The sequence below is a fragment of the Nannospalax galili genome, unplaced genomic scaffold (genome assembly GCF_000622305.1).
Source record: "Nannospalax galili isolate Female #2095 unplaced genomic scaffold, S.galili_v1.0 scaffold241, whole genome shotgun sequence".
Lineage (NCBI taxonomy): Eukaryota > Metazoa > Chordata > Mammalia > Rodentia > Spalacidae > Nannospalax > Nannospalax galili.
In genome coordinates this window covers 3853052-3925140 of record NW_008345602.1, presented here as the reverse complement: position 1 = coordinate 3925140, position 72089 = coordinate 3853052, and positions in this window count along the sequence as shown.

Here is a 72089-nt window from a genome sequence, read left to right as displayed (position 1 = left end):
GAAGTAGCTGTGCAAATAAATGAAGTTGAAAGTGGGAAGGATTATGCCATCTGCCTTTACTATCTACTGCTCCTTACTGACTGTGTATTATTTTAACCATGGGATGATGTCACCCCACCCTTATCCCCAGTTCCCTGAAAACTTACTTTGGCTCCTGGCCCTAATTCTATCATCATTTTGAATAACTTCGGCTTCTATAACAGATGATCATCTAACACCTTTTCCTCTCATTCCCTTACTTCCTCACATCCAACGACTTTTTTCTACTTCACAAGGGCCAAGAAAGATAAAAAACTCAATCTTTGTTATCACTAGTAACTGCTCCAATGCCAAAGCCTCAGTTTCAAAATCTACTTAATCCACCTCCCACATCGTACTCTTCCAGCTCACTTCCTCACTTCCTCTCTTCAGCTCTAGTTTGCTGGGGAGACCCACAGTTGCATCCGTTCCATTCTCACCATCCACCCCTGCCTCCCACTTCAAGTCTTCCAGTTTTTCCTGGCCCTGGAATTGCTCTACTCTTTTTAACCCATTGTCTTTCACCAATCAGATGTTTTTTACAAGATGGAGGGAGAATGCATGAACCTTGCTGGCCATTTGAATCAGTGCATTCTTGTGAGAAGAGGCTTTTGTTATTCCTGGGAAACATGGTGAGGTGGCATCTTTGAAGAAATTTAGAGGCAAATTTCTCAGAAGGTAAAATGAAGTTACCGTTTTCCAGTTTATCAGGTTGTATGCAAGGTTGGAGAGGGTAGGGGCCCTTGGCTTTATGAATCCATCAAGTGAAGCAATTTTATGCATCTACCAACTTTGAAAATCTTTCCTTTGCTCCAACGCTAATAAAGTTTTGTTTCATAACATTTAAACAACTTGGGAACTTTTTGGCTCTAGTATCATATTGAGCAAAGAGACTTTTATCCTTGCAGGCATCCATACTCATGTGTATACACCTTCAAACAAATACACACCTATACATATAATTCAAAAATTAATTTAAATGAAATCAAATTAGAAATGTAGTTCCTTTAGTACACTAGCTGGATTTCATGAACTCCATAGTGGCTGGTGGTTGCTCCTCTAGACACCCTGGAAGACATTTCCAATAGTGTTCTATGTCCCAGCATGTTCTTAGTGAGGGGTATTGACCAACAAACCTGCATTGACTCTGGCTCCTGGTTTGTTTCTGTACAACCTTCAAACTAAGAATGGTTCTTACCCTTTCTAAGTTTGTAAAAGAAAACCAAGAAGGATACATGACAGAGAACATGCAGCGCTTGCAATGCCCAAGACATTTACTATCTAGCCTTTCACAGAAAAAAAAAAAAAAAAAGGCTGCCAACCTTGTGTCAGAAAGGAAAGCATCGAAATGTCAGTGTACTTTATAATGTAACTGCTTGTGGTCATTGTTGTGGTATGGAATTCAAGTACTGGGTTTATATCTATTGAGCATCAATTTGATTTAATAAATACTGAAAAAAAAACCTCTTAAAATGTCAGTCACTGGAAATTTTTGCATGAATAACACATTCAAAGAATTCAAGGAATTTATGTTTTAGTGGAGGAGGGAGACCTTCAATGCCAAGCCCTAACTACAGAGCTAATTATGCTCAAAACACTACTAATGGTATCAAACACATTCCTAACACTAAACCTTTTTCTGTGCCAGAAAAGAGAGGAAAGGAGAAGAAGGAAGAGGAGAGGGGAGGGCTGGGGAGGGCTTGGGAGGGGAGGGGAGGGGAAGGAAGGGCAAAGCAGAAATGCGGGGGCGGGGATCAGAGAGGAGAGGAGAGGAGGGGAGGAGATAATACAAGTGAGATGCTGAATTTTCAAAAAAAAAAAAAATGCATGTATGGTGAATGGCAGACTGGCGTAGCTTCTCAGAAGAGATTCCTAAAAATTGTTGTGTGCTTGAAGTATAAAAAGCTATGCCCAGTTTGTACCTCCAGATTTGGTGTCCAGACTTAGCAGGAATGATCAAGGCCTTTGGAGCTTCAGGAATGACGGGCAATGACAGACTTCAGGGTTAGTGCGGCAACGGGATACTGAAACAGCCCCCTGATAACTTAGCCTGACTCAACACCTTTCAGTTTCCACACACGTTGGCCACAGCTAGTCTTGTTTGGTAGGAAGAGTCGGGTAACAATGATCATCCATCGCAACCCAGCCATCTGCAAGTACAATCATGAAAGTGTACGTTTTGCTTGAAATTGCAGGAATAAAACTGAAAGGGAATTTTTCCCTTTGTACATCTACTGTGGAGTTCAGTACTGAATTCCCAGGAAACTAGGCAGAGTGATACCGTCAATGGAAGAATTGCAATTCTGTACAACAGCATGGTATGGCCTCTGGTGAGTTTGTCTCTCTCCCAACCCCATTTTCTGGACTTTTATGACCATGAACATTTGACAAAAGGCTTAGCTGAACCCTCTGAAATTCTAATATTTGATTTCTGGGGACAAAATAAATTGCTTGTGAGCTTCTTAAATATCACACATGGTTGATTCAAAGCGTAAGGAAAGAGTTTTGGACCCTTTCCTTTGCCACATGAGGACAAGTTTTATCATTAATTGCATTTGTTCAACCTTTTTTCCATTTTATTTAGAACTCAAAAAAATTCTTTAATCAAGAGACCATCTTCTCCAGCCAATGACTCTAAGGGCCAAGCATGGAGAAGGCTGTGCCAAGTTTAGAACTATTCAGAGTTTATGGATGTGAAGTTTCAATCTAAACTCAAAACTTTTGGTGCCTGAGTTAATTTATATCTGGCAAAGAATTATTCTGGGTTTTCAAAAGGGAAACAAAAGAAACTTTCCTTGGAAGCACATTTTAATGCTTCTTGGACACTGTATTTGTCTCAAGAAAAATACTCACAAAACACTGATGAAGAGAAATCACTAAGAAATACATGGATTAAATTGTCCTCTAAGGAAGAAAATCTTTAAAAACTAAGAGTGAATAGAACTTTGGAAAAGTTTGCTGATTTTTCAGAGATCTAAACTTCAGAAAAAATGAATAAATTGAGAACATATCCTTAAAGTGGAAATCTTTTATCTATCCCCAATTAATCATCACTGACTTATCTACTACTGCATTTGCTTCAAGGGTGAGGAAACTGAGGTACCAGACCCCCAATCAGACCTGGTGGAGATCAGCATTCACATATGATGACCCTTTTGTTCTTGTTTCTCTGTGGCAGTAGAAAGCTGGTGCAATACTTGGCCTGGGATTCCTTCACATAGTGATCTACCACCATGGTGAACTCCAGTTCTAGACAGTCATCCCACAGAAGGGCCAAACGAAGCATATTGTTCACTAAAAACTGTAAACTTGGGACTATACACTCACCAGGGATGAGATAGTATTCTCCTTATATTTATGAAGTGATATTGCTTGGTACCCATTTAATGCATACAGATTCAACTCTGAACACTATCTTAAATTTAGAATAAAAAAGATGGAGTGAGCACAAAGAGCAATCCAGGTGTCTACACCTGCCATTCTTCACAGTGGCTTGAAGTGTGAGAGAAGTCTGTTCAGCCTCAGCTGATCTCATTCCCATGTAACTTATTTAGGCCATCTCACTAAGCTGAAAGTAACTACAGAGATTAACTATACAGATACATGTGTGTATACAAAACAGTCTTTTATGCAGGCAACCTACTACAGTTGTAGTTGATGGAGATTTGACCACTTGTCTTCCAAAGGTGTCTGTGATAGGTTCACTAATAAACTGAATATCAGGGGTAATGCGATTCCCTTTTAAAAGTGTTAAAAGAAAATTTGATACCATGTCTTTCCTTCATTTTTCCCGGATTTTAGAACTTAGCCTTTGTACAACATGGTGCTGCTAATTCATTTCACACAGGTGCTGCCTTAGTTTCTGTATCTATAAGATTTCTTTCTTTTTTAATTTGGAAGGATTTTTACCTTTTCCCTCATTCAAAAAGCTCATGGGAAATGTCCAAATCGTAATACTCTCATCGTTCTCTCTCTCACAGCTCACCTGCTGGTTGAGCTCTCTGGCAAACCCCTTCCCACCAGAATTCTTGTTGGCCTCCTGATGGCATTCTGACCCCTTGGGGTCAGTAATTAATACATTTATTCTATTCCTGGGTTTTGTTTTCACCTTTCCATCACTTTCCACTTGACCAACACACAGGGAGATGAACTTTCCTCTGACTCAGAGCTCTCCCTGAAGAGGATGTGTCTTGATCACTCTCAAAGAGAATTTATGATTGTCATTTACAGAAACATACAAAGGAAATTCAGAGGTGAGCTACACCCATGCCATAACACTACCAACTAGTGTCGATGCTCGATAAAAAACATGTGGAGAAGAGAGGAAGATGGAGATGATTACAAGCTGAGTGTGGACAAGACAGGTGCTTTGTAGAGTCCAGGATTTCTTTACTCATGGGGAAGACTAGGACATAGGCCACAGGTCAACATTTGCTGGTAAAATTTTCTTAAATGTTTTTCCATCTATGTCCATAAAGGACATTATTTGTGATTTCTTCCCTTTGTTTTGGTGACAGGGCAATGCTGGCTTCATCAGTAAGTTGGGTAGGATTTCTGCTGCTGGATTTTCTGCAGCACTTTGCACAGGAATCTGCATTATTTCATCTTCAAATGGTTTGAAGAATTTTCCAGTGAAGCTGTTCATGCTTAAACATTTAAAGAGTATGAATTAAAGTTCTGTGATAGAAGCAAGACTTTTCAGACCACCTATATCTTCTGTGTTGAACTTTGGTTAAATATTTTTTGGAGAATTTTTCAAATTTGTCCAGTTACTACACTTTTTCTTTTATTTATAATATTCTCTCTTTAAATTTTTAGGATTTTTAGGATATGTAGAGATGTTCTCATTTTTAAAAAAAATTATAAACTTTATTATTATTGTTGTTTAATGAGGAAAGTCATACATGCCATATCCATGCATGTGCAGAGGTGAGAGGACAACTTCATGGAGTCAGTTCTCTCCATCCACCTTTACATGAGATTTAAGAATTAAACTCAGGTTTTCCTCACTGAGCTGGCTTGCCAGCCTCTAATTCTCAGTCCTGAGTTTGGTAATTTTTATCTTTTTCTTTCAGGGGCGGTAACTTAATTATGATAATTTTCTTCACAAAATTATATGTGAACATTAAAATTGACTTTTTAATTTCATACTGTCTTGAAAAACTAAAAGTGATTTCTGAAACCATAAAATTTATTTTTTGGAATAAAATCATTGGAATTTATATATTAGGGTGTATGTGTGTGTGTGTGTGTGTGTGTGCGTGTGTGTGTGTGTCTGTCTGTCTAATTGTGATAGTTAACCTTGATTGATGACCTGATAAGGTTTAGAATCTCCTAGGGGATAAACCTCTGGGTGTGTCTGTGAAGATTTTTCTAGAAACATTTAACTGTGATGGCAAGATTCACCCTCAGTGTGGGCAGCACCATGTCATGGACTGGGCTCCCACACTCTAAATAGGAGAAAGCCAGCAGAAAACCAGCATCCATCTCTGTCTGCATGCTGACTGCAGATGTAATATGATCAGCTGCCTTCTGCTCCTGCTCCCATGGTTGGCATCGCTGCTGCCTGCCAGCATCCCTCCTCGCTGTGATGGACTGTACCTCAAACTGCAAACTGAAATAAACCCTCCTCCCTTATGGTGATTTTTTGTCAGGTATTTGGTAACAGAGATGAGACAACCAAAGCATACTTTCAAAGACAAATTTATTCACTGAGTTTTCACAAAAATTGTGTTTGTCATTCACATTTTACAAAAGAAAAATTAGTAGGGCTTGAGCCTTAAGCTGTTTTATTCAATGTTCATGATTTCTCTAGTAAAATAAACATAAATACTCAAACTTTGTGGCTTTGATATATAAAAGGGAATCAAGTTGACTTGCTTATTTGCATTTTTGGGCTCAGGGGTCATTAAGAACTATGTTCTAGAATATGAAACAAATCAACAACAGTGTTTTCCGGTACTGCCCCAGTGTGTAGTGCTCATAATGTTCAGCGTGTACTTGAGAACTTACAGCATCCCACAGTGTGGTGACATTACCAAGCACATTTCTATTTCACCACTCTTAGCAATAGTACATAAATTATTTTGTAATTCATTGTATTTCTACATATATTGTGACTTCATAATATTAATTTCATGGTTGTTTTAGATGGTCATATTTTAGGGAGCTAAAACAATCAGAAAAATGTACTTTACGGCCATTGACATATTTACTGTTTCCTAGTATTTTTTCCCTTTGTAGGCTTGTATCTTTGCACGTTTGGTGTCTTTCACTCATGCCTGTAGGACTTCTTCAACCTCTAGAAGACCTAGTCTTCTAGATGAATCATCTTAGCTTGTTTGGGTCAGAATTGTCAAGTTTTCCTTTGACTTGGAAAGGTTTTCTCTGAGTACAAAGTTCCAGGCTCAGAGTGACTCTTAAGGAGATCACACTATTCTCTTCTCACATGAGCTGCTTCTAATGAGTCTCTTCTCTATCCTGTCTTGTTTCTTTGGTTGAATTAAAGGTTTGATTTTAAAATGCTGCTGTGATCTACCTTGTTGAGGACTTTTTCATACTTGGGCTTTGTTGACTGTTTTGGATCTGTATGTTGGTGGGTTTTTTCAAATTGGATGAATTTCTACCATTATTTTCTCAAAAAAATCCCTTTCTTGTCCACTAGCCTCCTTCAAGGGCTCCAATTCCACATGTATTGCAGTACACGTCAGTGCCACACAGACACGGGTGTTCTGCTCACCACTTGGGTCTGTGTCACCTGCCTTACTGTGGATTGCTTCTGGTCCCTCGTCATTTACTTCTATGGTATCTAATCTGGTTTATCTCGGCCAAAATTGGGTCTTTTCTGTTTCATTTGTTTTAACACTCTTGTTTGCCAAATCAAATCATTTCTATAACTATTTGTTTTATTTTTTTTCCTGATTTTGGACCATATTTTCCTCTTTCTTTGCATGGATAATTTCTGTGTACATAAAGATATTTTTAATTTTACATTTTCAAGTGCTGTTTTCTTTATTATTATTTTAAAAATATTTCTGGGATTTTTTTTGGAGTTAAGTTACTTAGAATCAGTTTGGTCTGATTATGCAATTTGTCTTTGCTTTGTCACAGCATCCCAGAAAAGCCTTTAGCCCACTATAAACTTATCTATTACTAAGGATTCACCCAATAAGCCCTTATTACCGTGGAGCCATCTGCTCAGGACCTCACAGACTGCTCTGTGTGTTAAGAGGTATTCCTTGCAGGGTAGTAGGAGTCACAAGTATTTCACTGGTCTCCTATGAGCTCTAGAGGTGTCTGCTGCTTTTGTCTAGTAGCACTTCTTCATTTTTAAAGCATATCCTAATCACAAACATAGATAAGTCTAACTCAGATTGAGGGATTTATATCTATACAACATTTGGCCTGTACTCTTTAAGATGTTAAGGTCACAATCTGGCTGTGGTGGTGTATACCTATAGTGTCACCACTTAGGAGGCTGAAACAACATTCTGAGTTTGAGCATAAGCTGGGCTACATGACTAAGTTGGAGGCCATCTCAAGCTATATAACAAGATGTTGTGTGCAAGACAAGAACAAGCACCATGGAATACTTAGAGAAGTCGAGGACAAGATTCAGACTAAAAGAAAACAATGTTTTGGAAGACTAGATACCACGACAGGCACCAGACTGGATTTCAGGCAGGAGTGTGGTGAGTGAAGATGAGAGGATATCAATGTAGCCATACTAGGCTTCCAAATTTTTATGGCTGTACTGTAGTTTTTCAAATTCTTAGGCAACACAGGCTGATACGGGTTAAAAAAGCATTATGTGTGCAACTTCAAGAAATTATAGATACATTCACATACATGCCACAAGCCAGCAAATGACAAAGGCAACTGAGCAGAATGTGAATCATGGTTGAGTCTAGAAGAAGAGGCAGAGCTTCTCTGTATCATCTTTGCAACTTTCCCAGAAGATTGAAATAATATGAAGACAAACTTAGCAAGGGGTGAGCTGGCTGAAACACGCAGGGTTGAGTTTCTAATTTCTGGGTGTACCTTGCTTAGCCTCTTGGGAACGTTGATGGCTTCAGTCTATGTGGAGAGAAACCAGAATGATTTAATTCTCCCCTGCTAGCTTCCCTGTTCTTAATTAGCTTTGTTTAGGAGTTTAGCAGCTCTCTGGTGCTAGGCCTGATGTAGGGGTAGCTTATCTCTGTCAGTCAACAAGCACGTTTGCTACATGACTGTGTGTCAGTATGCCACTCCCTGTTACCTATGCCTGAAATTGACACTGAAAGAGAAGAAGCCTAAGAAATAGCAGTGCTTTATTCCTCCAGTCATTCATCATGAGCTTTAGTGGTAGAATGTTCCCAAACTCTTAGTGCAGTCTCATGAAACCAGAGCTGACTTCTTGCTAAATTCCAATATTAGTCACAGTTCTGTTGTCACGGTGCTTTTATTTTGGGGGGGGGGATCGTTTGTAAAATAAAACTCTTCTCATGACTATAATAACTTGTTTGGGGTAGACGTGGTAGAATCTGGGGCTGGGGGAGAAGAGGAGCTTGTCATACTCCATTATAAGTGACCACAGGCAGCATTAGTGAAGAAGATCTCTTGTGAATGTAGTGGTCAAGTCAGTCAAGCAGGAACAACAAGGATAGTGTTACAAGATAAAGAAAACTTTTTGGTGAGGATTTTGTGTGCATTTGGGCATGGGGTAAGAAGATGAAATGTATGACAATCTGCCATAAGTGGCTGCAAGGTTTGCTCACCTAGTCCTGATTGCTAATGGCCCCAAACAGCCTCTGTAATGTTTGCTTGTTATGGGAGACTGAAATTGATCTCAGTCTCACCAGATGATTAATGGGGATAATGCTGTGACCAGGAGAGCTGCTTCCTTCCACACATCCTTGGCATCCAGCAGGAGCCACCAATTTACCAAGAAGTGTTATCTCAAAATCAGTAGATGAAACTGGTAGTAAGTGAGTGTCTGGGCTAGTGGCAATGTTCACCAGGGCAGGAACCTGAGCTGTAAGAACCATGCTGGAGGTTGTACTTTGTATTTTTCAATCAGTTGAAGTATGGCCTGGATCAGGTCACTGACCATTAATCTGTGGTGATTATTCCATGAAAACCATCCTCTTTAGCATATCAGTGTTTCCTCCAGGAATAAAGGAAATAGTTCCAAGTAAATTGAAGAGTAATTATTAATACAGCCGGCCTTAAATGCAGTGACTCTTTTATGTTCTATCTTTGTGCACTGATTTTCCTTTTGGGAAAACGATGTGTACCACCTTTTCCAATTACAATCAGTTTCTAACTGTCTTTTTAAAAAATATTTCATTTATTATTTTTAATTTATGTGTATGTGTGTATTGCCTGCATGTAGGTAAGTGCACCTGTGTCTTGCAATGCCTGCAGAGGATAGAACAGGCTGTCGGATCCTCTGGAACTGGAGTTACAGACAGTTGTTAGCTGCCATGTGGGTGCTGGGATTCAAACCTGGGTCTTCTGCAAGAACAGGCAATATTCTTAACCACTGAGCCATCTCTCCAACCTTCTATCTGAGTCTTACCTTGAAAGTTAGGATTGAGTTGTAGAAAGGTAAGGGTTTAAAGAAAAGTGGTTAGCTACTGAGCAAGATGATTTAAATAGTCTAATGGCAATCTACAGACACTTTATAGGCATTATTACACCTATTTTAGGGTTATCTGATGTAGGTATACAAGACAACTTTCCCTATGGCAAATAGGCAATACACAGAGGGAAGTAAGATTGAAGTTCTTCATGACTTTGAACGCTGCCTGTGGTCAGGCTGTGGAGCTTCCATTCTTCCCACAAAATATTACCTCCTAATTTTAAGTTTCCTTCATTCAAATACCCATCTTGGCTACTCTATATGCCAGTAGGTACTGGGCCAGGTGGAATAATTTGGTTTTTACTTTCATAAAACTCACAAGGTAATGTGAAATTAAACACAAAATATTATTATAGAGTTTGGTATGTCTGGGAAAAGGAATGTATATGCTCTAGAGCTAGTTGTTTTTATGATTTGTCAAGGATGGGCTCTGTTAGCAGGTGATGTTGAGATAAGAGACTGTAGAATAAGATTCAGGAAGCCATATAAAATTCTAGGTATTCCAAAGAAAACAATCATCAAGGGCAAGCATGCTGAGTCAAGGAAGAGACCGTCTATTAACTCAGACCAAGTTGGGAAAGGACTGAAGAGAGATGGAGAGAGAAGTCTAAGGACTACACATTCTCATGCATGAAGATCTAGAGTAGAGCTGGCAGTACCCTGTGCTGGAGGAGGAGCCGCACTCATGCACGTTCTTGTAGAAAAGCTCCAGTGGCTTCCAAGGCTTTTGTTGCTCTTGCATTGTTAGTGTTGCCTCGAGTTGATTTTGTCTTTTGATTATAAGTTATAGTTCCTCTTGCCACTTTTAAAGATAAACTATGACTAGTTCCTCATGAAGATTCTAGATCATCATCTTGTTAGTCCCAAGCAATATCTATTACCAATTCTAGCTGCCGCCTCTTTTCCAGTAACTTTTCATTTTGTTGCAGCCTCAGAGTCTGGGATATGGTCACCAGGAAGAGGAGGGTGGAGTAGATGCATTTCATCTTCTGCTTGTGCTTTGAAAGATGTAACAGCCAGTTGTTAGTAATTTTCCTGTCAACCATGCAGTTTACCCTCTATGCATTTTGCATATCTTTTCCCCAGGATGTTTGTTTTTCCTAAAATGCCATTTTTTTCATACTTAGCTTATTTGACATCCTTCAAAACCAAATGTGTTACTTACTTTGCTTTGAAGACTCATTTTACCTGTATGGTTTTATCTCCAGGTAATTTGTTTCCTTAACTGTATTTGTATCTGTTCCCTTTTCAAATTTATTTAACACGAGTCATGTCTTCTTGTAAGTATATGAATTCCTTGATGCTACTGACCAGTTAATTAACATCACAAGCTGTTGGTTTAGCATGTAGTACAAAGAAGATTTAAAAAAAAACTGAGATTGTAAATTAATTGATGGAGTGATGAGTAATTGTCTCGTATGTATAAGCCCCTGGGTTGGATTCCTTATACCTCATAAAGATATGCATTGTGGCTAATGCCTGTAATCCTAGCACTGGGCAGTAGAGGCACGAAGATCAAAAGTTCAAGATCATCTTCAACTAAGAGTACTTGGCCTGAGATACATGAAACTCATCTCAAAAAAATTGAGGAGAGTTAATACAAGATGGTTCAGTGGGTAAAGGTGTTGACTGCTGAGGCTCATAACGATGACCTGAGATAGATCCCAAAGGCCCACATGGTAGAAGGACAGATACTACCCCTGTAAGTTGTTCTCTGGCCTCTACATATGCACATACACATGAAAATAAATGTAATAAAATGAATAAAACCCTCAATAAACCTAATGCTTGATAGATACCCATCTATCAAGCTCTGTCATTAACTCAGCATTATGATGTATGGTTCTAAACTAGTCATTTTTCTCCAGGATCTTAGTTAATTCTATATAATCTTGAATTTTAGTGGATTGGACACTGTACATAGAGTACAATAATTGTTGAGGATTTACCTGGGCTCTAATCTAGATACTGTTCATGTATCATCTCAATCTCAAGATTGAGCCTTATGTCGATCCCATGAGAAAGCCCTAGATACCATTCTTAGTCTCATTTGCCAATAAGGAAACAGATTCAAGGATGGCAAGTGACTTGTGCAGTGACACAAACTAGTATAGGTTAGAACAGGTTCGATTTGAGTCTGCTGGACTCCAAGGCCCAGGCTCTCAAGCTGTGGGGACACCCTTCCTCTTTTCTTTCTGATAGGCAATGCTCAAGCCACTGTAGGTGGTGATTTTCTTACTGTTTGTTTTTGTGATGACTTCTCCCAAGATGAGGTGAAGCCCAAATTTATGAGTCTTTAAGAGAATTTTCTGAAAAGCAGTTTGAAATATTCTTTCAGGGAAAGATGTATTTTCTTTCAAAGACTTCTCCATCTGCTAATTTCAACAGGAAAGCTGAGTATAGCACAGGAAAGGGAGCTGGTAGAGAACCCAGAGACTGAAGACGCAGGAAGGCAGGGGGAGTGAGTTGGGATAAAGGAGTAAGGGTAAAGTGTTCACAATAAAATGTAACTGATTTTAAATCCAAAGGCTTAAAAAAAAAACACAATTCAGTATTGGGACATGATTCTGTTTAACTAGTGGAGATTTAACACAGTGCCTCTGCAATGTGATCCTGGGGTGCAAACATATGTCAAGTTACACACCTCACAGAAATGGTCCTGGCAACCGGGGAGACCAGTCATCATGTGGGAGGCATCTCATAACCAGAGCATGGCCAAGCTGGGTAGCAATTGTCCAGAATCATGGTGGTGGGACTCTCTTCTTGGGTGGACAGATACCATGGAAGAGAGCAAAGGAAGGTAGATGTCACACAGGCATTTAGTGGCATATTGGAGTTTCCAGTAACTCGTAGTCTAGGCTGGGAAGCCACTGTGCAGTCCATGGTAGAGAGACAAAGGAAAAACTGAAAAGTCTCATGTGAACAAATGCTCATGGATGCCAGGTCTGCTGACTCAGGACCTACCACAAAGTAGCCAGCAGCCATAAAGGACAACGCATTGACTCTTGAACAGTGTCCCTGCCGAAGTCCTCCATTTTTTTTCCTCCTCAGATGACTAAAACTCATTCCAAACCCTCCTCTTCCTCCTCCGATTCTTGAAGAGCCTCAGGTTTGACTGCTGCTACGAGTCATCACCACACCCACTGTTATTCCACAAACACTCATACACACTCTTCCCTGCAGTCCTGAGGGTAAGTGTCTTTAATCTCCCCATTTTATATATGAAGAAATTGAAGCTTAAAAAAAACAATTTATCCAACTTCCATAAGCTAAAATGCCATTGATAGGAAAGACAGATCTTTAATGCCTATTTATGGCTGGCTTCCCCCCCCTCAACCCCTTCCTCAATGCTAACTTTTGAAGGAAAGCCTGTTTATTTTACACTCCTTTGCAGAACTGAACTAGCTCTTCTATCAGGGACTGGCAGCTACATCTCTAAGTCTCAAAAACAAAAACAAGCTATTATGAACCAGCAGTTTTTAAAAAGTATGTATGGATTATAGAAATAAATGTGCTTCCAATACTATTTCACTGAAATTTTCCGTAAAGAATGGATTTTAGTGTATTTTTAAAGAAATAACTTAAAATATTCAAAGTAGCATTTGTAGTTATTTACTTTGAATTTTTTTATACTTCCATTGTCTTTTGTACAAACAATAATATTTTAATGGATTTTTTTTTCTTCAGGGAAGCTCAGAACAAATTCTATTAAATAAAATATTTTCTGTTATTTATTGTGCTAAAATGAATAAATATTGCAGCCCACATGTTTTCCCAGCTTGTCCTGTTGCCTAAATTCAGTGCATCTTTCAAAATTAACAAATTTTGATATTTTCAATGCTCTGCTCCAGAGGCCCAGGAGATTTTGCATCAGCCCCCATCACCCTGTGACATGATGCTACAGGAGAAACACAGCAAGGTCTCTGGATATCTGGGAACTTGGAAATGATGTAAACTTGAAATTTTCTGTTATTCTTTATGGTATGCTGCTGTGAGAAGATCCCAAGGAGGACACCGGAAGTTAGAAACGATTTCGGAAATGACAACTGAAACAGATACAGGTGCCGGGAAAGCAGCGATGATGGAGGTCAAGCCATAGGAGATCACTGTTGCTGTCAGCCTCAACCAATCAGGAAAAGAAACTTCCTTTTGCAATGGATGGTACATAGTAATGACACATAATCACCAGTGATGCTCCTGAAAACAAGTGACTGTCACTGTGGCAGGGTGGCTCAATGCTTATCCATAGATAGGCATTCCTATCACCCCCTCCATGTCTCAGGGAATGCTGGGAGAGAGGAGATGGAAAGAACGTAAGGGCCAGAGAAAGGGGTGAAGTTTTGCATGGCAGCTTTCCAGAGTCAAAACATTCTCTCCAGGGAGGAGGCAGAGGCTTATGAGACCCAGGAGGTAAATAAATTTCACAAGTCTGGAAAAATAGAAACTTGGAAGCTTCTGGAAGGCCCCTTCCCAGCTTTCTTAAAGGAGTAAACAACTGTTGGAGGAGATTCTGAATAGCCTAGCTGCAGTGATAGAGATGGTGCACTGTCGAGCTGCCTGCAAGCTGTGCAGAGCTCCAGGGCTGAGGCAGCCTTTATGAGCCTTTACCCACGCTGGGGTGGGCCTTTCAATGATGCAGCTGCTTCTTTGCATCATCCCTGTTCCTGTAACCCCTCATCCATTGTCCTGTTAGTAACCCCAGTAAAAACTCATTGTTTTACCAAAACTAAAATGAAATAAATTCTATTTATCATTCTTTTGTTTTCCCAAACTGTGTTGTAAGATACAAGCTTTCCCTACTACATTCACTTCGTTCAGTTTAGTGCTAGAATATAATTAAAGGTTTGCCATAAGTCAAGATACTCTATGCTTTTTTCTTTAAGATTTATTCATTTTTATTTTATGCCTTTAAGTGTTTTGCCTGTGTATATGTAACTGTACCACATGCGTGTAATGGCTGTGGAGGCGAGAAGAGGGCCCTGGGTCTCCAGGAACTGGAGTTACAGACCATTGTGAGATGCCATATGGGTGCTGGGAACTGAATCCAGATCTCTACAAGAGCAGTAAGTGCTCTTTATTGCCCATACTGCCCAGCCCCCTCTCTAGCCTGCTACATCCTTCTTTTTTTTTTTTTCTTCTAGTACTGGAGATTGAACCTATAGCTTCATGCCTGCTAGACAAATGCTCAACCCTGAGCTATTCCCCCAGAACCACTCTGAAATATAGTTATAAAGTTTCAAAATTAAAACCTAATGGTGCTCATTGTGCTATTGGTTATAGGGATAAATTTCATTATATTCTAGTTTTTAAGCTCTGCTTTAAAAATGCACTTAATAAAAGCATAAACAAAGAGCTTCTTTTATGGTTCACTGACCACTTTGACTAAAGCTTTCATAAGGATTTTGGAAAAATACAGACAAATTGCATACAAAATTTAATAATTGAGTATACTTAGGTCGATTTACATAGTGGTCTTTCAAAATGACAAACATTTATATAATCCCCTAATTTTTTCAAATGGAAGAAATAGAGCAAGTTGGTTTAAAATGGGCACAAGAGACAATATCTTCAAGCTTTCTGTCATGCTTTTTAAATTCAGCATTAATTCCATTAAACAAAGTTGTTCAATCATTTTATAGATAAAATACTTGTAAATTTTGACATTGCAACTTCTGTGTTTAATCTTCAAAGTCACAGAAATAACATGAGGTTGTACGTACCTTTCATCTCACTCTCCCAAGGGCAATGCCTCACTCAGATGCAACTCAGTATTTGGAAATTGATACTGACACATTTTTGCTAGCTAGATGTGATATGAACAGGGGAGGTGTGAACACATATCTATTCACTCCAGGTGGGGCACCAATAACAGATCAGGTAACAATTCCACCCAAGTCTAACTTGGTGCATCCATGAGTTTATTCGGCTTACTAAACAGAACATGAGTGAGTAGTTGCTTACAGGATCATAGAGATGAATTACTGAAAAAAAATCCCCAGCATGGATGACAATTTCCCCATAATTGCTTAGAAAGAGCCCCCTGTCTGTTAAGATTTTACTGGCTGTATACTCTAGGACCTCATGAGATCAAGTGCATCTGGGGCAAAATTACATTCAGTTGAGAGATTTGTACAGGAGGGAGAGGCTGGAATCTCAGGTGAAGGTCTAATTACTCTCTAGTCCCTCTTCCAATGAGGGAATGTCAGTAGATCTAATCTAGAGAACCTCTTATGGGCAATCACAGCTCTTTTGATTAAGATGATAATGACTTAAATTTTCCTTGGAGGAAAGTGTTCCACAACGCTAGACTACGTACTTCTACTATGTTCCAATGACCTGTACATATACTCTTTTCCAGTAGCTCACTGTGTGGATTATTAAAGCTATAAATTCAGTGAAATGATTGAGTCCTATGACTTTATCAGAATCATTGAATCTACTACTGTGACTTTGCCTTTTCACCTGAATGTAAGAGATTTCAGAGTAATTAGCCCTAAAGAAGACATCTGTGTCACACGCCAAAAGAGTCATAAAAGACCTCAGAAGAGGGGACAGAAAGATTTTAAGAGCCACAGGTGGTGGTGGATGACTACAGTGAAAGTGTTTCCCAGATACAACAGAGAAGTTGCACATATAAACCTACAGTAGTTGTGGCAGCATGTACAAGATGTGCTCAAGCTCAAGCCAGACAAAATCCCAGTGTGGAGGCGGGAGTTGGGCAGGAAGTCCCAACCCAGCTGAGGAACTATTAGCAATTGATAGCTGCTGGGAGAGGGAGAGTCTGTTATTAAGTTGACCACATGCCAAAGGATAGACCCACACCCAAAAGTATTTGGAAAGCAAAAATTAGACTCAATGGGCTTAAAAAAGAGGACCTCAAATTGGGTGGGTAGAGAGGTGGGGGTGTGTCTGAGAGGAAACCGGGGCAGGCAGTGCAGTGAATATGATCCAATACATTGTATGAAATTCTCAAAGAATTAATAAAAATATTATTTTTTTAAAAAACCAGTGTTTAGGGGCTGGAGAGATGGTTCAGCAGGTAAGAGCCCTGACTGTTTTGTAGAGGACCTGGATTCAGTTCCCAACACCCACATGGCTGCTAACAACTGTCTGTAACTCCAGTTCCAAGAGATCTAATGCTCTCCTCTGAGCTCTGAGGACATCGCACACATGGTATGCTTACACAGATGCAGTAAAACACTCATACACATAAAATAAAAATAATAAAGAAAAAAGCTTAAACCAGTGTTTAATAAATTTTGCCATGAATTACAACTTCTATCCCCCAAAATAGCTTTATTGAAATACAGTGTGCATACCACACAATTTACCCTTCAAATGGGTATAATCCAGTGGCTTTTTAGTAGTTTCACAAATTTGCACATGTTATAATAAATTATAAAATGTCAATGCTCTTTACCTCTTGAAGAAGCTGTTCATCCCCCTTGTGTCCCCATCTCCCAGTCTCAAGCATCCACTGTCCATGGAGATATACCTATTTTGAACATTTCACAGAAAAGAAATATGGCTGACTTTTTTACGCAGTACCATATTTTTTAAGTCCACACAGAGCATGTTCATTTCTTTTGGTTGCCAAATATTCAGTTGTGTGGCCATGCCACATTTATTTTTTTCTTCATCAATTTACAGATGGTGGTGGACATGTCTATACTTTTTGGCTATTATGAATAATAGTAGCTATTCACGGCAGGTTATTGCACAAACATCTATTTTTACTTGTCTTGTATGTACACCTAGACATTGAGCTCATGAAGTAACTCAGATCTTACTTGGGGAACCATGAGCCCAGCTTCTCTAGCACCTGCAGCATTGTCTATTCCTATTATCAGTTTGCAAGTACTTAAATGATCCCACACCCCTGCTACTCATTACTGCTTTTGGAAACTATAGTTCTCCTCGTTGGGCTTCGGTCACATATCGTTATTGTTTGGGTGGGTACTTCCTTGGTACCACTGATGTTGAGCATTTCTTTCTCACAGTCACTGGCCATCCATGTAGCATCTTTGGAGCATCTATTTAGGTCTTAGTTTACATCCTCTGCCCATTCAAAAATTAGATTACTTTTCTTTTTATTACTGAGTTGAAATATTTCTTTATAGATTATGGCAACATCTGTTAGAAAGCTTTCTTTCATACCCGGAGCACTGTTTTTTGACTTTCTTGATAGTGTCCTTTGACACACAAAAAGGTTTAGTTTGTTTTATTATTGTGTGTGCATGTGCATGGGTATACATGCTATGGTGTATGTGTGGAGGGCAGAAAACAACTTTGTGGTGTCAATTCTGTCCTTTCTCCTTGATGTGGGTTCCAGGGATTGAATTCAGACTAAGGCTTATGTGGCAAGCAAGCATCTTTGCCTTTGAGCCATCTCACCAACCCTGCCTTTAGTTTAATTGCCTTCACTATATCTATCTTCCTTGTTAATTTTGCTTTTGGAATCATGGCTAGGCAAATATTTCCTAATTCTGGGCCAGGAAGAAAAAGTTGGAGGGTTCATACTTGGTGACTTCAAAGCTTACTACGAAGGTCCAATAATCGCAACACTATATTACTGGCATAAACAAAGACACGTGGATCAGAATTCATAGTCTATGAGTAGATCCATCATGACTACTAAACCTTTAGAAAGATGTCAGGAACATTCACTGCAGAAAAAATAGTCTTCAACCAAGAAAACTAAATAAACTCAAGAGAAAGAATTTGGTTGCTCACTTCCTGCCGTGTGCTAAGATTAAACCAAAATAGATTTTGAAAGCCCTAAATCTAAGACCTAAAGCTAAGAAACTTGTAAGACAGGGGTAAATCTTCTTGACATTGGTACTGACAATGAGTTCTTTTGTATTTTGAAAATCTTTTAATTGTAAGGTCATAATAGATTCTAAAGAATCATATTGTCATATTTTATGTGCATGAGTGTTTTGCCTGCATGTATATAAGCATGCTATGTGCATGCCTGGTACCTGCAGAGGCCTGAAGGTGTCAAATTTCCTCAAACAGAAATTACAGATGGTAGTGAGCAGCCATGTGAGTGCTCAAAAACAAACGTGGGTCCTCTGCAAGAGCAGTAAGCACTCTTAACTGCTGAGTCATGTCTCCAGCCCCAGTAATAGATTCTTGAACATGAACTCTGAAGTATAAGCCACAAAAGAAAAGAAATGGATACACTGGACTTTACCAAATTCACCAAAATTAAGAATTCCTATGTCAAAAATGCAGTATCAAATACTAAATGAGCTGGACATGGAGGTGTATGTCAGCACTTGGGAGGTAAAGACAGGAGGATCAGGAATTCAAGGTGATCTTGGGCTACAGAGTCTGATGATAGCCTAGACTATATGATCTCCTGTCTCAAAAACTTAAACACAAACATGAAATAATTAAAAAATAGAAAAAATTTTGTAAATTTTATGCTTCCTAAGACACTAATATCTAAGATGTATAAAGAAATCCTGTAACTTGGCCTGGAGAAATGGCTCAGTGATTAAAAGCACTGGCTGCTCTTGAAGGAGACTCAGGTTTGAATTCCAGCACCCACATGGTGGCTAACGACCATTCCTAACTCCAGTTCCGGGGGATCTGACACCCTCTTCTGGCCTCCATGGGCATTTTATGACACTGGTGCACTTACATACATGCAGGCAATACACTTATATACATAAAAGTGAAAAAGAAATCCTGTAATTTAACAACAAAAGACAAGCCAATAAAAATGGACAAAGTACTTGAATAGATGCTTTGCCAAAAGATATATATAAATTTCTAATAAACACATGAACAGATGCCAGTATTATGTGTCATTAAAGAACTGCAACTTGGAGGGCTGGAGAGATGCCTCAGTGGTTAAGAACACTGTCTATTCTTTTAGAAGAACCGGGTTCGAATACCAGCACCCACATGGCAGCTAACAATTGTTCATGACTACAATTCCAGGGGATCTGATGCCTTCTTTTGTCCTCTTTGGGCATTGCATGACATGGGTGGGCTTACACACATGCAAGGAATACACACATACACATAAAATAAAATAATAAATAAAATATTAAAAAAGAACTGAAACTTGAAGCATAAGGAGATGTAAGTTTGTCCTCACTTTTGTTTCTAGAATCAAAAAGGAGAATAGTCTTAGGGAAGATATCTTATCTTATCCCATAACCCACCAACTTTGCTCCTAGATACAAACTCTTCAAATTGAAATCAAGTATGCAAGCAATAATGTGTACACAAATGTTCATGCTAAGACTATTCATAATAATCCAAAGATGCAAACAACTCCAAGTCTATTCACAGAAGGCTGGGTGAGCAAAATAGGGTGTAGTCACCCAATAGCATATCAGACATAAAAAGGAATAAAGTTTTGATACAAGCTATAGCATGGATGAACATCAAAAACAGGATGTTGGGGCTGGAAAGAGGGCTTAATGGGAAAAGTGCTTACTGCTCACACATGAGGACCTGAGTTCAGATCCCAGAACCCATGTAACTCAGGGTATGGTGGAACATGTCAGCACAGGGAGTCTGGGGAGCACAGACAGGTGGAGTCCAAGCACTCACTGGACAGTCATTCTAGCCAAGGAGTGCACTTAAGAGTTAGTGAGAGACCCTATCTCAAAAATAAGATAATAGTAAGATGGAAAGCAATAGAGGAAGATAGATACTAGACATTGACCTCTGGCCTACAAACACACACACACACACAGACAGAGACAGAGACAGAGAGACAGAGACAGAGAGACAGAGAAAGAGAGGAGAGAGACAGAGACAGAGAGAGGAGAGAGACAGAGAGGAGAGAGACAGAGAGACACAGAGAGACACACAGAGAGAGAATCTCTTTGTTATGATACAATGTTTTGGAATTAAGTGGAGATAACAGATAATATAACATGGTGAATATTCTAAATACCATTGAGGTATATGCTTTCTAATGGATAATTTTATGCCTCAAAAAGCAAAATTAAAGATCTAGACAGACGTCTAAATCCAAAGGGCATAAGGACCATAGGCATAAAGAAGCAAACTTATGCATTTGAGGGCTTCTAACTCCTGAAGTCTGGAGACAAACTTGAAAACTGTAGAGTGTACATATTCTTACTGTGTTGTTGTTCTCTTTTAGTGCTAACTTAAATCCAGCCTAAAATGGCACTGCTTCCTTCCACTCGCTCTTCTACTCAGACGTTTTCCATGTACTACCCGTGATTTCCTTCTGTAGCAGTTTCCTAAGGAGAAATCTGTGTTCGAGTCTTATTCTTACTCTACCGAGAAGTCAATTAAGACATTGGAATTTCCAAGAGACAACTGCCCCTTTGACCAAGACTTGCACTTACTTCATTTTCTTTTTCCAATCGTGTTAGTCTAAATCAGATTACAAGCCCAAGTGTTGCCACTGGTGAGGAAGGCAGATGCGCACAGAGAGGGGACGGATGAAGCACTGCGTGAAGATTGGGGTTTCTAGCAGCATGACATGCCCACATACAACAGTTCACATTCAGCCTCTGAGACACTGTACCAATCAACACCAAATCTCTCTGTGAGCCTGAACTCAGCCTGCACTCAGAGTTTATTCCTTTTGCAGTTAAATCCCGTTATGTTCTGGAAACCTGTTCTCTATGATTTTGCTCATTTTGAAGATAAAGTAGAATAGAGATATTGTTCTTTATTTAAATAAATGAGACCAAAGACTTTTGTAAGAGGAAATAGTTTTCATTCCTTTGTTATTTTATGGATTCACAGAGTCTTTGATCTGGGTGGAAGTGTTAGCCCTTTTCCATGTGTGCGTAGGAATAGTCCTGGCCTTCCTGTGGCACCTACTTAGGGAGGACTTCACAGTAAAGACTGTCACTTAATTTCTGGCTTGCCACAGCTAAAGCAGTGATCCCAGGGTAAAGCTGTAGTCTATATTACCTCTTCTGCCTATTTCGGTGCTGCCTGTTGTGGTGGGAAATGCGACTTCATTCTTGTTTCTACAGGAGTTTCTAATATTTGAAGATAGCCCTCAAGCTTCTCTTTATCTTCCTGCATAATGCAATCATCCTTATTTAGACATGATTTGTGTTCACTAGCTTAGAGGAGACAGTGTTCTGAAGACCCTCTCATTCGTCATCACCTTAGTGACTTTTAGTGTATTTAGCTGCAAATATGTGATCCACAGAGATGCACGTGTGATAAACAGAGCACAGCGGGGCTGTGCTACCTAAACAGAGCACAGCGGGGCTGTGCTACCGGTGTTGTCATTCAGCTGCGCTTCAGCGAGTCTCACTCCTAGACTTTAAGCAAGGACTGTGTCTTTCTTGTTCACCATGTTGCCCTCAGCACCTGCCATGGGGCCTGGAATATATGGATTACCAGGAAATTCTTGTTCAGTCATTAGATAAGCTTCTCATAATTCCTTGGCACAGAACTTTCTTCTTTGGTGAGTGGGCATGTGAATATGCTGTGTTTGTGCGAGTGCTAGTACGTACACTGGAGGCATAAGCTTATGGGCCAAGGCTTTAGTGACTAGGAAAGTCTTGCCTGTAGGACCAGAGTGGTTAGAATCAGCTGGTACCTTTGTATATTCTGGGCCATCATCTCATGTTCCAGAGAAACAAAACTTTGTAGTGTTTAGAAATTGCGTTTTAGATGAGACTCTCTGGAAATTCTTTACAAGCCAGAACGAAGATATGGTATGATGTGGGATTTTTGTCTGAGATATTACCTGTGAAAATTAAGTCCTATGGCAGAGCTTTTTGATGTAGAGAGAAGTAAAGGGAACAATTTACAAAAACTACCAGATGACAGTATATGTGCAAACAAAGAGAAAAAAGGAACATAAGAAATTAATTCAGAGGTCTAGGGTCATTTAATTGGGAATAAATGACAGTGCTTCTCTAAAGGACTGTCATCAGAGACTTGCATCAGAGACTCGCACAGTAAAATATTTCACATTAATATGGATAACATATTCATAAAATTTGAGACATAAAATTTGACCAATTAAAATATATTCAGGTACTTTCTATATAAAAATAGAATGATTAAAAGGAACAATGAATTCATTAACATGACAGATGCCCACAACAAATTAAATGGAAAAGGACTGCTTAGATTGTGGACATTTAAAATATTTTATTTATTATTTCATTTTATGTATATGAGTGTATTGCCTGCATGTATGTAAGTGCACACGTGTCCTCCAGTTTCCACAGAGGTCAGAAGAGGGTGTCAGATCCCCTGGACCCGGAGTTGCAGTAGTTGTTAGCTGCCATGTGGGTGTAGGGAATTGAACCTGAGTCCTCTGCAAGAGCAGCCAGTGCTCTTAACTACCGAGCCATCTCTCTGGAGACTGTGGGCATTTAAAGCAAGTAAGTGGTACTTTTTAGAAGGGGAGGAGGCTTTTGGGATTGGTAGATTAGGCTCAGAGATTTTTCTGGTGTGTTGCTGACGGTCCTGTTTGTTGACCCACAGACCCTTGCTTTACAACAAACAACCAAGATATATTTTGATACACATGCATTTACCTGACTTATATTTCTAAAAAAAAACCCGTTTGACTTTTGAAGTTTTAACATCAACAGCTTAATATTTTAGTCACTGAAAATTCATTCGCAAAAATTGCCCCCAGTCTAGTTTCTGATGAATTCCTGGAATGGAAGCTTTAAGTGTTCATGTGTGTTCATGCTTTGCATTACTTGGTTTGCTTTTAGGTGTGTGCCACTAAGATTCTATTGGAAATAATTTTCTGGTTTAATAAAATGTACTACACTGTAGATGGGAATCAGTGTTCTTTTTCTCTTTTTTTCATATTTTGTTTTTGCTCCTACTACATTATTTTATGTTTATTTTTCTTTTATAAACGAATACTTTCTAGGTTCATAGCACTCTGTGGCCTAAGCTGCATTGTTTGTTAGTTGACTTTACTTGGATTTTGGTTTATTACTATGAGACAACAGACTACTAAGCTTTATGTATCTCAGGTGCATGTTGTGTAAACTATAGAATGTACTTGGCTGTTGTCACATGGCTAGTGATGGGTGGATCTGGAAATCACACCCAGACCTGATGATTGTAAGCACAGTTCTTTATCTGTCATTTGGGTGGGTCGTTTTAGAGGAAAAGATAGGTGTCCTCCAAATTAATTTGCCCTCTACTTGTGAAACCCAGGAACAATTTTACTTTCAGGATGACTGGTCCTTGGTGGAACAAATATTTCTCCAGCTCTGGACTGCAGAATTCAACTGCCATATTTTTTTTCTACATCGTAGAGAGATGCAGTTGCTTAAATGAAAAATAAACAGCATTCAAATATGTGCATATAGAAAAGTATACATTGGCATATTGTTCAGTGGATTTTTCAGAAACACATACAACTTTGCAACCAGCACCCAGAGCAAGGAACAGTGTTTGCTAGCACCCCAAAAATCATCCTTCTTACTGATTTCTGATCAGTATCCATACTCCAGGGTTAAGCATTATCATGATCAGTTTTGCTTGTTTTTACACTTCTTGTGGATGGATTCATACAAGATAAACTCTTTTATGTCTGGCTCAGATTTTCTCACAATGTTCTGAATATTCCCTTTGCTGTATTACATTTTTATGGCTTGATCACAAATTTTCTATCAACTATTCATAGGCATTTAGTTAATTTTTGGTTTGGAATTATCAGCCCTGGACTGCTGTGATCATTATATTTCATTCCTCTGATGAACATGCATATACATTCCTGTTGTGAATATAGCCAGAGGTAGAACTTCGGGGCCTTACCTTAGGAATGTTTCCAGACTTCAAAGATGCTAATAACAGTTTTTCATTTTCGTTTTATTTTTTACTGAATTTTCACTCATTTCATACAATGGATTTTGATCGCATTTAAACAACCCTCCCTTATCTGCACCACTTTTATAGTCCCTCTTGCATCTACTTTTCACGTACTCTGTCATATTGTTTGGGCTTATTGAGTCTCCAAGTTCCCAGATGTCCTTTAGTATGCATCCATCCACTGGAGCCTGGTTAACCTATCTAGTGTTTCTCCCTTAAAGAAAACTCTTGCTCTCCCAGTAGTTAGCAGTTGCCAGTAGTTCCTCTGCTAAGGTTTGGGGCTTTTGTCCACTCCCCTGCTTCTATGCTGGGATTTGTCTGGTTTGAGCTTGCGTGGGTCTTATGTATGTTGTCACCATTACTGTAAATTCATACAAACAACTCATTAACTGATTGGAAAACACTGATTCTGTGTAATCAACCACCATCTCTGGCTCCTACAGTCTTTCTGTCTCCTTTCCACAATGGTTCCTGAGTCGTGGGTGGCAGAGGTTGGATATAGGTGTCCAATTCAGGGATAAGTTCTCTGAAGTCTCATATGCTCTGTACTTTGGCCAGTTGTAGTTTTCTGGCTTAATCACCATCTGTTGCGTGAGGAAGTTTCACTGGTGAGAGTTGAGAGATGCATTAATAGCCTTTCTGGCACCTGCTGAACTATGTTCCCTGAGTCTTAGCTGTAGAGGTTGCATTGTAGATGTGTCACTTAGGACTGGGCACCTCATGGACACTTATCCTCTGTTTGAAAAGTTGTGGAATTTTGTAATAGACTCCATTTGTTTCATAAAGAAATTTCTTTGATGAGCAGTAAGAGGTATAATTGTCTGTAAATATAAGGATACATATTTAGAAAGAAATACAGAAAGAAATTATGTTGTTTTAAGGGTATGACAAAAGTATGATTTTCTCCGAGATTATGACCTTTCCAACCTTGTGTATTTGGCTTTGTTTGCAGTACCACACATGAGTTTCTTCCCATTGTGCAGGCCTCAAGTCTGATTAGACAGCTGTTAATTACCCCCAAGATGAAAGTACCACTATTGCATCAACAGAGATAATTTGCTGGGCTGGTTGTTGCTGTGGTTCAGACTTTATAGTGAGATGGAATCATTGATTGGTTTTCTCCCTTGGAAGTTTGCATAACATCTTCTGATAATATGGGAGCTGGTTTTCAGGGAGGATACACACACACACACACACACGCGCACACACACACACACACACACACACATTACATTTGTTTTTTAGTAGGCTTTTGAACTAATACATTTCCCCCTGAGTTTTCATACCATCTAAGTGTTATTTGTCTCCTCTCTCTCTCTCTCTCTCTCTCTCTCTCTCTCTCTCTCTCTCTCTCCCAGTATAACCCTCTTTTGTCTCCCTAGTTAAAGCATCCTTATTTTCCTCTTTTCCCTACTTCCCTGTCTCCTACTATCCCCACTCTCCAGCTCCTCTTCCCCTTTCCTGGTTCCTGTGGTACATCAGGATGTAGATATTTGTATCTAAGGATTTAGAACTAAAGTTCCATAAATGAAAGAGAATGAACATCGCTGGTTTTTCTGAGTCTGTGCTACTTCACTTAGCCTAACAGTTTTTAGTTCTATCCATTTACCTGCAAATTTCATGACTTCGTTTTTCTTTACCACCAAGCAGAGCTCCATTGTGCAAATGTACATTTTCATTATCCTTTTGTTGGTTGAGGGACATTTAACTTTTACAAAATGGTCTACACTCTTACTGTCCCAGTCACAGTCACATTGCTCTTTTCTCTGTCTCTTTTCTGATTTTATGATCAAACCTGAGGTTAGAGCGATGCAATCCCAGAGCCATTTCCCAGAACCCAGGAGTGGGCAAAGGACACAGCACCAGCCAGGTGACTGTGTACTGTGGAGGCGCTGGGGGTAGACATGCAGTCCTTTCCTCTAGTCTCGGGGTTCTTGCAAATCACTGTATGTGTTTCTCTCTTATTATTATCATTAAAGCCCCCTTTTAAAATATTTATTTTAATTTAATTGTTTATTTTAATTTATTATTTAATTTATGCATATGAGTGTATTTCCTGAACGTATGTATGTATACCCATGTGTGCAATGTCTGTTGAGGTCAGAAGAAGGTATCAGATCCGCTGGAACTGGAGTTATGGACAGTTGTCAGCTGCCAGTGCATTCTAGGAACTGAATATGGGTCCTCTGTAAGAGCAACCAGTGCTCTTAACCACTGAGCTCTCTCTCCAGCTCCTCAAACCCCCGTTTTTGAGGCTAGGAAATTATTAAATACACAAAATGTACTTATGTGAACTTTCCTTCTCTTTGTTCTGTGTTCAGTTTGTTAACATGTTGTCATGTTTAGAAAAGGCACAAATCAATATAGCATTCTTTATAATACTTTTCCATGTTCTGTCCATGATGAAAGATGAGCCTATTAATGAATGCATTGTTTTGGACAACGTGTCTTATCTTAGAAAATATAAAATGTTTAATGGTAAATAAAAAACAACACGGCACAAATCTAGGCACTTCATTTGGAAAAGGAAGATGAGGAAAGACGAAAACATGAAGACCTGAACATGTGCCCCGTGTTTACTACATGTTTAATGTGGATAAGAATGTGTCAGAAGTGATTCTGTAACACACAATCTACTGTAATTACTGCCACATCCACCTAATTCTGCCAGTCAAAACCTCTCGAGAAAGAAGTATAGGTAGGAGGTGGTTCCACAGTTCAGGAGGAAGTTAAGGAAGTGAATTACTCAAATCTTCCATGTGCCTACCACTGTCCAGCTGCCATCTCCTATTCCCAAGTCAGCACATCTGATTTTGGGAGGTTTCTTAGTGAAAAGGAAGACATCAAATGATTCTCTCCAGTATGAGGAACCAGTAAATTATAGAGGTACTGCAGCTTCTCATATGAGGGGCCCTGCTCGACAGTGGCCAGTTCCCAGTGTGCAGAATAGAGACAATGTATTTCATTGAAAGGAGAAATGGCTGATCAAGATTAACCCTAACTTCTGGATAGCAAGTGATGGCCTGGTCAGGTAGCCACTATATTGTAATTAGCTAAATTGGAGAACTGGGCCTCTTGATTAAGAAATAGGAATGTGTGACCCAAAAGCCAGTGTAATCCCTTCATTTCCTTGTGTCTTCTTGCTCACAGTCATGCTCTGGGAAGTGCCTGAGCCCAGAGCCCTTGCTGGTAGGGCATGTTCAATTGGGTATGTTTCTGTCCAATGACATAGCCTAGCCGATAGCCCTGGCAGATGGAGGGAGGGAGGGTTGGAGGATGGCATTATCTGAGCTGAGACTCTTTCAGATAGCCACAGGAGGTTTCAGGGGTACTCGAAGCAGACTAAGAGGTCAGGTTAATGGTGGAAACTCAGCCTCCAAGCTCCAGGTGCTCAGCATTGAGGATTTCCCTCCAGTTTCCTCCAATGACCACAGCAATGCCTAATTTCTCATCTCAACATCCAAGAAATCTGTCTCTTACAACTGAGCCTTGAAGTCTACCTAGTTTGACAGTTTGGCTACATTTTACGTTTTCAGTTTATAATTCCTTGTTAGTGATACACTAATTTATTTATAATTTATAAATACTTTTCTCTTTAAAAGCCCTACTGGACATGGGGCTTTTAAAGATCGACAATTATGTGGTTCTTACTCATATTTTAGCACTGAAAACCTTAAACAGTTAGGGATTTATGCTACTTGTACTTTTTTCAATTTCAGCATTTATCAAAGAACATTAAAAAGCAAATGAGGACGTGGCCATGCCTATGAGGGTGAGTTTCCTGAAGAGTTAATCATGCTTAGAGTCAGAGGCTCCCATTCACACAGGAGACTTCGTAGGCTCCGAGGCCCTCGGGAGTTATGCTTGTGTAAATTTTACAGAAGTAAGTTATTTTAACTCAGTTAATGAATATCTGTTTTGGTTTTTGAAGAACTTCTCTTCTTGCAATTATTATTCCTAGGCTGTTTTTAGGTCTGCCCCTCCTGGAGAGTTTAGAGAGGAGATTATTTTGAGCTAAATCCTGAAGGATGAAGATTTTTCTCAGGTAGACAAGGATAGGTAGGCTGCACTGGGCAGTATGATTGGTGTATGTATGCTAGCACAGTCATGTTTGAGATCATTTGGTTATTTCAGAAACAAACAATTGTTTGATTGGAGAGTTAAGCAGGCATGGGCAGAAACTAGGTATCACTGTAATTAATAACCAAGGCATCTGGGGAGGTCCTGGGACCAGCCATGCTTAAGATCTTGAGTTTGTCATGTGGGAGATGAAAATACGGAGAGAAAGATGTTGTGGAGACTGGCTGAGGACTTTTATAGACAAAGACTCACCCACAGAAAATGTTTGTAGTTCTAGAAATGATCATCAATAAGATTAGGAAGTTGGGGCAGCAGTGAGGGCTTAACGATTAAGAGCTCATACTAATCTTGCAGAGGACCTGAGTTTGGCTCCCAACACCCAGTCAGGTGGCTCATAACCTCCTGTAAAACCAGCAACTCTAGGGGATTTGATACCTCTGGCCTCCATGGGCAAAAAAGAAGCAACAAGCTACATATTTGAAGACAGTTAACATGGTGAATAAAATAAAAACAAATCTAAGTAGTGTACAAATATACCTTGTAATGATTGAAACCTGTTTCTAAAATATCAAGGAGGTAAAGAGGAAGAAAGAAGAAAATGTTTGCATCCACTGCTATTCCCGCACCCATTCCCAGTGTTCCCACGAAGAAAAGTTGAGACAGCCCAGCAGCAACACCAAGGGGTTGGAATGTTCCCAGTGGCCTTCACACATGCTTCTGTAAATGTGCATGCATTAAATGCTGCTCAGTATAGGTCAGGAGCATGAGTCCAGTGTAACGGGGAGAGCCCATTTCCAAATGCCCACATTCTGGTGAGCTATGAGTCCCCAGCCACTGATACCATGTTCTGTCAAGAAGTGCAACACAACCCACAGCCTGTCAGCTCTGGGATTTCAGACTGTGGCTTTGCACGCCCATAACCCAGTGTCTTGGCAGCAGCTGCCCTATCACCCTTGCTCCATAATTCTTACCAGGGCATGAGAAACTTTTCAGCTGTATTTGGGGCTAAGACTTCCAAAGCAGTAAGTTAAATCCAAGAAATAAGCATGCAGTATCGTACATGTGTTTCCATAAAGCTGCTGTGTCAAGCTGACCTAAGTTAGGTGGTTGCCCCAAAGAGGGCCACAGGTAGATTTCACACATTAAAGAGGAGGAGCTTCTCCTTGTGTTTACTCATTGGATGAACAGACGTGGAATACGGCAGAGGTTCATGACTGAAAACCCTGACATCAGCTGCAGCTGCGGGTAGGTGGGTTCTTTGCATTCAGCTGTAGAACATGCATTCAAGGTCATTGCTAAAGAAGTTCCTTCCCTTGGGAAGCAGTGCGTTCTCTTTCTCTGTCTAGTATCATCTGACACCAGGAAATCTGAGCTAAGAGCATTCATTGTTTAGGGTAGGTAGGAATTAGAATACACTGTCTTTCGCTCCTCTCTAACCTCCCGTGCTGTATAGTTCCAGTTCTGAAGTTGAGGCAGGATCAAAGGACGATTCAACTGGTCTTTGTGGTGCCTTAATGAATCAAACATTTTCAAAGCAGACCTAAACTTTTTCGTAAGCAATTATAAACCTAATTAAACCCAGATTCTCTATTCCACTTTTCAGGGAAGAAGGCCAGTTTACTGCTTTCTAATCTGGGGAAGATAGATTAACTTTTTCCTCTCCTATGTCTTTCTTGGGTCCTTCAGTTCAATGCCAGAGTGCCTTTCACTGGTGTTCTGACATCTTCCACCAGATCAAGGAAGTCAGGAAGGACTACAAGGTATTTAACACGATCAGGATTTTTATACTTGGTTCTTCAAGGACAAACTGCAAGACCAGATCAGAGGAAAGTAGAGTGAAAAGAACATTAGTTATCATTTTATCTAACCCAGTTATTGAATAGATGAGGCAATGGAAGCCAAGGAGCCAAACAATATTCTTGAGGCCACAGAGTCATTCAGTGAGAAGCTCAGCTATCCCAACCCCTGCTCCATTCTTTGTCACTCCTCTACTGAGTGAACTTTCTTTCTCCAAGAATGTAGCTGATTTCAGCACCAGTCAACTCTATCATCCTCTTCCCAGGACCTTACTGTCCTTTCTCTCCCGGAGAGCTGTATGCTCTTACTTTCTCTCCATCTTCAATCTAATGAGCACCAAGGCTCTCTTGAAAGACAGCTTGTCATTGGGGTAGCTCAAGTCATGTCTTTTCCAGGCATATTATCATGGGAAGGCATACGCTAGTGAGTAGTTATGGATGAGACTCTCACTGCAGAGGCTGGACACTGGACTCATGGATAGTAATTTGCCACACCTGGGTGTAAACCAACTCAAATGTTGAAACATTTGGAGCTTCATAGCATGATGGCAAAGCATTTAGGCAGGTGAATTCTCCAAAGAGTTAGACTATATGATAAAAATGTATTTTAGGGAAACACTGTGTCTAGGGCATTCTAGCAAGAAGGGACACGTCTAACACATTACTGAATACTCTTCTTGTGAATTCTGAGACAGTGCAATTCTACAACTGTGTGCTTTTTGTGGCATGCATATATCATTCATACCACCTCACTAATTTAGAGGGAATGCAAAAGAACAAAACATTCCTTGGTAACAAACAGACACACACAGCTCATGGAGCATAGCTGAAAAGCAAATGCTCCTTCATTCAGTTTATTATAAGAGCAATGATTTCAGCAACTACTAGATGTTCTGCTTATAGCAGTGGACAAAACAGGTAAAGTCTGCATGCTGTTAAAGTTTATATTCTGTAGGTGGTTGTATTAGTCAGGGTTCTCTAAAGAAACAGAACTGATAGAATGGAAAAAATACATGCATTTATTAGATTAGCTTACAGGATAGAGTCTGAGTAGTCCAAAAATGGCTGCACTGGAGAGGCTGAGAATCTGGTAGTTCCTCAGTCCATGAGACTAGATGTCTCATCATTCCCAATCTGGCACTGGAGGCCTGATAATTCTGGGATATCTGCTAATTGTCAGCCTACATTGGAATCCAAACAAGTTGGTCACAGCAATGAGACAATTCACCATTGAGAGAGAAGGCAGGAGGCCAAAAAGGAAGAGCTCCCTTCTGCCATGGCCTCTCATATGGGCTGCCATGAGATAGTAACACCCACATTTAGGGTGGGCCTTCCAGCTTCAGATGATCCAGTCAAGAAGATCTCTCTCATTTCAGTTAATGCCAGATCCAGTCATCATAATCCACCCCTTGTCAACTTGACACCCTGTAGCATCTTCTTATGTTATGCTTAATTTTCAAATGAAAACAATGGCAAGGTCATAATTCCACCTAACATGATATAACTATCCCATCATACAACATCCAACACATATATCTTAGAGTAGATGGTAAGGTCTTAGAGAAATGCTTAGTGCTTTAGTATCTCATAACCTGAATATTATAATATAGAATTATAATGCTTAACCACTTAACACTCAGCTACACATTCAAAAGGGAACAACATAAATAGCTGCTTAATATATGTATATATATGCACAAGCATATTATTAACCGAATAGGACCAAAATGTTCATGTCGATTACAATCCACTTTTCTGCAACTGCCCACTCTCAGTACCAATTTTTGTTCTAGTTTGTTTCTCCATTGCTGTTACAAAATACTCTGACCAATACCAACTTGGAGAGGAAAGGGTTTATTTGGCTTACATCTCCTGGGTCACAATTCATCAGGGAGCCCAAGGTAGGAACTCAGGTCAGGAATGTGGAGGCAGGATCTGGAACACAGGCTATGGAGGAACACTGCTTACTGGCTTGCTCCCCTGGCCCATGCTCAACGTGCTTTCTTAGACAACACAGAACAACCTTCCCAAGGGTGGCACCACCCACAGTGGGCTGGGCCCTCCTACATCACTCAAAAATCAAGGAAATATCCCACAGACATGGCCACAGGCCAGTCCAATGGAAACAACTTGGCAATTGAGGCTCCCTTTACCCAGGTGTGTCAAGTTGACAACTAAAGCCGTCCAGCACAGAGGTGCACAAGAAACAAAACCGTGGATGTCATAGACAGGATTCTATGTGAAGAAAAGCAAGAAGACAAAAGAAGATTTTATATAATCTAGCTAGTCTTTTCATACAAGACAATAGTTCAGCTGATCATTAATGGAGTGCACAGAGCCATGTGGATCATATCTGGAGAAATAATATTTATGGCAGTGGGTCAGTAATGCAAAGGTTTGTGATAAAAAACACAGCTCACATTTTTAGAAAAAGTAGGGAAACTGGTTTTAGGAGAGAAAAGTGTTGAGAAATGAAAACAGAGAAACCAAAGCTTATCTCCTACAAGACCTCACAGGCCATAGTAAAGATCTTGGATTTGGGATGAAAACAAAAGGAGGGAAAAAATAGGGAAGATTTAGCGAGATTGTGAAGACCAGCACAGAGTGGACTTGCCACCTGCTCTTGCTGCTCAAGTTCAAATTTTTCATTAACATTACAACCTAAAAAATTGCAATCTAGGCATAGTGGCACATGCCTTTAATCCCACCACTTGGTAGGTAGAGACAGGTGAGATTGAAAATGCTTAAAATAAGCTGCTGCATTTTGGGAATCTATAAGAAGGGCAAAATATTTGTTTTATAATGAAATAGGTATCACTCTTGAGGGTGCCAAACAATAAGACAGTGTTAGATTGTTTTTAATTGCAAGAGGGAAGCCTATTCAGTTTTTAAACAATAGTTTTATTTAAATAATACTTTTATGTATACTGTATTTTGATCTTACCCACCCCCCACTACTTCCCACCAACTTCCTCTGGGACGTACCAACCCATTCCCCTCCCAATTTCATGTCCTTTTTAAAAGTATCCTCACTATTAATAGTCCCTGACTAGAGAAATCTAAATGAACCTAAAGTCAAAAGGAATTTGTTGGCTAATGTGATTCAAAAGTCTGCTAACTAGTATCATGAGTTTCAAATAGAGTCTGACCTGTGTTTGGAACTCACTTTGTGATCTCCCAGGTGGGTGTGATGACTTGTTCTTAGGCTAGCTTCCACTCTTGGTGTAACTATAATTCAAGCTATTTATTCAGAAACAAAAAGAGCTTCCCTTCCACCGCCGTCTGCTAGATCTGACTTCCACAATGATCCCATTAATTACCATGCCCACTCAAATGCCATGAACTGATTAGCTTAAGTTGGGGTAACGCACACATTTTTGAATCACTGTGACAATGAACATGGAATTTTACTAATTGGACTTATGGTGGCTCATGCTGGAGGCTGTGAATGGGGTCAAAGAGGTTCTCAGTATGCAGCATGAGCCAGACTTAACATCTGAAGAAAGCTAGAACAAATCCTGTGGGTTCATGAGGGTATTCACTGTATAGATTTAGAAAACTAAAGTCCTTAGTACATCTTGAAAGGAAGAACACTGAAACCCACTGTCCTAGGCAATAGAGTTGTGCCTAAGCCAAATTTAACCAAATAACAGGGAAATGGATACATGAGGGTATGAGAATGTAAGGATGACACCCATTCAACCTAACTCTAAATTACTGACAAGTTTTAGTTCATAATAAAGAATTAATCCTTTCAGTTTTCATGAAAGGTCCTTTTAAAGTGTAACAAAGAAGATCTGAACTGCTTGGCTTTTTACCTTCTTACCTATAAACCGGGTTCTAAAGTCTAGAGTCTGCAGCTGTGACTTTGGATAATGCAGTTGATCGCTTTGGAATTTAGATAACATGGATGACACACAGTGGGAGGTGGATAAACTGTATTATCATCCCTAGTGTGGTCATGGTCCTAATCCTTGTGATGTTTAATCTTTATTGTCAACTTGACTACCTTAGGATCATCTTGGAAACACAACTCTGGGTATGTCTGTGTAGACATTTTCAGAGAAATTTAACAGAGAAAGGAAGACCCACCCTGAAAGTGGGCAGTACTATCACATAGGTTAGGTCCTGGACCAAATAAAAAGGAAAAAAGGAGAAATTCAGCCAAGCACGAGCCACCATGTCTCTGTTTCCTGGTTGTGGATGCAATGTGACCCGCTGTCTCGTGCTCCCACCTCCACAGCTCCATCTGCTCGTACCACCATGCCATCCTGGCATCACGATGGACCACATTTTCAGGCCCCAAATCCAGAAAATGAAAATTTATTTGAAAGGAGAGAAACAGAATTTAGAACTCTGATAAAGTGATTTCCTGCTCATAAAGTAATTCTATTTTCCCATGTTTGGCCACAAAGGTGCCCAGACATCACTACAGCTGTGGTAGAAGGGGGCTAGACTACATTTCAAGCAGATGGCAGCACTTGTTAGCATTGCCCACCTGGCACTTTTTTTGAATACATACGAAGTGCAAGAATTACAGATTACTGGAGGCTTGTACCAAAGCTTCAGGAATCTGCTAAGGCCAGGCAATGAGTGACAGGATTGGATTCTCTGCAAGGAGACCTTGGGAGGTCAGTGCATGAAGCTGTGAATGTAAAGTTCAAGTTTTAACAGACCTCAGGATATTGGAGAGGCCAAGACTGTGAAACGTCCACCAAGGAACGCTGCAGATCAGGAGTGGAACTGGAGAGTTCCATGTTATTACTGTACATTTGTGAGGCAAGGGAGTGGCTACCTATGCTTCAGGTAGAACTTGAAGGCAGGGTTTCTAAGACTACTGGAGCCCAGAGGATATCATCACAAGCCCCAGTGCTAGAAACAGAGCTACAAGATTTGGTGTTTTCCCTGCTCAGTTTTGGCATTGAATTGGTCTAGTTTTTTCATGTTATCTGCATGCTCCTCCCATATGTACCATTGTCTATTTTAGTATATAACTTGATTTTTGATTTTACGGTAGTTTACAGTTAAAAAATGGACTTGCGTCTCAGAAGGTATTTTTGACTTTGGGCTTTTCCACAATGTTGGAGCTAAAATTTGGGGGACTCTTAGAGGTAAACAAATACATTTTGCATTATGAGATATCCACTAGACTTTGAGAGTCAGGGCTGGAAAGTTATAATTTTAAAAGTGATGTGTTTGGTGTCACGTTGACAAGATAGACTTGTAATGGTTGCTCTTCATTGTTAATTAGATTTAGAACCATCTAGGAGACATGTCATCATTGCGTCTCTGAAGGTATTTCTAGAGAAGTTTAACTGAAAAGGGAAGATCCACCCTGATTGTTGGTAGCACCAACCTTGGGCTCTGGTCCTGGATTGAGTGAAAAAAGGAGCTAAGCAAGCCGAGCGCCTCATCTCTGCTTCCTGGTGGCACATGCAATTGACCAGCTGCTTCATGCTGCCACTGCCATGACTTATACCCACTCATAGTACCGTATATTCCCTGCCAAGATGGGATGTGCCAGCAAACTGTGAGCCAGAATAAGCCTGCCCTGGCCTAAGAAGCTTTTGTCAGATATTATATCTCACAGCAATGAGAAAAGTAACTAATATGATCATCACTCTCATAATTTTCAAAATGAGACAAATTGTAATTCCCAAGCGGAATGGTCAGTTAAGAAGTGTTTCTTGGTCAGTCACATCTTAAAGTACTTGACAAGATGAAGAACCATAGATTGTTCTTAATCTTCTCTGGCTATTGCTACCTTAAGTGGACCGGCAGGTCTTTTCGTCTCTGCTATGGTTGCTTTTGTTATTATATCACATTTATAAGGCATATGATCATGTTTAAATAATCACAGTGTATCAGATCAGGGATGAACGAATGACAAAAGCAGCAAAACGACAAACAACTAAATGGACCTCAGATGTCAGAATGCTCAGAATTCACAACAGCGTGAATTCTTCACATAGGAGAATGATGTATCCTAAATAATCACTCTTGAGGATTGTAATTGCTATGTGTTGAACACTAGGAGCTGTCATTCCAAATGATGATATTTTTTTCCTTTCTTGAACTTGGGTGTGGATATGGACTTAAATTAACCAATAGAATTTGAGATGAAGTGATATATGCTACATCCGGGTAGAATTGTTTAATTGCCTAGTAAAGACCCTGCAGTATCTTCCTGTCATCCGTTGCAATGATTATAGAAAATACATTGGGATATAGAGTCTTTGCCATTCTATGCCCTGTAGTGAGGAATGTCAGAACAGAGTTCATAGTCAGTCTCCTTACAATAGACATATGATATGACAAGAAACAAACTTACGTTGTTTGAAGAGATTGAAATATGGCAGCTGCGTGCAGGCCTCCTACACTGGTTACTTTAGCCCACTACTTCCTGGGCTCAGCTTTATCTGTTTGATCAAGTGAGACAGAACATTCGTGGACCACAAGCTACATGAAGTAGGTGTATTACTTAGAGACAAGCAATATGAAACAACAAAAAGCCTAGGATTCATGGTGAGCCAGTCTCTGAAAGAATTGTAATCTGGTTAGGTTACTGTCACCGTGACACAGTGTGTACAGGCCCAATTCAAGTACTATTGAGTTTTCTATGCAGCAAGCTAAAACTCACTGTGTGTGACTCTGAAGGTATCCCCCTTCCAGCAGAACATCCTCTTGTATTTGCTCACTGCTTTCTTTCTTTCCCATGTGTTAAGGAGAATTGGTGTTGGACCCTGGAACCAGCCTAACTGCACTCTAAATTGACTTTTCTACTTATAGCTTTGTGAGCCTGTGAAGGTGAGTTACTTGTCTTCCATATTCTTCCATCTGTAAAGGAGAATGAAGAATAAAACTACATACCACACAAGCACCGTACTTTCACACACACGTATACACATACATACACAAGAGAATCACACCCAACATGTTATATAGTTGAAGAAATATGTTGGGGAGGGATGTTATTAGAATTGGATCAACTTATGAAAAGAAGTTGCTTCATTACTAACACCGGCTTTTAATAACTATTCAAACCAGTATTAGAACATTGATTTTTTCCAAAATATGAATTTGCCTTCTGAATTCTAGGCAAATAGAAACGGTGTGCCCAATGGAGTTGGAGATTTGGTTTGCCGCATGCTAGATTTCGGCGTTGGTTGTGCTGCTGTCAACAGTGGGCTCATTTCCCTTTTCCATATTGTGTTGACATTAACAGTGTGGGCACAGAGGATATCCCATATCAGTTTCTGATTTCTTCCTGTTTGATTCACAAACTTCTTTTTTTCATTTTTATTGAATTTTTGTTAATTTTAAACAATACATTTTGATAATATTTAGACCTCCTTCCCTTCCTGCACCTCTTTAATATCCTCCACCTGATTTTATGTATTCTGTTATGTATGTTAAGGCCTGTTGAGTCAAATTTGTGTCCCTTACTGCCCTTCAATGTGGGTCTAGCCACTGGAGCTTGGTTAACTTATCTAGCATCACACATTTACAGAAAATGGACTTTGCCTCTCCCAGGAGCTATCAGTTGCTAGTTATTCCTCGGCTACAGTTGGGGCTTCTTACCCACTTCACTTCTATGCTGGGATTTTGTCTGCTTTGTGCTTACATGAGTCTTTTTCTTGCTGTCACCATTGCTGTGAGTTTACATGACTAAATCCCCAGCTGTCTAGAAAACTGTTTCTTTTGGTCATTTGCCAACTCTGGTTCTTACAATGTTTTTGCCCCTCTTCTGCAATAATCCCTGAGCATTGGGTGACAGAGGTTTGATTTAGCCTGGCAAGATATGCCCACTAGTGCAATAGTGGCACAAATGTTATTGGCCTAACCAACATTTTTTTAAAAAATTTAAGCTCTGTTTTACAAGATGGAACCCATACCTGATATTGATATCAGGCCTAGGAACCTCTGACTAAACAGGTCACAGGCCATAGAGGAGAGTCTACTACTATTATAATGCTAAATATATACAGTTTTAAACTGACTCCCTATAATTTATTGTTACATCCATAGATTAATACATCTCTCAACTCTCACCAGAGAAGCTTCTTCATGAATTCAGAGAGAGCTTCTCTCTGAATAGGATGGCTGATTCAGGGACTTCTTAAGTCAATGAATTGTTACTAAGAAAGAAACCTTTCCCATGTTCTCTAAGCAGCTCAGAAAACACATTTAATAAGAACGAAACTTCCAAATTTGTGCTTTGCTCTTGCTAGCAAGATAGATGGGGGGAGGAATTGATAGTTAGCTAAAGGAGACACAACCTCAACTCTTTCTTTTTGTGACCACATTTTAAAACTATGCCACTGCTTGCTTGTCTTCTTGGTAAAATATAGTAAAGCACACTCTCCCAAAAACTCCTTAAAATCTATAGCAACCAACAGATAAGAGATGAATAGCAAGAAGCATGAGGCCTGTCAGAGGATCCATGAACTCTACTCAGAGATCACACGAGCCTCTGAATTTGTCAGAGTATGAAGTGTATAAAAATATTATGGCCATTGAGCTCCAGGAAAAGGAAGAGCAAAATTGTAATTAGAAGACACATTAGTCCTCAAAGCACAGAACACTTAGGCAATGGTAATGCTTATTGATTCAATAATGCCAGTTACATAAGAAGCCCAGCACATTACAGAAGAATTTCATAAAATTCCAATTTTATTGTTAATAAACATGGTGAGTAGCCACAAGCATAAATTGCTGACTAATTTATAGGGTCTTTGTTGAAAGGGTGACAAAGTCCAGGAAACTATTTCTTGATAGCAAGTGTTACAATGGGAACAAAAGTAAATTTCTGAGGTGCTGATAAAGGGCGCCCGGGTGAATGAGGGTGCTGAAGCTGACTCTTTCTCATCATGTTGAGGGCTCACTCTGAAAGCCACTGGGGAGTGCCTGCACTGCAACTTGTGTCTATGAAGAAATAATTAATTCTAGGAGGACAGGGAGATACTAATTTTATTCCTAACAATAAAGACCTCTTTGGATAAAGGTTTATCATTTTTGATACTCATTTGTTTTGACTTTATTAAGCTGGATGTCAAAATTGCAGAAACCAAATCTTTCCTACATTCTGTTCTCTGACTATAAAATGCCTAGAACTGTACAGGCCCCTTTGGGCACTTTATAAATGTTTATTAGAACCAAAGGGATTGAATTGCACACACAGCATTCTTATCTTATAAGAAATTATTCTGTTCTTGTAACAGCTCTTAGCCCAAGGTGTAGCTTCACATTTCTAGCATGGTGCGGAGTCCAGAAGTTGGCAGTCCAAAGGATTAAGTGTAAATGAGAGCAAGGTAACATCTGGAAATGGTGGCTATCTGGTTTAAGGAAAGTGAGAGCTCTCACTGGGCCCTGGAAAGTTGATTGGTTCCAGGCCTTCTGTATTGACTTTGCATTTCTGAGCCACCCAGATCCTATGGCAACTTCTACACATGCACATACCTGTGCAGAGTCTTGGAGGAAGCTTGACAGCTTTGGACCATGTAGCCCAAAGAGCACTGTGCTTAATCCAATGTCCCAGGTGTCCCATGACCATTATCTATGAGTTTTCAAGACTCAGTTCTGTAATGCAGTAACAGGGGACTTCACCAGGGATTCTATAGGCAAGGATGCCTTCATCAAGGTAAGACTATGAGAGCAGCACAGCTGAAAACTTTGAGAGCTATAGACACGGAAAAGCATCTATTCTTGCCAAAATATCTTTATGATTCCCTTCCTCACAGTCATCTTGCTTTTCTCTTATTTGGAGACAGAAGTGCTAAACTGGACCCATCTCCTGTTTTTTATTTTCTCGGTAGTTTTGCTTTTCCCTGTTCTATCATAAATGGAAGCATGCATGTTATGAACAACACCTGTGCCTACATTTGAGAAGCGAATGTAGTACCTTAAATGCAAAGCTACAAAATATGAGGAACGTATTTAAGAAAATATTATGTGTTTGGGCATGTACATATTTGGATGCAAGTAAACTGTAAGATATACTCCTACCTACATAAACAATAGACAGCAAGCTGCAAGTACAAATTGATTCACGTGTTTAGTTTGGCTGCTGGAGTGTTACAAGTGAATTGCTATTGTTTAATGTGGCTTTTCTGAAATGGTGAGCCACTCTTGGCAAATATCCAGTCACATAAAGATAATTGTTTTGTTTTGCAAAGTAGTTGCATTCTTAGAAAATTCAATACATATTAAAGCCAAGAAAATTTACAGGGTACTTAGATCTAAAATGGAGTTATGGTCTAGGCTTGTTTAATTCTTAACAGATACCTCATCCACATGGCTATCTGGCAAGGCACTCAGAAATAAGCATGAAAATGTTGATTGAAAAGGATTGTTTCATACACTGTATGAGAATATCATCTTTGACCACAGACACTAAATACTAGTAGTAGTGTTTCCCATCATACAACATCACAGTTGTGATAACTCACCACTTCAAACATTCCAAAACAGTCTAGAATATAGTTGTGTTCATCCAAGTATTCAGAAGGGCAGGGGAGAGGGAAGGAGATGAGAGAGGGAGGAAGGGAGGGGAGAGAAGAAAGGGAGAGAAGGAGAGAGTGGGGGGAGAGGGAGAGAGGGAGGAAGGGAGAGAAGAAAGGGAGAGAAGGGAGGGGGATGAAAAGAAGGGAAGGGAAGCAGGAGAGAGGGAGAGGGAAGGAGGAAGAGGGAGCAGAGGAGGATGAGAAGAAATGGAAGGGAAGAGAGTGGGGGGGGAGAGGGAGAGAGGGAGGAAGGAAGGAAGGTTTTAGACTGTACTTCATTTCTTTTGCCTGTCAGAGTTTGAGTTCTCATCTCCCGTTTCTGGGCCTGCTCTACTAGGTTTTGTTTTCTTTTGTTTCATTCTTTTGCCAAATTCAGTCTTGACTCAAAATAGACCACAGAGACTATTGGCTGGTCCCAAATCCAGTGGTAGATTTCAGTGTAGGGACGACAGCCAGAGGGCATGGGAGAAGGACATGGTTGTGGCCACCACAAGTGTTTACTTCTCTTGTGTGACAATACGTACATCTCAGCTCAAATTCCATTTCTCATCTAAAAAATGTCCCCAAGCATTACTTCTAAACATTTAAAGCCCGTAATTTGGATCAACTCTACCATAGATGCCAAGTATAAAAAATTAATTTTGGCATTCACAAGTTTATCATGTATAGTTTTGACCATTTTTTAGTCACCTAAGAGATTCATAATGTCTTATAATTTGAAATTTGACCAAGATCTTATTTTGAAAATTGAGACTGGCTTACATAGCAAAGCACATGATCATACCTCAATCTAATTCTCTCTCTCCTCTCTCTCTCTCTCTCTCTCTCTCTCTCTCTCACACACACACACACACAAATGCAGTTTAAAAAGTCTTTAAAAATCTCTACCTTGAGGCTGGAGAGTTGGCTCAGCAGTTAAGAACACTGACTGCTCTTACAGAGAACCCAGGTTCGATTGCCAGCACCCATATGGTGGCTAACAACCATCCATAACTTCAGTTCCAAGGGAGTCGACAATGCCTCTTCTGACCTCTGTGGGCATTGCATGACATGGATGCACTTACACACATGTAGCCAATATGCTCATACACATAAAATAAAAATAATAAAATAAATCTCTAAGCAAGACTGGCATAATGGCAACACCAGTTGACATACTGATGTGTATGGGAGAAGTTGCACAAGGTTTGGTCTCTAGATGAAGCACTACAGGCAATCAGTGGCTGCTGAGGGAGAGAGAATCAGTATCCTCTTTCAGGGATGACCTCTCTGATAGGGTATCCAACCTGAGTAGTCAGTAACACGTACATATGAGCAACACTAAATGACTTCAGTAAGTTGTACACACACACAAACATACACACATACAAACATACACACATACAAACATACACACATGCATATATATATATGCAACAATAATAATTAAAGAAGAGTTCATGGATTTGAGAATGAGTTGGGGGAGCACTGAAGGAGTTGGGAGGAAGAGATAGGGATAGTAATGATGTAAATACAGTACCCATACATGAAATTCTCAAAAACTTTAATTAAATAATAACAAAAACAAAATAGAGAAATTAGAGGTTTTGAAAACACAGTTTTGTAACCATGGGGCATTAGTTGTGGTGATTGACAATTACTGTATAGACTGTGGGTACAGAAAAGAACATGCTCAATAGGAGAGAAGAACGTGAATGCAAAAGAAGTCCAATAGGCCCTTCTCCGAGCTCATCCCTCAAGGAATGTTCCTGGAGTCACAGAGAGGAGGGACTAGAAGCACGCAATCATGAGTCCACTGTGCAGGGCAATGGTCTGGCACAGCTATGCCGAGGCCAGCACATACTGCCCATTCTTTATGAAAGGCTAATAATTCCTTAGCTACAGCTCCATTCAAGTACTGTTCTAGGTAAGGAACAGACCTAGTGCTGAAGTCAGCTGGAGTCATTCCAAGCACAATTCATCTCTTTAGTGGAATGACTTCAGTAAAGTTGACTTCTGTCTGGCTGTACTATTTGTTAGACCAATTTGAAAAGAAGTCAAGAAATCATCTCACTCCATGAGGCAGAACTAAATGGTAAGGTTTTCTATGAACTATACACTTTGTAATAGAAGACATTCAAGCAAATTTTCCAATTCTCATAGCACATAATAATCTGACCAGGATACTATTCAATTAAGAATGTGATTATAATTAAAACAATAAGAGCAATAATTGAATAAAGCCTTTGGACATCATTACTGTAAAATTGTCAAGCACTTTAGATTTCTAATAGTTTTTCTCCAGGGTCCTCTTAGGCATAATTGTTGGCCACGAATCTTTAGTCTTCAGTTGATATAATGATATAATTTCAAAAATGAAGGGAAGAAAACCAAGCCATCTTTTCAATTTATAAGCCACATAATCAGATTAACTCAAGAAGACAAACATGTTATTACTGAAAAACAATTGTCCTAAAAAGCTCTTTAGAGTTTCTTAATTCTCTCATTTTCTGTACTATTTCATTGTATTACATTTTTATTATGGTTACAGTCTTGTTCTTTTCCTTTGGTAAAGAGGACAGAATATGATGAGATGTCAGAGTCCCATGTGGTTCAGTGCTTTTCCATACATTTTTTTCCATTGCAAATTGTGGTAAAAGCATTCTTAAAGTGGTGGGCGAATGCAAAGTACTGAAATTGTAATAGAATTCAGAGTGCAACAGATTCTGCCTAATGGTACATACTTCCCTGCCCAAAGATTTCAGCACCCACAAACATGGGCAGTGTGCCTTTCTGAAATTATCTGAACAAATATGCTTATTCAGAATCTGCAAACGTCCCCACTTCTGCAGCTGGCCATTGTGGTGCAGAGGCAGGCAAATATCTGTGAGATGAAGGCCAGCCCAGTCTACGCAGTGAGTTTCAGGACAGCTGGGGCTACAGGGAGACTGTCTAAAAAAAAAAAAACTAATGAAAAGCTCCCACTTCGGGTTATTTTTTTGTGTTCTATTAGTTGGTCTCAAGGCTTTCATACTGTGAGCATCTCCAGGTGGAGACCTTGTCCTTTTTATCTTTTTAGTTCCCTCCTTCACAACAGAGTGCCTAGCACAGTGACCATATAGTTGAATTCAACTGAATTGTTAAATGCCAGCAGTCATGGCCTTTAAAAAAATCACTGTCTTAGGGAAATGTCAGACCCTTGTGCCTTTGAGATGTTTACCATAGACAGGTGTCACTTCTGAAACCCAAACTTACTTTGGGAGTTTGGAGCAGAGAGTGATTAGCTGGACTCACATCAGAGCAGCCTCTACTGCCCAAATTTGGAAGGTGGTATGGGAAGTGTTCAGGTTCTAGATGGACAGGTGTGTGGGTTAAGCTTCTTTGTTAGCTGACAGAGTTTAGAATCATTCATAAGACAGACCTCCAGGTGCATCTGTGAGGGCAGCTCCAGAAAGGCTTAACTGAGGAGGGAGGACCTACCTTCACTGTGACAACGTCCTCATAGTTCTGGGGTTCTGGGCAGAGCAAAAACGAGAAAGTGAGTTGAGCACCAGCACTCATCTCTCTCTGCATCTGACTAAGGACACAGTGCGACCAGCTGCCTCACACTCTTGCTGCCTAGCTTTCCCCACCATAATGAACAGTCCCTTAAACCTTTCCCCAACTAAGTTGCTTTGGGGGAGTATTTTGTCTCAGCAAAATATAATTGGTTACTTTATTCTGATACTAGAGGCATAATAGAGTTTAGGACCTCATAACTGGCTTGTAGTCTTGTGGCTCCATAAAGAAAGAAACTAGAAACTCGTCACAGCAGATAAGTCAAGAACTTGAGCACTTGCCAGAAATATACAAACTTCTAACATTTATGAGGTATGACTCTGAAAACAGAGATGAATTAGGAATTCTGGTGTTTTAAATGACAAAAGTCAAAATCAATTAAGGGAAATTTACTTGCTCAAGCATCATGTAAGTCAATGGGCAATCCAGAAATTGGAGTAGGGTTTCTCTGTCTTATTCTGTCTTTGTCCATGTGAATGCTTTGATCTGGCTTTCCTTGTGTAATAAAAATGGCTGCCAGAATTTCAAACCTCATGTCTGAACACTACCTGACATAGGGATTCCTTTCTCCCAAGAGGTCTGAATTCCTTTGGGTCTCATGAACGCTGACTGGAATGCTTTCCCACAGCTGAACCAATCACTGTGCTCAAAAGTGATGTTATTGACTGACTAGATTTCAGTTCCCTAATTCAGATGTTGAAGTACCAAGGTTTTAAGGTTTCATGATTATTTAGTAATAGAGTACTGAAGAGGTGATTTAATTAAGATGAGGTCACATGGGAGGCCCTAATTCACTGTGACCCATGTCCTTACAAGAAGAGGAATTTAGGACAGACACAAAGGGAGGACTTTTCTCAAGACACAGAAGATAGCCAAAGAAGGGGCTGCAGGAGAAAGCAGTCTGCCAACACCTTTATTTTGTAATTTTAGTCTCCAGAACTATAAGAAAAAACAAACTTTTGTTACTTAAGTTGTGGAGTCCAAGTTCCAAGGCCATGGACAGAGGGTTGAGAAGAGCTGAGAGATTAAAAAGGTTCATGGAGCTGCTGGCAAATCAGGCAGTCTTTATTATCTCCTGGTGAATGCACATAAGTGTAGGAGGTAGACACTGGGTAAGAGGGCAGGCATGCTTGGTCCAATAGACTTTTTATAGAAAGTCACATAAAGGTGGCTTCTTGCCAAAACTGGCTATATAACGGATATCACTATTTACTTTTGGAGTCCCTGGACATTTAGTATTAACCATTTTGTGCTGACTCATAGTCCTCCTAGTGTCTAGCATCAGCCATTTTGATCCATACTGGAAATCCGTATCAGCACCATCCTGTCTAAACATAAACAGACTCCCATGGCCTTGATTCCCTTCACCAGTCTATGGTATTTTACTATGGCAATGGTGGTAGCATTAATAAAGGAAAACAGATACACAGATTTGTATGAGACAATTATGGCCTAACTCTGGAAATAGGAGTGTGGCCATCTCGTTCCAAGGTGGTGATTAAGAATGAAGAAAGACAAATTTCTCAGAGGAGACTTGAGTTTCTGTTTCTAGACAGAGGGACAATTAATACCAAGTAGCCAAATTCACATGGTTGATGTTCACTCTTACAACACAGTATCATGAGGAAGATAAGTCAGAACATAGCACACACTTAGCTTATTGTAGACAGTCAACAAACTGTGTCACCTCTCCTCTATTCTATTAAGGCCAATTCAATCTTTTTATCATTTGTTTCATGAAAGATCAGAGCTTTCTAATTTTTCAGCATAAGGCCCACAATTTTCCCCCATTTCTTTATACATCATCCTGACAGGCTAAAAGTTTCTAGAAAATGAGGTATTTAAGGAAGTGTGTGAAATGTCTACCATAGGAATGCCTGCCCATTGAAAACCAGGTGCAACCCCCCAAGGGTGATATTTTCAGTGGTACAGGTAAAATAAGTATCTCATGAAGAAGTTTCAGAGGCCCGTCTAGGCTGTACGATGGTTCCATAACTAAGTAAGCTCCAACACAGTGCAAAAAGTATCCTTTTACTATTCCATCAAGCAATGGGATTGGGGAACATAGTGTGGGCTCAGTAAATTCAAGTCATCATTCTGCCGCCAAAATTGAGAGATCTTGCTTTGAGGCCTGATTTGAGCCTCAATTTCTTCACCTGTTACCTAAGTTACATGTGTTCCAGATGATTCCTGTGTGTCCACTCCACCCTCTGCACCCTGCTCTCTACCTGCAAAGGCTGACTCATGGTTTGGAGTCCTGGTTTCTGGTCAGGCTCAGTCAATGGGGAGCACTATCAGCAGAGCAGGGGGAGGCGAGGCCAGTGAATGGGCATCTTCAACTCGCTGTCTTCAACATCCATCTAAAGCCATAGGCTCCTAAAGAAGATCCTTCCTGCCTAGCTCTTCCTGCCTCTGGACCCCTGTGGCTATTTCCTCTTGCTTTCTTCAGATGTAGGGATGGGAAAAGCACCCACTACTGCTAGTCTGCTTATGGCAATAAACTATTTCCTGTGATTTCTTTGAGCTTGTCTAGACACTTCAAATAATTTCTTTATTAATCTGTCCTTAATATGTTCAGTTTGTGTAAAGTCAGTGCCATGATGCTATGTGGCCTTCTCATATTGCTTCCTGCAGGGGCCCTGACACCGAAAGGCGATGGACCACTATTTGGATAATGTGTCACAGCTTACAAAGCTCTTTAAGATAACTTATCTCTGGGGCTGGAGAGATGGCTCAACAGTTAAGGGCATTGACTGCTCTTGCAGAGGACCCAGGTTCGATTCCTAGCACTCACATGGTGGTTATGAACTGTCCTGAACACCAGTTCCAGAGGAATCTGAAACTCTTTTCTGACCTCCGCAGCATCGCACGACAGGGGTGCACTTACATACATGCAGACAATACACTCATACATATAAAATAAAAAAAATAAATAAAAGATAACATCTCAAGTTATTTTAAATTTTTTGTTTTCTCGGACAGGGCCTTGCTATGTAACCCAGTCTTGTCCTAAAGTCCAAATTCTTCTGCCTTAGCCTCCCAAGTGCTGGGATCACAGATGTGTACCACTAAGCCTGCAAAGTTATTTTAGTTTTTAATGTGTTTGGTGATCAAGTACATGGGGTCTGGGTTCCTTGCCTTGTGAGATTTGGTGTAAATTTTATCTGGCTGGAGTTCCTTTATTTACAAAGGCAGGACATTATTATTATCTATCCCATAGATGCGTTATTAGACTAAAGCATGGCATATGGTGAATACAAAGTATTTGGAAAAATCATTAACTCATATTAGTGTTTAATAAATATTACCCACAATTAGTGGGAATATTGACCTGCTGCCACAGCTCCCATGCTGCCACAGGCCGGAGTCTCTGGAAACAGATGCTATGATTCTGACTGTTAGGGAATAATACTTGAGGACTAGGGGAAACCCGGACCAGACAGAGAAAGGAATTCACCTGAGGCAGGCTTGATGATGCTTAAGTTCACCCAGTGGTGAAGCATTGAGTAAGTTGCCACATCAGAGTATCTCCTATTTAACCCGTCTTTATACCATTCCTGAGATCAGCCACCACATGTTGGCTGTACCAGGAGGCATGACCTCAGCTCCCTGCTGCTGAAGTAAATTGTGGAGGGCCTTGTGGCTGGAGGCTGGCTGCCTGCTAATGGCCTCAGCCTGGGAGCAAGTGTTCTCCTGAAGAGAGTGTTTGGCCACACACCTCTGCCTACAGTAATGTCATCCAGATCCACTCCTTACCCAGCCAAGGAGCAATTTCAGCAGGATTCACACAAGTCTGCCATCTTGAGTGGAAGTTAGAAGAGGTTAGTGGTATGAATTAATCTAGGCTGCTAAGACTAATCTCAGAGCCACAAGTTGACACACTCATCTCTCTGACCTTCCTGGCTAGGTTGCTTTTACCTCAGTTATTACCTCTGTCCTTATGGGTTACATATTTTTTTAAATGTCATAAATTTCATTATTATTTTGGGAGATGAGAGTGTTTGCACAGCATGGTACATATGGGGAGGTCACAGGACAACAGAGGAGTCAGTTCTCTCCTCCCATCTTGATACCCCGGGTGTTAGGCTTGCACAGCAAGTGCTTTTGTTCTGGCTCACAATGGGTTGCATCTTATTGTGACCCAATCATCATGCTCAGAAGACCTAGCACCTGGCATTATGACTTTTACAGACTAAGGCTGCTGAACTTGTCCGTTTTCACTCAGCATGGAGAATTTCAAGTGGCTCATCTGGGTTTGCTATGCATTCCCCTCTGCTTTCCATTCTCTCCTAAGGATCAGAATCAGGTGCTTATCCACAATGGTGGCTCCTCTCCATACCTTCTGACCACTCACTGAATATGAGTCTAAGGTAACAACTACAGCTGATGATATGCTGATATTCTGCTGTGGCCCCTAGCAGTGAATGTGCACCTGGAACCTCTAACTATATAGAGCGCAGAGTTTAGGAACTGGAGTTATGGATAGTTAGTTCGCTGCTGTGTGGGTGCTGGGAAGTGAACCTGGGTCCTCTGCAAGAGCAACCAGGCCTCTTAACCACTAAGTCATCTCTCTAGTCAACATTTAAAACATGAAAATATAATTTGTGGGAACACACCTAGGACAATCTTGGTTCAGAGCACTCCCAGTGGAAACTGCCCACATGTTCTTTGACAAACGCATGGGGTATTATTCAGCTCTAAAAAAGGAGACCTGCCATTTGTAATAACGTGGATGACCCTGGAGGTTATGCTAAGGGATAAGCAGGCACTGGACGAACACGATCAGATTTCACTTATCTGCAAAAGCTGGACGAGTCAAACTCAAAAAAAGCAAGAACAGAACAGTGATTACCAAGGACTGTGGGGAAAGAGAAATGGAGAGATATTCAATTGGTATAAGTTTCAGTTATACAAAATAGATTAGTTCTGGAGATCTGCTACGCAGTGTAGTACCAAGAAGCCACAATACCGTACTGTGCACTCAAAATTTAGCTCAGAGAGTAGATTACACGTAAGGAAATTAACATACACATAACAAGATATAAGGGGGCTTTTGGATGTGATGAATATGTACACTTCCTTGATGTCATGATTTCATAGGTATATGCACATGTCCAAACCCATCGAATTATGTTCATTAAATATGTGAAATTTTATTGTATGCCAATTATACCTCAACATCGAATTATGTTCATTAAATATGTGAAATTTTATTGTATGCCAATTATACCTCAACAAAATGAAAAAAATCAACTCTGTATTTAGTGATGAAAACCAACTTTATCCATCAAGATTGACTTAGAATTGATAAGAAAGGCTGTAAGAGGTTTTGAACAGGAAATGGCTCTTTTTGAGGAGTGGCACTCTTGAAGAAAAGAAATGAAATACTTATGTAGACAATTCCCAAGCCCTGGAATAGGGCAGTAAATGACAGCAGCAATTGGAGCCTACAACATAAGCATCCTGCTTTCGGTAAGAGGCTGCTGAGGCTTGGCTCCTTCCTGCAGACAGCAGACAGGGGCTGCCCTGTAAAAGGCAGATGGCACAGGGCATCCATGGTCAACAGCAGGACATATGGGTAGACTTCCAGGCCAAATGGGTGTGTTGGCCTTTGGCTATTCCAGCTGTTGCTTCTGGTCTGTTCATATAAACAAACCTAACGTGGGTTTAGAGAAACATTTGCATCAGTAAGCACCAGGAATGGAACGTGTTCTTGGAATGGCTTGTGCATTACATCACTTTAGAAAACCAGGATGACACCTGTTTGCAGAGTATTTACTGATTAACCAATTTAAATCATGTGTAGAGAATTAATTTGTCCACCAGAAACAAGTTTAAGTTGTCATGTCCTCATAAAAGTTGCTCGCTTTACACAGAAAGAGCTTGGAGTCGATGATTATTACAATTTATAACAATAGTGAGCAAGAGTGTCTTCAACACCAGCTGGGGGAAATAAGTGACAAATCTGGGAAAAGTAAGTCATGGTCAGACAGTGACAGAGAAAAGTCCTTGGCAGCCTCAAGCTGAGAAACAGAATATGCCTATTTCCTTCTTCCTGTAGCGCTTCCCTCAGTCAGGATCTTACATAATCTTCTGAATGGACAAGACTTATTATGCAAACTTATATAAGTGGGAAAGTCAAGCTGTCCTTGTTTCTTATCTCTGTAGTTACGTTTTTATAAAAAACTGCTTCCTCTTAGGCAAGATGTATTTATTCCATTATTCTCAGTGATTAGTAATATGTCATGTAAGGTGACTGTGCCTGCATCTCTCTTGCCCTAATGCAATTTCTGTAGGAGTTGTATTTCTCATGCCCACTGGATCTCCCCAGGAAGGTGTATCTGAGTTTTCATGCTTGAATTCCATCGGAAGCCTTGTATGCCACCTCCAGGTGTAGTGCATAAATACCTTGCCTGTGATCCTTCCGTCATCAAGGCAGCATGCATCGGAGGTAGCCAGGGATGGTGGAACTAAATGGAGAGCCAGTCAAGATCATCAACATGTCCACGGTGTTTTGTTAAGCTTCTAAAGTACTGGAGTATATTTGTTATAGCAATCAGCATGTCGTGTGGTAAAATAACAAATCAGAGCCACAACTGTATAACTTGTGAGGAGAGACTAAAGCAAAGAGAAAAATGTCTTATTTTCTTCTTCCTTTTAAGTAAGGAGAATCTCAGACATAAAGGCTCCGTTGATTTATTAGTCTCCCACTGTGAAACCCTAAGAAGTGAGGACACAGAGACTAAAGAAGGGGCACTGATTTCCAGTGTCACACTAGTTAGTCATGGATTTGGGACTTGAACTCAGGTCACTGGATTGCAGAGCCAGTATTTATTTTTATCTATTGCGTTATGTCAAGAATTTTTAAAAATCTAATATGAAATGGATGTCAGGGAAGTGAGGATCAGGACAACCAGCCAGGGGCCTTATCCCAGCACAAAATAGCAGAGTGACTTTGGACATGTCTTTAGCCTTGTGGTGCCTCTATTTCTCATCTGGAAAATTTGCAAGTTGGCTTTATAATGGTTTGTAAAATGTAATGCACATAGCTCCAAGATTTCAAAGACTTCCAGGACAGAAGAAGATGCAATGACACACAGAGAAATGTTTCATTTAGATACAGGTATACAGAGGGATGCATGCGCGCGCGTGCACACACACACACACACACACACACACACACATCTTGTCCAACATTTGACTGCTAATTTAATTTTGAAAGTTGGACTTGGACCTCCAGCTCTGCTTGTAGGACAGCTCTGCTAAGGCAGCACAGATGCTGCCTGTGAATTGTTTGGCTTTGCTCTTTGATTATTAGTTTTGTCCGTCACTTTCTGAAGTCTGATAACTCCCTCATTTGATGGACTTCTACTTTACCTGTGCTCTTTTGAAATGTCACTCTCCACGGTGCCCTACTAGGAAAAAATTCTATTATGCAAAAAGTCCTCCACTCTGAATGACATCACTACTTTTCCTCACCTCTCCTGCCCTCTTCCATTTCACTCCCAGCCTTTTGCAAACATAATTCAAAATGAATATTGCCTCTTTCATCAAGATTGGAATTTGAGGCTTTGCTTGAAATCATCTCAGCATATTCTCCAGGTCAGGGGTAAAGGATGACAAAGTGAGACCTGAACATGCTGAAATGTGGGATCCTTTGATTGCTCTGCAGTCCCCAGAAGCTCACATTTCCTAGCTGCCTGAACTGCCAAACCTCAGACTACTATAACCTTCTGTTGAATTTCCTCCCAACAAACTTATCCTCCCAGACCTGAAACTACCGAAACCCAAATTTTAGCCTCCATGTAGATTTCTGCTTGGGGACATGCTTCACTTTGAGGCCTTGGGCTGCCATGCCCTAGGTACTCAGCAGCTAGGAGCTCTGTGGTAAGGAGTGGTGGCTGTGTAGAACCCTGAACAGAGAGCGTCCAGAAGTTAGAGCACTTATAATGTGAGGTCAGACATCAGTGACCTCGGCACATCTGTGTTGCTGTTGTGGGAGATTCTTAGCTTGTATATGGAAGCTTCTGGGAAGGGACTTAGCATCAATTTTCTATGAAAAGCTATGAATGAGTAATTGTTTTTTTAAATTTTTTCAATTCTTTTGGATATATACCTAGGAATTGAAATGCCATATCATATAATAATTCCATGTTTTAACTTTTTCTGATTGATATTTTATTTTTTTAGAAAAGTCCATATATGCATATAATGTATTTTGACCAAACCCAGCACTCATTCCCTCCCCAGTATCTCCCCTATTTCTTCCCACCACATTTCCCACCCAACATCATGTGCTCTTCTTTGTAAACTCACTTGGTACATTTAGTATTACCTGTATGTGCAGGGAGTAGGGCAGTCTACTGGGAAGCCTCTCAAGGGCCACATCCTTGAAGAAAACTGACTATCTACCAGCAGCCAACAATTGGCAGTATCTCCTCAGACAGAGGTGGGACTTGATAAGCCCCTCTCCCCACCATGCTGGGATTTTGGCTTGCTTGATCTTGTGCATGCAGCCACAGGTGCTGTGAGTTCGTGTATGTAATGGCACTGTAATGTCCAGTAAATACTGTTCCACTGCAGTTACCTTCTACCTCTGGCTCTTATGCTTTTTCCACCCCCTCTTCCAGAATGATCCCTGCACTTTGGAGGAAAGAGGTGTGATATAAATGTCCCATTTAGAGCTGAGCACTCCATAGTCTCTTATTCTCTCCATGTTGACCAGTTGTGGGTCTCTCTATTAATCATCATCTGCAAAAACGAAGCTCCTCTAAGGAAGGTTGAGGGATGCACTAATCTATGATTATAAAGAACTTAGGGGACAGTTTATTACTATGTCCATTAAGCAGAATAATAGTATTAGGTTCTCCTGTAGGGCCTTGGGTTTGGGGCCCAGTTAGCATGATCAGGCATGCATTCCATCTTGTGGAATGGGCTTTAAATCCAATCAGAAGGTTGGCTACTCCTGTAACGTTTGTGCCACTTTTGTTCCAATGGGCATATCTTGCCATTTTTATGAAATCAGCATGAAGCTTTTCCACAATGGAAAAGCTTTCTTTAATTGTTGCAAATTAAACTCAAGACTTTGAAATTGTGCTTATTCTCATCAGTGCTTAATATTTTCCACTTTTTTATGCCAGTCATTTTTATTTTCTGAATGATAAATGAATTGCGCATCCTCTGAGGTTTTTTTCTTTGCTATTTGTGTACCTTCTCTGGAAAGATGCCTGTTCAAATACTTTACCCAATTTCTAATTGCTTGTCTTTTTATCACTGAATTGTGAGAGTTCTTTAGATATTTTGGATAGTGCTGTTAATAGAGAAATGATTTGCAAAGATGCTTTCCCATTATGTGGGTTATCTTTTCATTTTCTTAATGATTTTCTTTTATGCACAAAAGTTTAAAATGAATGAAACCAATTTATTTCTTTTTATTTCAGTGTGTGTGCATTGGTGTCATATCTAAGAAATTATTGCCACATGCAAGCCATGCTTTTCCTTAGAGCTGATATTAGTTCCTTCATCCAATTTTGAGCCATTTTTGCATGTTTTCTGAGGTAGAGTTCCAACTTCATTTTCCTGTTCTATCTAGTTGTCCTAACACCATTTGTTGAGGAGATTATTCTCTCTTCTTCAAATGCTTTTGTAGCCTCTGTTGAAATCAGTTGGCTAGCAGTATAGGTTTATTTCTACACTCTTAAAAATATCTTATTATTTTTATTTTATGTATATGAGTGTATTTCCTGCAACCCATGTTGTGAATGCTGTGGAGTCAGAAGAAGGCATTGGATTCCCCTGGAACTGTAATTATGGACTGTTGTGAGCCGCTATGTGGGTGCTGGGAATCGAACCCAGGTCCTCTGCAAGAGCAGCCAGTGCGCTTAACTGCTGAGCCATCTCTCCAGCCCCTTATTTCTATACTTTTAATTATAATATAGATGCTCATATATTTTTCAGTACTGACTTTGAGCACAACAAACTTTCAGTCTGCATATAAACAAGATGATTCTGAGCTCACCAGGCTAAAGTTTTCTAGAATTTTGCCAGCAAATATGGAAGACATTGAGGGCTGCTCAGTATAGAGGTTCTTTCAGGATTAGCATGCACTACAGCAGCATTTAACTTGCTGCCAATAGCATGCTTTTAAACAAAATTCAAGCAGACAATATTCATGAAACTACATAGGCAATTCCGAATGAATAATTAGGTTCACTGACCTAGTCAATTTCAGTATCCCTTCCCACTTTGTTTTATTGCTACCAACTTTCTCACACATACCTTTATACAAACATCTTTTCAGTGGGAATTAACTATTTTATATGGATGTCATTTTTCTTTATCCTTAAGGAGATCTCACCTTGCTATAAATCAACAGGTTTCAGGAGGATTTTAGGAGAATTATTGTAGAAGAGAAGAGATTGAAATGTAGCTGTATATTCCAAGCTTCTAAAAATACAGCCACAGAAAAAGCAGGAAAGACAGTCTAACTGTGGTTAGCAAAGTCTTTAGATCCCTTTAGAATAGGCTATCTGCCTGACTAAATTTGTGATTGAAGATGCCACAGAGAACATGAGCTAGATTTGGCTCAAGTATGCATTGCTTTTGTTATGTTTCATGCTAGATATTTTGGATAATGGCACGAGAGCCAGCTTCCTGGATTTGCCATGAAAACCCCATTTTCAAGAAATGTAGTCTTTGGCACAGCATCAAGGCACCTACATTCTGCTTTGATGGAATTGCTTCTTGGGGGTTCTTACTTAGTAACTCAAAATGGACAAGGTGTGAAACCATATTGCATTCATCTACATGACAACCTCAATCCACTCTGTTACCAACAGGAGCATTTGTATTTCCTTTTAGAAGAACAGAGTGGATAGGAAAGGAATGAAGTATCTCCATCCTGCATCCAACTCCTAATCTACGTCTCTTCAAATATTTCTGGTTTGGAGGAAGGAAGGGACAGAAAAAAATGCCAAGTAGCTTAAACTATGCTGTTGAAGATGATTTTGACACTATTGAACAACATAAGTAACTAAATAGCCATTCTCGCATGAGTATGGTGATCATTAATTTTCCTCCTGATAGGAGGATGCTAGAAAGGTCCAGGCAGGCCTGGTCAGCCCACTGGAACAGATCTTCTTCTCCAATATATCTAGATTATGAAGTTAGAAGCTACGACACTGGTGCAAGCAGAGCTGGCTAGCTGTGGGGTGTGCTCCAGCTCTGCAGCCACATGCTTAAAGCTTGCTTCCTGCCCTAGGCTTTTCCATGAGCTGCCTACTGCGTATGAACCCATTCCTGGATTTTATTCTTCTCATTTAAGTCTTTGATCACCTCTAAAATGAAACTGTAGATAGGATAACGTTGAAGTTATTTAGACTAATGTATGTATTAGTATGAATAGCATTTGAATCTCACAGCTCTAGGATTTCAATAACTGGTTTTGATTTGGAGAATGCTGCACACAGATTGAGGAAGGCACCTTAGCATAGCTAGGCATGGGTTGGGGCAACTGTTACCTAGCTTTGACTCAGTTTACCTGTATTGATAACTGAATTCCACTTGTTACTACAAAGCTTGCCTCTGTTTCAGCTCATCAGCTATTGGGAATTGGGAAAGTGCATATCCCGGTGAGGTTGGAGCGTCTCAGTTACCAGCTGTGTGATTTCAGACCAGTCATTTGATCTCTCTAAGCGTCTGTTTCCACAGCTGTAAAACACGGCTAGTACTTCTTTCTCACATTGATGTGAGGATTAAATGAGCCAGCACATATAAAGCACTATATGAATGTATTTCTATTATTATCTGAGCTGTTTAAAACATCAGAGGTGAAGTGTAAAATCTTGCAATCCACTCATTAGCTCTGTCAGTGGAAAGAAGGGATTAAATCTGGCAGGCATTAAGCTTTGAGTTTGATTTACGTTCTTTCCTCCCACTCTGGTATTTGCAAAGAGTTTTCTTCCATTGTTGAGAGTCACTAGAGCTTGAGCTAATTACCTGTGTTGACAAGTAATTAAAGAAAGTCATAAGAACCTGTCTCTGATGTCTAGGCTTCCAGCAGCAGTTCAGGGCCAACCAGGTTACTTGTCTCTACCTTGCATTTACAGAAGTCTAATCAAGGTAGACACTTGGGCACTACTGTTACTCTTAAAATTGAGTGCTGGGATGTAGCTCAATGGTAGAGTGCTTATTACCATGCAGGAGGTTCTGGGTTCAATTCCTAGCACTGAGCATAAAAGGAAGATAAGTGAAACATTAGTTTCTCTGTCACTCTCTCTCTGTCTCTCTCTCTGTCTCTCTGTCTCTGTCTCTCTCTCTCTCTCTCTCTCTCTCTCTCTCTCTCTCTCGTGATATATGCACATGTGTGTGGGCTGGTGAGCATGTCCTTGCATACCATGCAGAGGCCAGAAGAGTATGTTAGGTGACTTCCTTTATTGCTCTCCACCTTGTTTGTGAGATGGTCTCTAATCAAACCTGAAGCTTGCCATTTTGGCTATGGTGACTGCTTCTTCCCTCAGTGAGCTCTAGGGATCTGTGTGTCTCTGCTCCACAACACTGGGGTTACAGGCCTAGAAGGCCATGCCCAACTTTCATGTGGGTGCTAGAAATTTGAATTCAGGTTCTCTTGAATCACAAAGCAAGTACTCACTGAGCCATCTCCCCAGCCCATGGCGAGTTTATTTTTTGTTTTACAGAGGTACAGGCTTCCTTAGAATTATATGTTCACTCTTAAAACATTAACTTGCTTCTAATGGTTGGTTGACAGTTACTTAATCTAAACATTTTCATAGTTCTGATCATCTGTATATTACACAGTAATTTTTGGAAAACATTTGTTTACGTTTTTCCATTACACAAAGAGATATTTCTAAGTAAAAAAGTTTTATGGATTTCTGTATTGTGGTGTGTGTGTGTGTGTGTGTGTGTGTGTGTGTGTGTGGTTTGTTTGGTTTGGTTTGGCTTTAGTTTTTAATTTTTAATGACAAATTATTTATGTATTTTAAATATTTTTATTGAGATGTGCATTTCATGTAATAGATCTTAACCAAATTTACACCCTTTTCCTCATCCATGTCCCCGCCCCAGAGCCCCCTCCACTGGATTTCATGCATTATGTCATATATGATAAATCCTATCTGGTCAAGCATTTGTACCCAGGTGTCCCTCGGTGCAAGTTCATCCAAAGGAGTCTAGTCAGCATATCTAGAGTCTCTCCCTTAAAGAAGATCTGCTCTCCCTCACCCAGCAGTGATTAGCTGTCAATAGTTCTACAGCTAGAGTTGGGATCTGATTCCCATTTCCCTTGTTCTGTGCTGGGTTTTTGTCTGATTGAATCCACATGGGTCTTGTACATGCTATCACCATTGTTGCAAGTTCATATGAACAAGTTCCCAGAGGCCTGAAAGCCTCTGTTTCCTTATGTTCATGCACCAACCCTGGTTTTTACAATCTTTCTGTCCCCTCTTCTGTGATGGTCCCTGGGCCATGAGTGGGTGAGGTTTGATGCAGGCATCTTATCCAGGGACATGCACTCTGCAGTCTCTTATTCTCTACACCTTGGTCACTTGTGGCCTTCTGTGTGCATCACACTCTGTTGCATATGGAAGCTTCAATGGTGAGAGTTAAGGGATGTATTAGTGTTCTCTCTACCCTCTGTTCTGCTATGTTTCATGGGCCTTAGGTGTCGAGGTTCCACTGTAGATGTGTCTCTTAGGGCTGGGCATCTCTCAGACATCTATTCTCTCTGTGTAACCAGTTGTGAAACTCTGTAATAGCCTCTATCTGTAAAGAAGTTGCAAAAAGAAGTTTCTTTGATGAGTGGTGTATGGTATACTTGTTTGTAAACATAAGGATCCCTATTTAGCATATAGTAAGAAGTTTCATTTGTCTAGAGATATGACAGAAATAGGGTTTTCTCTAGGATATAACCTCTCCAGTCATGTGTATTTGGCTATGTTTGCAGTGCAAGTCATTGAGAGAGCTTTAAGTCCAATTAGATAACTGTTGACTGCCCCCAGATACAAGTACCACTACTGCATCAATAGAGATAAGTTTGCTGTGCCAGTCATTGTGGCTATTAGTCTTTGGATCTGGGCTGGACCATTGATTGATTTTATCCCTTAGCAGATTGCATAGTATCCTCTAGAACTATGAGAGCCAGCCTTCAGGGAGAAGGCTTCCAGATCAGTTCCAGCTCCACTGCTCCAATTCCTCTATCTGAAGCATGTCCTGTCTTCAGCAATAGGGTCTTACCTTCAAGTTCTGGGAGGTAATCAAGGGCTGTGGCAATAGCCTGTGTTATTTTGGGAGTTTCTTGGACTACCTTGACTAACAACTCTAAGGGAGGTTTCTCCTGTCTGGCACTGTATTCTTTGTTATACAGCCTTCAGGTACACACTTGCAATTATGTTCAGATGTTATGTGTATATTTTTCAGGGCAGTTTTGAGTTAATACATTTCCCTCTGACTTTTTATGTCATCTAAGCTTTCTTTTTCTCTCCTCTCTCCCTGTCTAACCTCTCTCTTCCCTCCCCTGATTTTCCCCTTGATAATACCTTCTCCTATTATCCCTCCTCTTCTGAATTCCTTCTTCCCCTTTACCCCCATGGTTCCTTGTATGACCTCCTCTCCTCCCTTCCCTGTTGAATCATGTTTTTTTTTTTTTTTTTTTTTTTTTTTGAGACAGGACCTCCCTGTAGCCCGAGCTGGCCTAGAACTCACTGTATAGACCAGGCTGTCCTCTGTCCTCCATCTCACAGAAATATGTTTGCTTCTGCTTCCCTCCTGAGTGCTGGAATTAGAGATGTGTGCCATCGTACCTGGGTGTAAAAAAGATGATAAAGATGATAATATCAATACAAAGTGATTAACTGAAAAAATTAACACATACAGAATTAACTTGGGAGGCCATTTAAAACAAAATGTATAGCTGGGTATGGTGGTACATGTACTTGGGAGGTTGAGGCAGAAGAATCAAAAGTTCAAAGGTGACCTGATTAACATAGTAAGACCACATATTAAGAAAAAAAAGAGGAATGGAGAAATGGCTCAGTGGTTAAGAACATTGGTTGTTCTTGCAGAAGACCCGGGTTCGAATTCCAGCACTCACATGGCAGCTAACAACTGTCCCAAGTGATCTGACATCCTCTTCTGATCTTTGCGGGTACATTTACCTACATGCAGGCAATATACACGTACACATAAAATTAAAAAAAAATTAATAATAAAAGGAAAAAAAGAAAAAAAAGAACAGAAATGGTATAAATGTCTCCACACAACACATTCAGATACACGTGTATGCTTATTACTTCTGTATGTATGTACATAAATACATGTGCACATGAATATAAGTCTGTTGTAAACACTTAATAATTGCTTCTCCCAAGACAAAACAGTCTGATTTGTGATGTTTGACAGTTTTCATGGTGTGACTACTCCCACTGCAACTGGTTTCAAACCGCCATGATGTCACTCATTGTAGAGCTAGGAAAAATGTGCACAATCAATTCATGCCAACCATTATGGTATCAGTGAAACACTGGATAGATCTGCAGCTATCCCACTGGGTGGAGACCTGCAAACATACTTGCAAATCTAGAAGTCACATGCGTTGTGAGTCTGTATCAGTTCTGATTTTAATACTTTGCCTCCCTCTCCCTAGCCTGTTTTTCCACCACACGGTTCTTTACTGATCTTTTCTGCAGGAAGCCTTGTAAAGCCTTGTAAAGCCTTGTAAAGCACCTTGTAATGATTGATCCCAGAAAGGATCAGCTGGATGAAACATCATTAGTAGAGATTTTACTACAGAGTTTGTAGGTGACTCACCGAAAGTTACACAGTGACTGCTGTTAGCATTCAATCATGACAGCATATAGGATATTAGTCCTTTGCACACACATTCTCTCTCTCTCTCTCTCTCTCTCTCTCTCTCTCTCTCTCTCTCTCTCTCTCTCCTCTTTCTCATTTTGCTTTGATGGAGACTGTGCTTATTTTCCTGCAGGGCAGATCAACAGCCTGAAGGAAAGGCTTCCTGTGTGTGACTTAAGCTTGCCAGAAGCCTCCTTTCTCCTTCCTTCAAAGACTCTTCACAGCATCTGGAACTTCCTCACTTCATATTAACTTTTCTTCTGTTATGGAGCCATTTGTTCCTATTAATATTTTTCATTTGAACTTCTCAGTCTGCCTGTGGAGGGGGACTGTAAAATGAGAGCATAAAAATAAAAGACAGAAAAGGAATTGAAGATATAATTGGTTCCTGCACATTTTGGAGTAAAGTATCCTGCCAGGTGTCTTTACTTGCTGGGTATCCTAAAGCTTGCCTCCCTGCTTGCGGATGCCACCCTAATCCATCCCCTGTCTGTTCTGGACGCAAAGCTAACTTGTAGGCTCAGTTCCTAAACCCTAAACCACTTTGAGGGCTGTAGTCACAGATCCTCATTGATTTATTAAATTCAACATTGAACATTGGTCCTGTCCCTGAAGACCTCACAATTTCCCCAGAAAGACTTTAAAAAAGAGACTAACTTCTTTGCAATGATGTACACACTTTGTTTTACTAGTGAGATTGTTCTAGAAGGGTTTATGGAACCCATAGAAACTATTATCTAACAGTAATTAGAAACACACTCTTGTGTTGGTTAGGTCTGGTTTCCAAGACTAACTGAGGTGGTAACTAATCATGAAACTTTGGGGAAGTAGCTTGACTTGACTAACCATAAATCTTTCTAATACAATCTACATTGGTCTATAGAGCAAATTATCCTGGACTACAACTTCCACAAGGACAAGCACTTTAAGATTACATCTCTACCAAATAGAATAGTATTTGTTACATAGTAGATAGTCGATAAATGTTTGTAAAATAAGCTGGGTCATGTCCCTAGTTCAATACCTATAGGAACTTGATAAATAGTGTAAATAAGATCTATTCTTACTTTAATTATAAAGTGACCCTGGGACAATCTCTCGGTCCTCAGTTTTGTTCCTTACTAATAATGATCTCCCGTTACCTAGTGCTTACTACACACCAGCACACAAAATACAGCTACTCACTAAATTCATATAATACCAAGTTGAGTACTATAATCCATTTTAATGTAGAAAACTAAGGCAAAGAGGTGTTCCTAACTTACCCAAGGGCCACAGACAGTAAACAGAAGAGTCAGGCTCTAACCTCTTAGCTGAAATAAACCCTTTCCTCTACTCAGTTGCTCTCAGTGAATGTTATAACACAACAACAGAGACAAAATGTGAACACTGCCCTACTGAGATCAGTGCTGCTGTCTGATACCAGCTTTCTCTGGTACTACTTCTAATTTATAGCCATGGTTCAGATTATCTGCCCAGCTGAACTCACTGCACAGTGCCCAGAACATCCCTGCTAGAATTTCAGAAACATCATGAATAGTAGAACAGCCCCATCAACTTCCAACACCAACTTCATCCCTCATTCCTTGCATCTTTTAACTGTTCTTCCAGATGACAAAAGATATAGTTATAATGGATGTGTAATATATACAACCTGGACTAGGAAACAAACAAACAAAAATGTCTGTATTGGTGAGAGTGAAATTTTGCTTCAGTTAAAAATCTTGATGACAGAATCCTAAGGCGATACTCAAGATTCCCACCCCTAGTAAACGTACTTTCATGGATATGAAGCAGGACTGGGAAATAGATTGGGCTATCTCTCCCAAGAGTATGCTGCATTTTATAGCAAGATGGATTTGTGTGTGTGTGTGTGTGTGTGTGTGTGTGTGTGTGTATGTGTGTGTGTGTGAATTTGTGTTCACATGTGTATGGAGTCCATCAAGTTAATGTCAAGTGTCTTTCTGTATCACTACCTCATTATTTGAGATAGAAACTGTCCTTGAACCCACAGCTCACTAATTGACTAGAATGGTTGGCCAGTGAACTCCAGGATCTGTTCATCTCTACCTGCTTTCCCTCAGAGTTGGGTTATAGATGGAAATCATAATGCCCTGCTGTTTATGTTGATGCTGGAAATCTGAATGCAGTTCCTCATGCTTATAAGGCGGGTACTTTGCCAAATAAGCCATCTCCCAACTTCTCAAGATGGAGCTTTGTAGATGCAATTATGGTTCCTACTCAGTCCATTTTTCAGGTAATCAAGACACATACAGGCCTGATGTCACTAGGGAAGCTCTTAAAGGATCAAGCAACAGCAATAGCTATTCTGCTGAATGCAAAACAAGAAAAAATTCTGCAGCCAGCTATCCATTGAGGAGACACATTGCCAGGACATGAAAATGACTTTCACTGACAGCCAGGAAGAAATGAGACCTATGACCACGATGAACTGAATTCTATCAGTTGAATGAGCTGGGAAGAGGACTCCCGGTTCCAGATGAGACCATCACCAGAGTCCAACCATTCACTGCAGCTTTGCACGTTGAGCTGAGAATTCAGGCCATACCTGGAAATTTTACCTACAAAAATTAAGACCACAAATGTATGTTGTAAGCCACCAAAAGTTTAGTAAATTTTTTATGCAACAATAGAAAAAAACTTAGAGAATAACCAACTATCTAATGAGAGACTAGTGATTACGTGTTAGATTATGGTATAAATAGAAAATAAAAATAATGAGGATTTAGTAAGCAAACGATTCATAGAGAGTCTTTATGTTGCTAAAATAATAAAGAATCTTAGATTTTCTTGGGGAATGAAACCTCGCAATGATCTACTCCCATCATCCCTTGTAGAGTTACATTAACACTTTTCATCTAAAAATTGTTACAATATTTTAATAAACTGTACAGATTTGAAGCATATCATTTGATCACCTTGACCTATGTATGTGGCACTAAGTCATCACAATAGAGACTGAGAACACACACATCACACTCCAAAATGAGATCTGAGTCCTTGGTAATCCCTGTGTAATCTTGTTTCTACTACAGGGAATGGTATTGCCAAACTGGCAATTTAGATCACGAATATTAAGGTTTTTTTTCAATTTTATTATTTTTTGCACACAGTACACATATTAAAACCAATATCCTTCATAGGTTGGTGGTCTCAAGTCTGACCCAATATAGAATGATCTAGAAAGAGGCAGGAAAAACACACTCATGCCTCCATTTTTAGCAAATGATTATTAACACAGTAGTTTTGATATCTGGGTTTCTGAATATGAGTTTCAATGTCTAGATGTGTGTTAACCAATCATGTTCAAATTGCAACAGAACTTATCTATTAATAAGGAAAATACATTGCTTCTTTTACATTTGTCAAAGTCTAATTCTTGGTTGCCTCCAGATGTCTCATCTGCATCATTATTTGTGCACATCCATTAGCTTTTCTTCCTCTATTTCTCCTTCAGGTTGTTTTTACCTACTCACTGCAGAGAAATAGCAGAGAGGGATAGAGGTGACCTCTTTTTTTCTGGGATCCTTGTTAGATCATTCAATGGGAAATGCTGATTTTTCAAAACCATTTAGACATTTTAATTTCAGGAATACTAACTATATCTAAAGTTAGTTTGTTTTCCCGGTGAATTATATACTAGGCATTATCATCTTCAATTTTTAGTTCCTGGAACTGTAAGGTTAAAAAGAAAATAGATAAAATTACATTTGACAATTTTTCTTATTTGACCTGGTTGAAAGCCAAGGTCCTTAGAATTACCTGCAGGTGATTTTATTCTATGATGCTTGTCCTTTAATATGTAGATATAAACCTTTACAATTGATTATCTGAGAAACCTTTACAAAATCTGCTCATTCCAATATAAACTCTTACCTTAGATGAAATGACATTTCCAAGACTGCTACTTATGACTAATTCTTTGCAGAGACTCACAATGCTTCAAGTCACTTCTGCTGTCTCCTCTGATACTTTAGTATTCTGTGTAGCAGACAAAGCAAATATTTCCTTCCTATCTAAATATGGAGAAAGACCAAAGGTCACAGAGCTGAACTGAATTGTCAAGAGCTGGCCAACTCTTATACTGACATTATTAAGTGTGCATGTGTGTGTGTGTGTGTGTGTGTGTGTGTGTGTGTGCAAGGCACATGTGCACTCACATATTGATGTGCGTGTTTCTGTGTGTATATATGTATGTGCATGCATGTGGAAATCAGAGGTCAACATAGGATGCTTTCCACAATCTCTGTCAAATTAGTTTTTTAAAATTTTTATTGAGCTTTTATACATTTCATACATTTCTTAATCAAATTTAGGCCCTCTTCCCCATCCATTCCCCCACACATCCTCCTCCCCCCCACCCCACCACTAGACCTCATGCATTCTACCATAAATGTTAAGTTCTTTCCTGTTAAGCATTTGTACCCAGATGTCCTTTGGTGCAAATTTATCCACTGGAGTCTATCTAGAGATCATAAGGAAGGTCTACTCTTCTTCTCCCATTAGTACTCAGTCTCCCACAGTTCCCAGGTTAGGGTCAGCCTGCCGCCATTCCCCTTGCTCCACTCTGGGCCCTTGTTTGATTGGGTCGGTATGGGTCTTATGCTCAACACCACCATTGCCACAAGTTCGTATGTGCCAGCTTCCAGCTGTCTGAAAGCCTCCATTTTCCTATGTTCATTAACCAAACTTGGCTCTTTCTGCCCCCTCTTCCACAATGGTCCCTGAGCCATGGGTGGGTGAGGTTTAGTATAGAGACCTACCCAGGAACACACACAATGCAGTCTCTCATTCTCTAAAACAGCCAGTTGTGGCCTTCTGTTTGCATTACACTCTATTGTATAAGAAAGCTGATCACTGATCGGAGTTGAAGGATGCGCTAGTTTTCTCTCTACCCCTTGATCCACTATGTTCCATGAGCCTTAGGTGTAGAGGTTCCACTGCAGACTTGTCACCTACGACTGGGCATCTCTCAGACATATTTTCTGTGTGTGACCAGTTGTGGAACTCTGCAGTAGCCTCCATCTGTTGGAAAAGAAGATATTTTTGATGAGCAGTATACAGTATATTTGTCAAGGTCATAAGAGGACAGGTCTGTGTCAAGCAGATCAGGAGCCAGGGGAAGGGGGAGGTGGACTGCTTGTGAAAGGACTTAGCAAACCACCCTAGAGGGTTTAGCTAGCCTGAACTAGACAGGTAGTCCAGAGATCTGAAGCAGAAGTATTGGAGTGGTCCTGGGACCAAGGCTAGCAGGGGGACAGGGCGGGGGTGGGTAGATCTGTTGAATTAGTTTTTGAGACAGGGTCAACCACTGCACCTGGAACTCAATGATTCAGCTAGATTGGATGGCCAGCAAGTCCCAGGGTTCCTCATACTCTGCCTCTCTGGAGCTGGGATTACAAGCATGTGCCCCCTAAGCTCAGCCTTTCTATGTGAATTTGAAGATCCAACCTCAGGTCTTCATGCTTATGTGGCAAGTACGTCACCAGTAGGGCTGTCTTCACAGCCCCAACTTTTTTAATGTGGGTTCTGGAGCTCTAAGTTTAGGTTTTCAATTTGACTATTAGTGGATTTGTAGGGAAGGCAGATAATGAACTCTTGTGAGCTCTTACCTTAGTATCCTGGACTGAGACCTGGGCACATAGTGTGTGACCTTATTTGAGGTAACCATGCATTAGTTTTACTAACTCATCGATGTGCCTCTTCTCCACAGCTTCTTCCTTCAAGCTTGCCTTCTCTCCTCTAGCCTCCATGTTTTTACACTGTTCATTTCCCAATTCCCAAGGCAGACTGTCTTTACCAAGGCAAGCACATTACTGAATGAGGAATCGCCCTCCCTTGGGCTGAGATTAAAATCCAGATATTTTAGATTTGCCATCCAGTACTATTTATGCTCATTTTCTTGATAAGCATATTCTTAATTAACCACACCAAATATTAAGAAAGAGTAGATATGACTTTTGGATTTTTTTTGATATATTCTGAATGAGGAGAGTTCCTCATATACCATTTCTCTGACAAACCAGATTAGCACAGCTACCTGAAAATAAGAGTTTTGCTAAAATGTTGTTCAAAAAAAGGCAGTCTGAAATAGTGAAAGCAAAAAATTAAATCAAACAGCCTGTTTAGTGTGCTCTGTGTAGAAAGATCTTTTAAAAGCATTGTAGCTGCACAAGTTCCTGCAAGCAGAACAAATAAAAGACATCCCTCCGTCTGTGTCTATTATGACAAATACTATTTAATCTTCCACCTTAAACTCCAATTGCCAAATTTTTTAAATAAAAAAGTGAACTAAAAATTAAGACAACATGAAAATAGAAGGTAAGGCCCCTCAGAGTCCTCATTGTCTACGGAATAATTCCCAGCAAATCACTGCTCTTGGTGTCAACTGTCAGCTCCTTACAGAAGGAGAAAGACAGAGAATGGCCCTGTAATTTCTGTGTGAATAGGAAAAACCAGTTCCCACATTCTCAGCTCAGGGTGACATAAATGAAACTGTTAAAAGACATTCCCCACCAAACAAAAGGCAAACATGAACATTTATTTTCTTGGTCAGGCAGTGCCAAGAGTGAAAAAGTAAAATATTTTTAAGGTCATGGAGGGAAAAAAGAACCCCTGCCAGACTGAAGTGGGGGAATGTGTCTCTATGGGATGGCCCTTGCTGAGGTCTCAAGCTGTCATGGGCTCTGGGCATCTATCAGTGGGTAGGATGCCATGACACATGGAGAAAGAAAGTGAATGAAAGGAGGTTATGTAGGGAAGGCAGATCCTGAAGCCTTGTGAGCTCTTCCTTAGTATCCTGGGCTGAGACCTGGGCAGGTAGTCTGTCTGTGACCTCATTTGGGGTGACCTGTGCCTTTAGTCATAGATATTAACTCATAGATATACCTCTTCTCCACGACTTCTTTCAGCTTGCCTTCCCTCCTCCAACATCCATGTTTTCACACTGTTCGTTTCCCCGTGTCTCAGCTCCATTAACCATCTGACATAGACTAAACAGGCAAAATGCCTGAAGAAAGCTGGCACTATCAAGAGATTCCTCCTCCCTCTTCCTGACCCCTGATTATGCTAAGTGGTAACTGAACAGGGTCAGTGTGCCTCCCCGAAATCAGCCCAGATTCAAGGTAGACTTGTCTCCTTGCCTTCTTTCCTTCTGCAGTGGAATTTCTTTCTAACGTGTTCCCATCACTCTGCCTCTGGTCTTTTCATTCTATCCTGCATATTTCCATCAGGCCATTCTCTCTCCAATGCCCCGATTTAGATGACATTTCTGCTCAGAACTTGTCAGAAGTTCTGTATTGCACACATTAGAAAATCCAAACTTCTCAGTTTGGTTGTCAAGTGTTTAAGGGAGGTAGTCTACACTGTCTTTTATAATGTATATTTTTTATTGAAACTTTTTACATATTATAAAAAATATCTTAATCATCTTAATACTGCAACCCCCTGTGCCCATCCCCAGATTTCATGCATTCTGTCATTTACATGAAGGCCTATTGATTAAAGTTAGTGTACCCACATGTCCCTTAGTGCTAGTTCATTCACTGGGGTCCAGTTAGTCTTATCTAGAGTCTCTCCCTTAAAGAAAGTCAACTCTCCCTCACTCGGCTGTAATGAGCTGCTGCTAGTTCTTTGGCGAAGAGCAGGGCTTGCTGCCCATTTCCCCAGTTCTATGTTGGGTTTTTGTCTGATTGAGTTTGCAAGGGTCTTGTGCATACTGACGCCATTGCTGTAGGTTCATATGAGTAAGGTCCCAGGAACCTGTAAGACCCTGGTTCTATATGGTCATGCACCTCCTCCCCTGGCTCTTACAATCCTTCTGCTCCCTTGTCTGCAATGGTCCATGAGTCCTGAGTGTGTGAAGTTTAATTTAGGAGTCCTGTCCATGGACCTACACTGTAGACTCTTATTCTCTATACTTTAGCCATTTGTGGCCTTCTGTGCTCTGTTGCAAGAGGGAGTTTTACTGATGAGAGTTGCGAGATGCACTCGTATTCTCTCTACTCCTTGTTCCACTATGTTCTGTGAGGGTTAGGTGTAGAGGTTCCATTGCAGATGTGTTACTTAGGGTTGACATCTCACAGGCACTTATCCTCTGTGTGTGACCAGTTGTGGAATTCTGTAAGAGTCTCAGTCTGTTGCAAAAGATTGGTGCTAAGATCCACAAATGAGGGAGAACTAATGTCATTTGTTTTGTTGAGTCTCTTACTTCACTTAGTATAACAGCTTCTAGATCTATCCATTTACCCACAAATTTCATGATTTTGTCTTTCTTTACCACTGAATAGAACTCCATTGTAATATGCCACATTTTCATTATCCACTCATCAGTTGAGGTTGCTTCCATTTCTTAGCTATTGTGAAAAGAACAACAACAAGCATGGAGGATATACAAGTATCTCTGCAGTAAGATGAGTCCTTTGGGAATATGACAAGGTGGGGTATAACTGGATCATATGGTAGAATCAGTTTTGGTTTTTCAAGAGTTCTCCCCACTGCTTTCCATAGTGGTCACATGAATTTTCAATCCTGCCAGCAATGAGCAACTGTTCCCCTTTACCCACACTCTCTCCTGCATTTGGTATCATTTGTTCTCTTGATTTTTTGTCAGTCTAACAGGCATAAGATGAAATCGTAAAGTGAATTTGAATTTCTCTAATTAGTAAGGGTGTTGAAAACTTTTTAAGGTGTTTCCTAAACACTTTTATTTCTTTTGAAAAATCTCTGTTTAGATCCATAGTCCATCTTTTAAATAGGTCATTTGTTTTCTTGATTCTTTGTTTTTGAATTCTTCCTAGATTCTGGATATTAATCCTGTGTCAGTTGTGTAGCTGGTGACGATTTTCTCCTACTCTATGGGTTTCCTCTTCACTTCCTTGGTTGTTTCTTTTATTATACAGAAACTTTTTAGTTTAACTAGATCCCACTTGTTGACTGTTGACCTTACTTCCGTAGCAGTTGATGTCTAATTTAGAAAGTCCTTTCCTACACCTATATTTTGTAGGGTACTACCTATGTTTTCTCCTAATAGTTTCTGAGTTTCAGGTTTTACACTGAGGTCTTTGATCCATTTGAAATTGACTTTTGTGTAAGGTGAAAGATAAGGGTCTAATTTCCTTATTCTACAGGTGGAGAACCAGTTTTGCCAGCACCGTTTGTTGACGTGTTGTCTTTCCTCCATTGTGTGTTCTTGGCACCTTTGTCAAATGTCAGGTGGCTAAAACTGTATGCACTCATATTTGAATCTTATGTTCCATTGGCCTATGTATCTGTTTCTTTTTCCAGTACCAGCTGTTTTTTATGACTATTGCTCTGTAATATAGTTTGAGATCTGGTATGGTGATCCCTTTAGCGTTGCTCTTTGGACTCAGGATTGCTTTGGCTATCCAGGGTCTTTTGTGACTCCATATGAATTTTAGGATATTTTTTCTAATTCTGTGAAGAGAGTCATGGGGATCTTGATTGGCATTTCATTGAATCTATATATTGCTTCTGGCAGGATGATCATTTTCACAATATTAATTCTTCTAATCCATGAGCATGGGAAGTCTTTCCATCTCCTGGTGTCTTCCTCAATCTCTTTCTTCAAAGAATTTTGCCTTATGTCTCAAATATTCTTCTATATGTATGTGTTTGACCTTGTATTTTAAAGATCCCACAATACACCAAGAATGCTAACTGCAAGGCCTAACTTTCCACTGGCCTTGAGCCATTTGTGTAGCTTAGTCACATAGGTAGCTAAGTGGGTCATAGTAACTGCGGTTTTACTACAAACAATGCTAAGCCTTTTAGCCTGGGTTCCTTAATGATACCGTAATCCTGAATAAATAGTTTTCATTAGTGTAGATTGTTCTGCCCTTTGGGACAAGATGGGTTTGAGACAGAAGATCCAATAGAATCTCACTACCTCCTTTGATATGCTCTGATGACTGAACTGTCTTGCTCACATTCATTGAGTCTTGTTGTCTACTTTTGGTAACCATGAAGTTATGACAAGCAGACCGATGGCTGACTTAGTCTGCAGAGGTGGATATTTCTTGACCAAGTGTTTTCACAGTCCACATTAATCCTGGATGTATATTTGCTTAATTAATCAGTCAATAATATTGAGCCACAGCCAAATCAAACTGGGATCTTTTCACTGAGAAGCCCCATACTTAACCAGTTGTGCTTCTGCTGTTTTCTTCTCTCAAACTTCTCTTTCCTTATATAACGCTGTGTCAAAATCTTTCTCTTCTATTTGCCGTCGTCTCTGATGCCACCAGCTATTCAGGCCTGATGCGATTGAGCTCTGCCTTTGACCTCCCACGAGCATGAATGTACATTTCATACAACACTGAACATTTTTAGTACCTATATTTACACATTTGCCTATTTTCAGTTTCCTTCTAATCTTATAATAGGTGCTTGTTAGATAACATGTGCCAGGAGTCAAGCTATTTATAGGAAATGTTGGAAATGCAGCAATGAATAAGATATAGTACCCACCCATGTTAGTTCTCCTTCACTAACAAAACAGTTTTAAGTAAGAGTTGTGTCATGAGAGTTTATTCCTAACGAATGACAGTACTACAGGGGCTATAAATAATACCTTCGGAATTGAAGGTCTGGGAAACCTTCAAACACAAGAATATTTACATGTGTCTAGAAACCTTTCTCCAGTGTCATTGGGACAGTTGCTATTTTTCTTCCTCTATCTTTGTTTTCTTCTTTTACTTAAATTTTGCCCTAAATATGATATTAAATAGTCTTTTGACATGACAGATCCAAGTGTTAAGCAGAAAGGAGGACTGATCTGCCTGGTGTACTTTGGTACCCGTGTGGGGAGGTCTGTTGGTTTCATCTTGCACCTGGACCCCTAACAGTACTGTCAGTCATCAGGTAAATGTCAACAGTGAAAAATTGTTAAAAGCCCATCTGTCTTCCTGTACCACCCAAATTCTTTTAGTGCCTTGGGAAGCGGAGCTTTGACAGGTAAGTTGTTTTTTCTTTAATCAACCTGAACGTGGTAGGGCTTCGCTGACTCAAGGCAAGGTAAAACAGCAGAAGGCGAAAGAGGTAACGAGCCCTTTCCTTTCCTAGGTGTGGAAAAGTCTTCGACTTCTAGGAAGAGACTCATTTTAACATGAAACTTGGGAAGGAAGATGAGAATGTAGGGAAGGGCACTTGGAACATAGGGGATTCAGAAACATTTTCACCTTTTGGGTCAGGAATGCTAAACTAGCACACTTTGTGCAATATTCCAAAGCTTAGAATTCTCTGAAATCTGAAGGATTTCAGACCCAGACATTTTGGATAAGTTATAATCAGCATGGACTTGCATAGAGGGAGATATAAGATCTGTGCTCACAAGAAAGAGTGTAAATATATATTACTAGGTTGTCTTTTTCTACAGTTTTTCTTCTAAAACCAATTTTCATAGCTTCATTTCCCGTTATTCCCGCCCCCCTCCTCTGAGTAGTCAGGACCTGAGCTCTGAAATCGGGCTGGAGGTCAAGTTCTTGGTATGCATCTTACTATACTGGTGAGCTTGGGGAAAGTTCTGAACTTCTCTGAGTTTCCATTTCCTCATCTGTAAAATGGAGGCCATGCCTGGTGTGCTGGGAGTGGTAAATAGTTAGCCTTTCACAGTTCTCATTCCAGAGCCTGTCTATCTTTTCCTGCTTCCTGTACTATACAGAAACCCTAAGAACAGAGGTCACAATCCACAGCTCTGTTAAACAACGGCTCAGGGAAGGTTGGCGTTCTAATTTTCTTAAGTGTGGTTACTCAAATATAGATTCTCGTTAGAGCAGTCTAATGAGACCAAGCATTTCTGGACCAGCTGTTCTA